This window comes from Corylus avellana, chromosome 10 (assembly GCF_965113065.1).
Source record: "Corylus avellana chromosome 10, dhCorAvel1.hap1.2, whole genome shotgun sequence".
Taxonomy (NCBI): Eukaryota; Viridiplantae; Streptophyta; class Magnoliopsida; order Fagales; family Betulaceae; genus Corylus; species Corylus avellana.
Genome location: NC_142499.1, coordinates 7,748,599 through 7,809,725, shown reverse-complemented (window position 1 = coordinate 7,809,725; position 61,127 = coordinate 7,748,599). Strand labels below are relative to the sequence as shown.

Sequence of the window (61,127 nt, the reverse complement as noted above, 5' to 3'; positions counted from 1 at the left end):
AAATCATTTGGGAAAGAAAATTTGAAAAAAAGTGTTGAGATTAAAAGATGGTTGAAAAAATAAATAAATTATATCATTTCTCTAAAATAAAAACATAATCTAAAATAGAAATAGCAATCAAATAAAATCTTAATATAAAATAAAAAATCAAATATAATTGACAATTAACTGAAATCGTGATAAATCTTTCATTTTGTAATTTTATTATCTAATAATGAGTAAAATTATAATCAGACTTTGTTTTAATATTATTTTTTACATTTTTATTATTTTTGATTTCACAAAAAGTATTAAGTAAATGTCATGAATTAACTCTATTTCGACTAATTTAATTAAGATGATAAGGACTTTTGAAAAAAGGTTTTGGTTTGTGTGAAAATTTAGTAGCCGTAGGTGCAGGGTATAAAGATGCACCACGACACATCTTAAAGAAGCTCCCAACTCCACTTTGAATGTAAACATCAACGATAGGAAAACGAAGAGAGACGAGAGAAGTAGTAGAAGCCAGAGGTGTGTGTGAGGCTGCTAGCTCCGGGCCTCTCTCACCCTTTTATCTTCTTCCACATCCCCAGTCCCCACATTCCCTTCGCCACACGATCGCCACCCCAACTCTCTCTCCCTCTCTCTCTCTCTCTCTCTCTCTCTCACACACACACACACTCTCCTCGTCTCTCTCCCTCTATGGCTCTGCAGTCAGTCTCTCCCATTCCTCATCTCCTCCACTCGAATTCTCGCGCCGCCGCTCAGCGGCCGCCTTCAATTCTCGCTTCCAATGACGGGCGCTTGCTCGTTGATTTCGTTGGATTGTATTGCAAATCGAAGCGCACGAGACGGAAATATGGAGCGTCTTCGGGCGCTAGGAGTTTGCCTCGTTTTGTGGCGAAAACGTCCTCGTCGGCGGCCAAAGCAGTTCTCGATCTTCGTAATAGCGCTCTGGACGGTGAAACAAATGCCTGTTCTGATGTCAGACGAAAGGTGCGGGTTTCCTTTACAGAAATGCGTTTCTTGAATTCTACAAAAAAACAAAAAACTGGATTCTCGTTTTGATATATTTTGGTGAAATGGAAATCAATTAGAGGATGAAATTTCTTGTTTGTTACTGTGTCCGAAATGTCGTTTTGGAGTTAAAGCAGTCTTACGTGGTTGTCGTTTTGGTAGTTCGTGGAAAGAAAACACTTGTCTCGGATACGGGAGCCAAACGCGCCCGAAGAATTTTTAGTTTTTTTTTTTTTTTTTTTTTTTTTTTTGGGTGTTTTGTTTTTGTCCCTCACTATTTTTCCTGTATACTCTAGAATGTTTCCTGAGATGGACTAAGGTACCGTTTGGTTGGACTTTATGGATCCTCGTCAACTAAACGGGATTGCCTCTGGATTTTAGGAGTACTTTGAATGCTTTGAAGTGCTCGGTCTTAGGATTTTACAGCAATCTTAGCTCTCAAGAGATATTTGTTTCTTAGATGCCAATCGAACAGTGCCTTGGGACTTCTGAAGTACTGGTAATGTTTTTGCGATCGAAAACTTGATGATGTGGAAGAGTGAATGGTGTAGGATTGAATTCTAACAAGGCTTAATGTTCAAAGCAATATGTGGTAAAAATTCCGATTTTGTAAGTTCTTGGTGAATCATGATTAGGCCACTAAGTGTTGTGGATGTTCAGTCAAATGCCCCTGGGAAAGTTTGATGCAAGTTGAATTATTATAATAAAATGATGGTAATTTCAATGGGGTCACAGATTATAAGCAAAATGTCTTGCAAAAGGCATATGGGTGTTAAGTGAGTTTGTTGGCCAAATGGTGGGTTCATGACCACCGAAGACAAGTGATTAGTGTAACACCTCAGTCCCGCACTAGAAAGTGAATGGCCCTCATTCTTGGAAACTGAATAGCCCACATAGAATGAGTAGATTATAAAGACACTCATTAGTGTTAAGTCTCACATTGATTCCTTACTAGGTGATACGGAGCTTTTTAAGTGATTCTAGAGAAGCTCAAACCTGGTTAGCCCCTTTGGAATAAGTGCATTATGCCTTTTTGTTGCTGGACCCACTGTTTATGCATCCTCATTTATGATGCCGCTGGAAGTTATCCTTTTTGGGAACTATGTATTCCCAATGTTTCCACCATTTTCTTTTTTTGATAAGTGCAGTGTTTCCACCATTCTTCTCTTTAACTCGCATTCAAATTAAGTGTTATAATATCTGACATTTGAAATAACGTTCATATATTGTTAATGATGCATGCCAATGAAGAAGTATAATTGATGATTTATAAGTGACTAGTAAATTATTAGTAAGAATCAAAAATCTTAAATAGCATATAGCCTTTACTGTGTCATGCCTAACTCATTGATGATCATGCTTGGGTCTACACTCAAACTGAACTGCTACTAGTACTTTTATTCTAGATGTTGTGATGCTGATTAATAGTGTCATACTACTGGCGTTTGCATCTTTGCACTCTTGCCAATGAGTTTTAGTCTAAATGGTATCTACTCCGCTCATAAGAATGGGATGGAGGCTTTGAGTGTTTGTTCAAGACCCAATGGGTGCATGTGTAACTTACTAATAAAAAAGATTATTATTATTTTTTTGTATTTTCACCATTGACCGTGTGCTGTCTGAGGATATATATGTGCATGTCCATAACCATAGCATGTTTTCTGTGAACCCTAGACTATGAATCTTTGGTGCTAGTGAACATGCCTCTGGTTAGGTTCTTGTCAAGTGTAAGAGTACGGGCTTCTACAGAACTTATCAAAAAAAAAAAAAAAAAAAAAAAAAAAACCACTATAAAAATAGTGAAGGTTATAGACCAACACTGGGTTATTTTTCCACCTCTCAAAACTTATTTGTCATTTCAAGTGGATTTGCCATTTGCCAATGGCATATGTTGAGAAATTATTCTAAGAAAAGGATGGCAGCCTATATATAAAATTGGATCTATTGTTCAAAACAAATTAGAATCCTCTACAATTCCTAGGTTATTCTTCCAAGTAGATTTCTTCAAATCCCAACCATTGTTTTGAAATTAAATGATTAAGATTTTGACACATCAAAATTTATTTTTTTGATAAGTAATAATCCAATCTCATTGAAAGCGTAGGGCACCTTTTGTACACTGGAGGTATACAAAAGAAAACACCCGACATATCAGCATTTATTGCTTTTGACAATTCAACCTTTATAAAAAAAAGTATTTACCATATATTTTTTTTTCAAATTTTTTCTTGTTAGTAATTTAAGTTCATTAAAAGCATAAAGGGGTGCATCCCTAGTACACAAGAAAAACCCTAAAACATAAAAAAGGAAGAGCAAAAGTCAAAAAACTCAGAGAAATTAGAAGCAGGCAAGCTATTAAACACTACTACCTATGTATAAAGGGATTGGAACAACATCTTCTTCAACTCTAACATTGCAGTCTCACGATCTTCAAAGCTCTTTGCATTCATTTCTCTCCAAACAGACCACATTAAACACAAAGGAGCCAACCTTTACTTTCTCAAAGCATTACGGTGTCCCAATTGTCCATTCTAACTCACCAAAAACTCTCACCCTTTGATGCATAACCCATGCAACCCCAAACAATTGGAAAAACGAACTCCATAATTCTTGTCACAATGAAGGAGGTGATCAATAGATTCCCCTCTTTTACTACACATACAATACCAATCCACCACAATAACATTCCTCTTTCGAATTATCAAAAGTTAAGATTTTTCCTAAAAAGAACCTCTTGGTGGAATTTCTCGAAGGACAGAATAGCACTACTTAGTGACTAGGAGCGGAATGCCCGTTATGCGTTGTAACAGGCTCCAGCCCTTTTGTAAGGCACTCAACGCATTTAGGCACTCCCGAACATTGCTTATTTGGTCTTTCTATACTGGTAGCAGCCCTTTAATCATCCACATCTCCGTTACAAGTGCGTTGGTTGCTAAAGGTTACACACAAACCTATGGTATTGATTATGAGGAGACCTTTTCTCCGGTTGCCAGTCCAGACAAAGAACGGCACTCTCGAGGGAGCCAAGGAAAAATCTCAACTATTTAATATGAAAATAATGGATGAGATTTGAGGAAGTCTATATGGTAGACTACTTTAAGAATTCTAAAGACTCTTGATTCATTCAAAACCTTAGCTTGATTGGATGACTTCAATTATTAATAGATACAAACTTGAATGGTACAATGTGAGACCTTCGGCTTCAAATTCATACTTGGAATTGGGAATCATAAAATTTTATTTAGAATGAGATCTTGCAAAAAAGAATCTAACTGAGACCTGTTGATGGGCCTAGTTCAAATTGCCAAATGGTGTATTACCACTCTATTTCCCCTTGGGGCTAAGTAATCGAATCACCGCTCAAATGCTTCACCCCAAAAGCCTGAAGTTTTAGTTGGTGATAACCAGTTCAACCATACTGTTAAACATTTGATGGAGGATAAAAGTTTTATATGCTTTCTTCTTTAGATGATGAAACTACATAAAGGAGTCTTATGTCATTAAGTCTATCTTGTGTATTCTTTTCCTTGTAAGTTTTTGTCTTCATCTTCTCTTTTTAGTTTTCCTTCTGTAGTGCTGTAGTAACACTGATGTAGGACGGAGTTATGAAACCTGTGTGCTTGTGGTGGGCCTAAGGTTAGGAAAATATAATGATATAGGATCTGGGATTTCAGAAGAGAGGATTAGGCTTTATAGGTTGAATTATGGCTTGAAAAGATTGAATTTTGATGGAAAAAAGGATATGGATACTAGGGAAATGACTTGCTAGAACATTCTGGCAGCAATTAAAGGTTGTACTATTAAGGATGTTTAGAGGGACAGCTTGTGATATGAAAGGTTGAAGGGATCTGATGTGAGGTTGTAAGAGAAGAAAGAAAAGAGAAAAGAGAAAAGTTTGTATTTGTTCAGGGATGTGAACACACTAAGGCAGCACTCCAATACTTAAATAGTCACTATTGCATTAATCAACGTCTGAATTAGTTGAATACAATGAAGCATATTTGTATAGACTTGTTGATCTTATTTAACCTACTAGGGTTAGGACTCCTATTTTGACTCGTAAAGATACGACCTAACCAAATCCAATAAAAGATGGACTTGGACTCAGAAAAAAAATCGAAGATGCTTAGAAACTTCGAGACTTAACTCAATACCCGAACACCCTTACTTTATGGAGTTGTTGAAAGTTGCAGATCTGCTCCGCATTACAAACTAACCATAGCTTATACGGTAAAAGCCCTAATTAAAAACTGATTTTAATCCCACTCCTAATGACTTACCTTCAAAACCTTGTAAAAATTATCTCAATTCGATGTTACGCATGAATCCCACACGTGGAAAGCTTCAAGTTGCCAAATGTGAAAATTACTTAAAACATAGCAACTTGATCTTCCTTCCATGGATGCATCAAATGGTAGAACGTATGTTTTAGGGTTTGAAGACCTCATAATCGATAAAGATGTAATGGTCTTGATATGCTAGAGGATCGATATAGAATTTTGTTTTATCTGCTAATTGTGTCAGTCACCCTTGGAGTTGGCATTTCGTTGTGCTGTGCTATGATATTATTTTGTTGTTCTTGTGAAATGAGTTTCTGCACGTGGTTCTATCAGTCTACATGATCCAATTTTCTTACTTATAAAAAAAAAAAAAATGACTCAGTTTTCTTGTTCAGCAGGTTGCAAACTTGGATGATATAATATCAGAAAGAGGAGCTTGTGGAGTTGGATTCATTGCCCATTTGGAAAACAAAGGATCCCATCAGATAATTAAGGATGCTCTTACAGCTCTTAGCTGTATGGAACATCGTGGAGGATGTGGAGCAGACAATGACTCTGGTGATGGTTCAGGATTGATGACTTCGATTCCATGGGATCTATTTAACAACTGGGCGAACAAGCAAGGGATTGCTTCCTTTGATAAGTTGCATACTGGTGTTGGAATGGTTTTCCTTCCCAAAGATGAAGACCTACTGAAAGAAGCCAAAAAAGGTCATTGTTTAAATAGTTTGGATCAAGTGTACTCTGGTTACTTTCTGATGCAAGCATGTGTGTGTCTTGATAAATGATTGTTTGATAGCAATTTTTTGCTTTTATATATGTTAAACGTGAAATTTTCACTTATTTTGTGTAAGCTGTAAGATAGTTTAATTGGCAATTAGTTGATTGATGAGGATCATGTATTTATTAGTCAATAGTTCTTGGTTCCTTTGGCATGCGATGCAAGCATTGGAATGTGGACAGAGGTCACTTTTACTTGAAACAAAGGGAGTGAGAATTCTGGAGATCATATGCTGCAACTCATGAGAGGCCATTTTCAGTGCATCACGTAGTAAGAGGCCTGCAATAACCTTTATTCAGGTTTTGAAGTTTCCAGATGCTTTATTTGACTCAAAGAGATTTGTTATTATTTCATTGCGTTCCAGAGCTTCCAATCAAGAGAGAAGAAACCTATCAATTCTGGACCATGGCGGAGATTCACGATTATTGGACCATGCGAAGTTCCCACCTACAAGAACGATGTCCATGAGACCCTGTTCAAAGATGAATTTGGAAAATTCTAGCATAGCTGGGGGGATTCACGATTATTCTGGAGTTTTTGGCTGAGATAATGAGCCTAGCTTGGTATTCAGGAAGTTTGGCTGGCTCATCTGGTGTTAGAATTTGGTTGTTTATTTTGCTTTCATGAATTATACCCAGGCATGGCTGGTTATGTAAAAAGAGGGATAACAAATAATAGTTAAGAAAGCAAACAATTGCAGTACTTTTAGATTTATATTCACTATTTTGTTGATTTTCTGGTGGATGCTAATATTTTTCAATGCCTGATGATATAAGAGTTTAGGATGATTGAATGTGTCTCTGTATAATTTCTTGATTTCCATGAGATATTCACCAGTTGTTTCCATTTATTTTAAAAGCTTTCTTCTTATGTAACACTGCCTGTTTGTCTATCTATTTATCTATTATATAGATGCAAATAAATGTATGGTTTGATAAGGCACAAATGCAAATATATGTATGGTTTGATAAGGCAACATTATATGAAAATACTTCAGTAAATTTTGTTGGTTTCTTTGTCTTGTAAATGTTCAATTGTAAATTCAATCTGTTCATTGATGGTTATTTTTAATTGCTTCTGTAGTTATTGTAAATACTTTTAGACAAGAGGGTCTTGAGGTGCTGGGATGGAGGCCTGTTCCTGTGAATACTTCTGTAGTTGGTTACTATGCAAAAGAAACCTTGCCCAACATACAGCAGATATTTATTAAAGTTGTCAAAGAAGAGAACGTTGATGACATTGAACGAGAACTGTACATCTGCCGGAAATTGATTGAAAGAGCAGCGAGCTCAGAAAGTTGGGGAAATGAGCTTTATTTCTGTTCTTTGTCCAATCAGACAATCGTTTACAAGGGAATGCTTCGCTCAGAAGTTCTTGGGCTATTTTATTCTGACCTTCAAAGTGATCTTTATAAATCCCCTTTTGCCATTTATCATCGAAGGTACAGCACAAATACTAGTCCTAGATGGCCTCTTGCACAACCAATGAGATTACTTGGACATAACGGAGAAATCAATACCATACAGGTTACAATTTCTTTAGCTTTGGTAGTTGTCTGTAATACTGTGCTGTAAACAGCATATATGAGTTAGACTTAGTTTTCTTTCTTTTGACATTGGAATTATTGTTCAGGGTAACTTGAACTGGATGCAATCTCGAGAAACCTCATTGAAGTCACCTGTATGGCGTGGGCGTGAAAATGAAATTTGTCCATATGGTAACCCAAAGGCATCAGACTCTGCAAATCTTGATAGTGCAGCAGAAGTACGAGCTATCACATATTCCATCATTTTAATATTATATGTGTCATAGGAGGCCTTGTTGACAATGACTCATTGGAATTAAATCATTGAAAAGAGAAAAAGGGAGGAATTGAACATTCTTTCAAAATATATTTTTCACTTGCTGGATTTTATTTCTGAAACCTTCAAGTTTGTAACTTATAGTGACAGATTGCCATCTTAGCGAGTAAACATATGTATTAGTTCGGAGGTTATATATGTATGTGTGTTCAAAAAACTCCTTGCAAAATCCAAAGTTGTTTGCAAATTAAAAATTCGTATGATTTTATTCTAATTTCCCAGCTACTGGTTGGTGCTTGCAAGAGCATGTTTTTAATGATGATCCGTGTGGAGCCATTCTTTTAACTTTTGTGTTTAAAGTGAGTCTTTGGTCTGAACATGTTTTTAATGATAGTCTGGTACATTCAAAAGCTGCTGGAAGATTTTCTCCCTTTCTGTCATATTTTCTTTTGTGAAACATTAACTTTTATGGCTAATGGCAAATATCTATTAACATTTGTTATTGTTTAAACTCACCTGATTTCAGTATTGATATTTTCTTTTGAATTCTTATATATCTCTATTAAGTTTGATTAGTTTCTTTTTCTTGGCCTGATACTAGTTCCTTCTTTATGCTTTGTTTAGTTTTTACTAAGGAGTGGCCGTAATCCTGAGGAAGCTCTAATGATTCTCGTCCCAGAGGCATACAAGAATCATCCAACTCTTACGATCAAATATCCTGAGGTATTTTGTGTTGACATTCTAAACTTCCTCCAAGTTGTGAACACAAACTTGGAAAAAAAAAAAAACTCTTCTATAGCATTATCAGTTTTCCTTTTATTTTATCCCATGACACATTGTCCGGATTGCCACCAATCATTTCAATGTTTTTGTTTTTTCTTCTCGAACTAAATTAACTGAGCAAAGTATCAAAAATCTGTCTTCTGGGGTCGGCTATCAGCTATGCTGGTCCTGTTTCAGTGTCTAGCTATATTTTGGGTCTTATTTTCTGTAAGATCCTTGGCCACTATATCCTTTCTTACTACTCAATCCACAAACTCTTTTTCCTCTCCCATGTCATTTTACTTCCTGCAATTTAATTCTAAATCACTTGAATCTAGTCTTCAAGGTTTATGGACCAATGCAGTTTATGTAATTATCCATGTCTTGATCTTAGTGAACTTTATGTAATTTTAATTGATATCACTTGTGGACGATACTAAATTTTTCTTTTTCCTTAGGTGGTTGATTTTTATGACTACTATAAGGGTCAGATGGAGGCATGGGATGGGCCTGCTCTACTCTTATTCAGGTAACAGTTCCAAAGGCACTTTCAAAGGACCTGCAGTTCTCTCTTTAGTGATTTCCGATTCATGGTTTTGGGCAGTTTTTAAGTTATAAAGTCTAGTAACTGAATATGGTCTTGTGCCTCATAAATTTCAGTCTTTATTTCAGAAAATTGTGAAGAAGACTGATCTAAAATCTCGGACCTTTGATCTGAGCGTCTTTTGGGTCCTCCACAAATTTATAATTGTTAGAACCCTACCTACCGATCCCAAGTTTGAATAACTTAAGTAACCAAACTAAGCTGTAATCGTCGGTTTTGGCTTTGCTGGTCGATTGGGTTGGGTTTGCGGGTTTCATTTTACTTGCTTGAGTGACCCCTTTTTGGATCGTCTTGGAAGATTGGAGATCTGTTGACAATATGGCATAGAGAGACATGGTGGAACTTGAGAGATGCAAGAGGTCTCGTTCTACTTTAAAGGCAAGGACAAGTGGCAAGTTTTGGTTCAAATCCGGATGGTAGTGATCAATAGCCGGCCATTGTAGAATTAAGAAGTTACGTAATATTGGGGATGTAATTCTTTTAGCGGGCCATTGCTAAGTATAGCATCATCATTACTGCCAGATGATATTCGCTATATAACTGCTGCCACCTAGCTGGCAGTGTCGCTGAAAGACTTATTTGATGCACAGCATTATAATATACCTGATCATTTTGGAGTGTTAGTTTTAGTTTGGAAAACTGTTGTCTCACTAGTCAAAATAATGTGCTATAACAGACTTTCTGCAACTGAGGTGAAACATCAATTGTTTTGCACTTCTTTGGTTCAATTTATGCTGCAGAAAGCCAATGTGAAATCAAGAATAGAAGTGTGTCATGAATGCCTTTATTGTACAGTAGCGGCATTGCATTACCCACACATATTTGTGTTGATCTGTGACTATTAAGTGTTATGTCCTGCATTTTTTTTTTAAAAAAATTCTTTTGTAGGATATATTTTCTATAAAGAAGGCGTTATTGTTTAGTTTGCGTTTTTTCTTTGACATTTTTGATTTTTTTTTTTTTTTAAAACCTTGTCATTCTTCTTGCTGATTGTTGCTATTCTAATTCATATGGAACAGTGATGGGAAAACGGTTGGGGCATGTCTTGATCGGAATGGACTTCGTCCTGCTAGGTATTGGCGGACATCAGACAATGTTGTTTATGTTGCATCTGAGGTGTGTTCCATATGTTTGTTTAATTTGATTCTTTTAATATGCATGATTTTTCATAAGAGTTTGGATGGTTAGAGGGAAAATCCACCTGATTTTCAGATTATCAGGTTTAGGCTCGACTTGTGTGTCGGAGAAAGTGAAAATCGCTATTATGCGAGATATGGTGAAAAATACTGATCCAATGATTGCCTGCATTAAGGACCAGAAACTGTACCCTATGATATTGGATAATTCTAGCACATATTCTGATACAGTGAACCGGCCTCTAGTTTGGCTTTTAGAACTCCTTGGCTTCCTAGGCTTCAATGTACTAAGATTTGGCTCGTTTTGCTGAGTCATCTGTCATCACTGGTCACCAAGGGATTATCTAATTATTTGTCTTGGTTTTTAGTCAAACAGAAAACTACATTGTTCATTGTTGCTTTTACTGCTAATGAGAACATATTGTCTTGTTATTTACTGTGTTTTTCAGTCAAACAACAAAAGCACATTGTTCATTGTTGCTTTTACTGCCCAAGAATATGTATCAACTTCTCTGGAAAAGAAAATGAATGTCGTAAGAGGTTATTAATTGAGTTCATCAATGTACCTTAAGATTTAATCATGCTCTTTTGTTCTTATTAGGTTGGTGTCTTACCGATGGATGAGTCGAAAGTTACAATGAAAGGCCGTCTAGGTCCTGGGATGATGATAACTGTTGATTTACTCAGTGGCCAGGTATGTACAAAATTGGATTTTGGTTTTGCTTGGTGCCTTCGCAACATTGTTGGTATTGTGGGGACGGCTATCTTTTAAGTTCATAATTGAAGGTAGCTGGTCAATTACTGAACAGTCATGATTGTGGAACATTTATTTTGTTAATTTGCTTGCTGAAGTTATAAGATCATTACTTATAAAATACTCATGATTCTTTTCATCATTGATTTAAAATTATTACAATGAATTTATATTCTGTATGTTTTTTGAGAACATCTGGAGGTTTTCCTTCAAGTATCATCATCCTTTTTTTTTTTTTTTTTTTGTGGTAAGTAATTTCATATCATTAAAAAAAGGTAGAGGGGAAAGCTCAGGTTTTGGCATGATTTGTGGTGTGGGGAGCAACCCTTGAAGATAACTTATCCAGAAGTATTTAGTATTGCACGTTGGAACTTGTAAGGACACATGGGTGGTGGATCATATGCAGCTTCAAAATATATTTTCTACCAGACCCGTACATGATTGGGGGGTGGATTTGGTCTCTTCTTTCTTTGAGTTCTATTCTCTCAAAGTAAGGCAGGGGATGAGGATAGAATATGTTCCTTCCAATCGAGAAAGTTTGAAGTAAGGTCATATTATCATGTGTTATCCATTCCTACTAGTTCTTATTTTCTTTGGAAGAGTATTTGGAGAGTTAAGACTCCATTGAGGGTGTCGTTCTTTGTGTGGACGGCATTAGGACAAATATTGACTTTGGATAACCTAAAAAAGAGGAACGTCGTAGTGGTGGATTGGTGCTGTATGTGCAAGAAGAGTGGGGAGTCTATTGATCATATTATTTTTAATTGTGAAGTAGCAAGAGAATTATGGAGTTTGCTTCTCAATGTGTTTTGTGTTGTTTTGGTTATGCCTAAAAGGGTGAGAGTTGTTGATGAGTTAAAAAGGTTGTGTGGGATGGCATAACATTTTGGAAGTTTGGAGGTTGGCTTGTTTGTGTTTTATGTGGTGTATTTGGAGAGAGCAGAATATACGGAGCTTTGAAAATCGCGAGACTTTGGTAGTAGAATGGAAAAAGATTATGTTCAGATTCCTTTATACATGGATAGCAACACATAATAGTTTGCCTTTTTCTAATTTTCTTGATGTTTTGGACTTTTGTTCTTCTTTTTCTCCCTTATAGGAGCTTTCTCTCATATACTTCATGTGTACTAGGGTTGCTCTTCTTTGCGCTTTCCAAGGAGATTGAATAACTTATCAAAAAAATAATACTAACTAGTAACCAGCTAGTTTTTAAAGTTTGAAAACCATTTAGCTCGTGTGATCCTATCACATGATATGCATATATTCCACTAAGCTGGATTGGTGAGAGCATGGTATTTTATTGTATGAAGCTCACTGGGGTGTTCATATGCACTTCAAGTCGGAATTCTCTGGTAGCTCAAAGAGAATATGGTCGAAGCCTTAAATAGTTTGAAGTGTGGTGCCTATCTTTGAGGATATTAGAACAGGCCATATTGATTGCATTCCAAGGTGCTAGTTATAAGGATCCGTTGATTGACTTGTGGCAATATTCCTTTCTTTTCTTTATACTTTAATAGTTAACATTTGTGTCCATAGAAAACAAGAAGTGTACTTGCCGTCCCTTGCATGCTGCTTTTGATGCCTGTTTTACATCTTGAATACTTCTAGTTTCTGTTCATGAGAGGATGCTAGCTTATGATATTCTTCATATTGCATTTTGTTTAGGTTTTGTCCCAATTGTTAACAATTTTTCCTAAAGGCTGCACCAAATTTCAAGGATATACATTATTCATTTTAAACATTTTAATTGCAGGTTTATGAGAATACGGAGGTCAAAAAGCGAGTAGCCTTGTCAAATCCATATGGAAAGTGGGTCAAGGAAAACTTACGATCCTTGAAGCCTGTGAACTTCCTATCAGCAACAGTTATGGATAATGATGCAATATTGAGACACCAACAGTGAGTCTTCCATTTCATTAACTTGTTGGAGTTGTCCCTGATATGGTAGCAGTGTGCTGCAATTGCTGTTATGCCTGTTTCTTTCTTAAATTCCATTAGACCCGTATTACTCTGCCGAAAACTTGTCTGACTTCTAGTCAAAGCTATATGATTACTCATCAATGTGTGTCCAAGGACTCTGCAATTTGGTTCCAATTATAATGATGGGGTTGTGATTTCAAGTGCTTATCTACTGTTCCTCTGAAGGAAGTTAATCCTTCTGGTTACTGAAATTGTAGAAGCCAAATAAATGCTTCGGAAAACAAATTTATTAAAGAATTAGACGTGTGCAAGAAATAGTTAGCTTACAATAGAATTTTGTTTCCTTTAGCCATGTTCAGCACAGCTTTTTGTCAAGGTTTGGAACTTCTCTGGCATCAAGTTGCATGCAAATACTGAGTCAATGATTTTTACCTGCAAATTATCTCTTGTGCAAATAGCAGTTAAGTGTATATTCTTATATTGATAAATAAAGAGAAGAGGCTCTTGCTTTATGAATTACCAAGATTAACTTCCTACGAAACCTTCACACTGTATTGCTTAATCTGGGATTAGGATGAAGTTGGTTAAAGATGCTGCCCACTATTCCTTGAAGTGGTGGTGGTACAAAGGAGAAAATGCATGTGCTGCCAGCTTCTTTTCTGGAACTTGATGTCTGTGGTGTTACACAATGATGCTGCATATGCATGTGTGTTTGCATATTTCCAAATACTTTACTGTACCTTTTGTATTCATTCGAGCTAAGGCAAAAGAGAAGTCCTACAAAGAAAGTTTCTTTCATGCAATGCATTGATGTAACACCTCCTTCCCATAGGAAGATGATATTATGCATTGTTTGAACCAGAAACGCAAGGATACAAGAATTTTATAAACTGAAAATTAAAGCAAACTAAACACCTCACTATAATTGAAACTTAAACCATCGTATCACTGTTACTACAACTCATCCCATTACAACTCTAACATTAAACCGTAGTCTTAAGATAAGAAAGTGTACTGAAGCATAAAAGAACTAATGTGCTACAAGCAGTTATTTAATCTTCTTCTAGGTGAAGGCTTTTGACTCTAGTTTTCTTGGCCTGTAGAACCATCCATGACATCATTTGGGTTGCTTTAAAACATACAAACAAAGGGTGACTCAAATACTTAGTAAGTAAATACATTATACAGTAAATGAAGTTGTAAACAATTTTCATTTTGAAAACATCAAAAGGTATAAGTAAAACAATCACACCTATCATAACATTCTTTTCCTTTAATCTCTTGAATGGTCGACACACTCAATTACACCTTTTGTGTAAGGGTTGACGATCAAAAGGATCCTGACTCTGCTTTCGTGGGCATAGGTGTAGCTGCGTCTAAGATATGGACATCACTCAATAAACAATGGTGCCTCAAGGCGGTCCATATGAGATGGTTGCCTCCGGCCCATTAGCTTTGGTACCATCACACTTCATTTCATATTGGCCAAAAACAATTTAAAACCTTTCATGCGTTCATTCAGTCATTCTCCTTTTTCTTTCCTTTCTTTTCATTTATTTTCATCAAATGTCATAACTTATTCATAACATAGCGGAAGCATGCACATAAAATCATTTACATTTAAACCGTGTCAAACATATAGTATCGGATGTGGAAAAGTGATACCAAATAAAGGCTAACATTATATCATATACCTTGAAAATAATTTTAACAATGAAATTGTATTGACAATTTTTTTTTTTGATAAGTAATTTCATATCATTAGTAACGCGTAGAGGGGCGTAACCCTAGTACACAGTGAGTTACATAGATGACCCCTAATAGGGAGAAGAAGAAAATAAATTCATGAAATCTGCTAAAGTAGGAACATCCAATCGATGGTGGGCCGCTATCCACATATGTAACAAGTTAATCATAGACTTTCGCAACTCTACCACCGAAATCTCAACATCCTCAAATATCTGTTCATTTCTCTCATGCCAAATACACAACATTACACACAACGAGCCCAGCCTCTAGAGTTCCTTAACTAGACCAGACCCAATCAAACCACCCCAGCTTGTCAACAAATCCATTACCTGCCTTGGCATAACCCATTCTATCCCAAACAATGTAAAAATCTAATTCCATAGTTTGCCTGCCACTTCGCAATGAAGTAAAAGGTGATCCACGAACTCCTCACTCTTCTTGCACATGCAACAAAAAGCGTCAATTCTTTGGTCACTTTGATTCGAAACATCTTTTTATAAAAGACCTAGTAGCCACCTTGCTTGGTAACTACAGTGCTGCAGAAAATTTCTGTAGCACAAAACATTTCATCCCAGGCTTCTAGAATGCATGCAACATCATAAATCATTTATGCAACACTTCATCCTAAACCCTAAATTACAATAGAAAATTATGCTTAAATAGATTAAGAGACTAAACCCTAACAATAACCTTAAGGCAACGCCCATTTAATAACTTGCCTAACATAATTTTGTTTAGATTTTGGAAGTGTGGAGGTTGGTACTGTTGTGTTTAATAGGGTGTATTTGAAGAGAGCATAATATACAGAGCTTTGAAGATATAGGGGCTTTAGTGGTAGAGCTTAAAATTATAATGTTCTACGCTTTATACACATGGATAGGAACACATCATAGCTTGCTTCTTTTTTCTTTTTTTTCCAGCTTTTTTTTCCTGATTTTTTGAACTTTTGTTCATTTGTTTCTCCTCATCAGGGGGCTCTCTTGTATACTTCCTATGTATTAGTGTTGTGCCTCTCTGCGCCTTTTCAATAAGAATGCATTACTTATAAAAAAATATTTCTTGCAGTAGTCACCATCTTAAATGGCGCTTATTACTTTTGTATTTGATGGGACCAGGGCTTTTGGCTACTCAAGCGAAGATGTGCAAATGGTTATTGAAACTATGGCTGCACAAGGGAAGGAGCCTACATTTTGCATGGGAGATGATATTCCATTGGCAATACTGTCTCAGAAGCCACACACGCTTTATGATTATTTTAAGCAACGATTTGCACAGGTTCACTATAACTTATTTCAGTCTGGATGAACTTGTATGTGGCTGCCTTTGTTAACTATGTTAGTGTCATCGATTCTTCACAGTTTTGCTATTAGGTCATGGCTGTATATCCTCTTTATGCAATTTGATTCACATGGTGCGAACTAACTAATTTCCAAAATGACATTATATTTCATTATTTTTGATAATTGTGTGAAACTGAGAGATTTGGCCAGCCTTCTGTCTTCTGGGTTAGAGTCAAAGTGCAACTTTCTCCTAACTCTGTGCCTACCAGGGCTTTGCTTGCTTCTCGCTGAAGAGTTTGAGCAAAAGAATGTTCACATATAATGCTTGACCTCTTTTAGGCCATTATGACCTGGAATGGTCAGGGCCCAGTGTTTGAATGCTTTGGGATGGGCATTGTTTGTGCATGTTGTGCCTTGCAGTCAACAACTAGTGTGGCTGCATTAAATTGGGTGATATTGTTCGATAGATTTAGTTCTTCACCTTGGCCACTAACTCTGCAGTTGGATCAACAATATCTCTTGAGGGACCTCTGTCTAGAACTGTGCCCATTGAAATGACATGGACAAGTGCGCTCCAACATATGCCTTCTCTACATGGTTGCCTAGTTGATGGGCAATCTGGACTGTTTCTGTTAAAAGAATGAGTTTCTCCTTTTAACTTCTTCACTAGTGAGACTGCATTAGGCTTTATGTTGTATTTCATGCAATCTGCAGACTTTCTATAAGAATTGTTCTTATGGGCATAAATAAAAAATGTACTGAATCATATGATAATAGTCATTGTAAAAATGATGGTGTTTCTTTGCTATCATTTTAATTTTTAAGGATTTTAGCTTGAAATTAGCTTTTTGGTCAAATATTGATGTCAATTCATATTCAAACAGTTTTTTCCGTTGTTATTCATTTGTGAATTTGCAGGTTACAAATCCAGCTATTGACCCTCTTAGAGAAGGACTAGTCATGTCTCTTGAAGTCAATGTTGGGAAGCGAGGAAATATATTGGAGGTTGGACCTGAAAATGCTTCACAGGTTTGTTAGCATATTACTTTCTCCATCACTGCCATTTTTAATGGTTTTTGTAATGTTTATTTTGAAATAATTTTTACTTAATAGTTTCTTAATGGATGCTATGTAATACTTTCAGTTTTCATAGGTTGGACTGTGCTTAATTAGTTTATCGCCTTGGACCAGGTTATTTTGTCTAGTCCTGTACTGAATGATGGGGAGCTTGAGTCATTGCTGAAGGATCCCTATTTAAAATCTCAAGTTTTGCCAACATTTTTTGATATTCGTAAAGGGGTTGATGGTTCCTTGGAAAAGACGCTAAATAAGCTTTGTGAAGCTGCTGATGAAGCTGTTCGAAATGGTTCCCAACTGCTTGTTCTCTCTGACCGTTCTGATGCGCTGGTAAGTACCATTTCAGATTTCCTTTATATATTCATTCAAAAGTTTTCAAATCTCACTTCTTTTTTGAACTCAACCTAATAATTTATATCTACATGTGAGAACGAGTGAAACTTATATTTAGTTAAATGATCATTGTACAGAAACTTTCTGAGTTCACTGCTAGTGTATTATTGATCATACCAATGTCTGTACATCCTGGTCATCATTCTTTTTTTTTTTTCCAGCATTTTTCTTGATTAGTTTTATATTGCATTATGACCTATCTTGTTAGTTGTACAAGCAATTGTCATTTTGCTATATGTAGTGGTCATTCTTCTTCTTCTCTCTCTTGGTGTGTGTGTGTGTGTGTGTGCATGGGCATGTTCATGTGCCTAAGTTTATGTATGTAGGAATACATTTACGTTTATTTGTGCAGTACTTTCACCTTCTGCTTCTTTAGGCATGCAAGAAAAATTTTATGAAGATCGAGTTGCCTATTTTTGATTGATGCAATCTTTTCCTTTTCTTCCAGGAACCAACTCGTCCTGCAGTTCCAATCCTTCTTGCTGTTGGTGCTGTGCATCAGCATCTTATTCAGAATGGCCTGCGAATGTCGGCTTCTATTGTAGCAGATACTGCTCAGTGCTTCAGCACCCATCAGTTTGCCTGTTTGATTGGATATGGTGCAAGGTCAGTTTTCCTTCATGAAATTATTGTAAATAATGGTGTTATCTTCTTATACATATTTTCATGTTATTGTTTATGCTAAAAAAAATATTGAAACAAATTTCATTAATATTTTCTTGGGGAATTATTTTATTTGATCTGATGTAAATTACCCTTGAATGTTTCTCCACTTTCATAAAAGAATAAAAGAAAACCTTTACTGATATATTGATTCACCTTCTGTGTTAGTTTTGTTATCATAGGTAATATTGATTCATATTTACTTATCAAAAAGAAGGTAATATTTATTCATATTTGATCCTACCAATCAGAAGCAAAATACAATAATTGATTTATATCATGCATCAATTATTGCAAGAGTAAGCTACATACCTAAAAAAAATGGCGTATTTTCTATAGATGTAGGAACAACTCCTTGAAAGAAAATCTATAAGTTACAGGTGCAAGAATACATTTAGCATTGTCTTAGTAATTGGGAAAACTTCACAAATCCTCCCCTGAACTTCTATGCGTTTTGAAAGTATCCCTCAAAGTTTATAAAAACTCTTAATTAAGGATATCAAATTTTTAATTTCTTTCAATTTTCCAATTCCATTAGATTTTTTTATTTAAATTTTGTCAAAATTTCCAAAATATCCTTTTTTTTTAATTATTATTATAAAAAAATAAAAATTTATAAAGATTCAGGCATATATTTTTTTATAAAAAAACATCTTTGCAATATTTTTGCAACATCTTTGCAATTTTTTTTATTTTTTTAAAAGGGGTATTTTGGGCATTTTGAAAAAAATTAAAGGAAAATCCTAATGGAATGGGGTAATTGAAAGAAATTGTAAGTTCGATACCCTTACTTTAGAGTTTTTAAACTTTGGAGGGATAGTATTAAAACGAGTGGAAGTTCAGGGAGGTTTTCTAAAGTTTTCCCTAACTAATTTCATTCCCTATCAGTGTTGAATTTTTACTTTTTATTCTTTGAAAATCTTTAAAATAGACTGTTTTCTTAATTACTGTTGCTGTTTTTCCCTCATATTCAGTGGGATGTGTTAATGCTTGTCAAGAATTTCCACTTTTCACTTGATAAAAGTTTGACGGGAATTGTTTTATAAAAGAATCTTAGAGAGCTCTGCGTCTATCTTAATCAGAATTCTTATGTTGCTTCTGTTCTTGCCACTGCTTCCATTATTTGAGCTTGTTGCTTGCATTGAAATTTACAATTGTGGAAGCGCTCGACCTTATACCCCTAAATAATCTTTTCAGTGCCATATGTCCATACTTGGCATTGGAGACCTGTCGACAGTGGCGTCTCAGTAATAAAACTGTAAATTTGATGAGGAATGGAAAGATGCCTACTGTAACAATTGAGCAGGCTCAAAAGAACTTTTGCAAGGTCAGTACGTCAATATTAGAAGGAATGGACATTGTGTTTGTTGCCTGAATTCAATTCAAAATCTCATATTAAGAGTGTAAAAAAATTAGTTGAAATATTTAGTTAATTCTTGTAAAATTTATCATCAGTTTGCTTTTTCTGCTGTTTATATTGGTTATCATGGAAACTTTCATTGCGTATTTGACACTAAAGGAAAGTTTTGAATAGAATTACCTAGATTAGCCAAGGAGAGCACACTAGAAGACTTTGATGTTAAAGAAAATTAACTCAGTATAAATGAAAGACAATGCAGTATGCATCTGAAACAAGTTACAATTGTGGAGTATGGTATGCCTTTATGTCTCAGTGATCAATTTTAACTTTCTTGGGTATAAGAAGATGGCCTTGATATATCGCATTTTTAATTTGTGCTTTTGTGAGGAATATTGACTCTGCAAGGTATTTTAAGGTTTCTCCCTATATTGCAAGTTTATATATAAATGATTAAAAGTTTAATAAAATTGAAATGAATGCAGCATGCTGTAGTTAAAATAAAGGATATTTCAGGAGAATATACAAGTTGATGAATGCATAGTATTGCCAAAGAAATCTGAAACTTAGGAAACTTGTTTATTGTCCAGCACATGTGATATATTGAGATAAAGATTACAAATGTTGTATTAAAACTAAATATTTTATAATTGTCAAACTTCAAATATGTGGACTGAGAAGAGAGCATACACAGACACAAACACACACAATTGTGTTGCAGGAGACAGAATTGCAAAATGTAATTAAGACTTTGAATATTTGGTATCTTTAGCTTGGATTTTGATGGAAAATGTAATCAATATCCTTCTTTTGTACTTTAAATAAAACTTCTAGGCACTGGTAAGTATGATGATTCATTTTATTCTTAGATCTTTATGTAATGACTTCCCTTGAGACTTTATCCACTTCCTGTTTATCTGTACTTATAATGGGAGAAGTTAAATTATTTTTCTATTTCATTGGTTAATCTTTTATACTGATTGTTTCTTCCTGTTCCCCTGTTCCAGGCTGTTAAATCTGGTCTTCTCAAAATTCTTTCCAAAATGGGCATCTCATTGCTTTCAAGGTATGGACTTTTTTTCAATTTTTCATTTGATCTATTTATGGAGAATAAATTATATAGGATTCTTTTGGTAGAACTTTTTAAAGGGTGTTTTTTGTGTTTTGGTTGTGATGTGACATAAAAGTGAAAGTAATTTTTAGTGTTTTGTGTTTTGAGTTGCTTGTTAGTACTTTTATTATTTTGCTAAAAAGCAAAAAGTTGTCCTAAAAATTATTGTCATACGAGCTCATAGTTTCTGAATGGATCATTATTTGATTACAATGTTCTACACATGCTTCTCTTTTAATTATTATTATTATTATTATTATTTTATTTTATTTTTTTTAATTTCTTTTTAATTTTTATTTTTTTTATAGGTCAGTTTACTACTGTGCTTTTTGAATTTATTATTTTTGTTTGCTGTGGTCATGTTGACAAATCCACTTAACGAATTTCTGGTATATAGTTATTGTGGTGCACAGATATTTGAGATTTATGGACTTGGGAAGGAGGTTGTTGATCTTGCATTTTGCGGGAGTGTTTCAAAAATTGGTGGATTAACTTTTGATGAGGTAAGGAACACAACTTAAGTGAAGAACTTGCTCTTGAAACTGAACATGATCACCATTTACTGAAAAGGGCAAAAAGTGTAATTTTCCTGGAAATTTTCTTAAATCCTTTCTCTAGGACTCATTAAAGGTCAGAAGGCGTTCTCTTCAGGAATGACACGTATAGAAGATTAGGGTTTGTCATTTGCTATGATAGAAGATTAAGGGACATGGAATGACTAAATCCAAGAATGCAGCTCATCTCGGGTTTGATGAGAGCCCTTATCTCTAGGATAAACAAATTATGAGCTTCTAACATTAACTTAGGAACCAAGCAGTCAAATAAACCGTTAGCCTTGGTCGCTTATGCAATGTATTTATATTCTTCCTGAGTTTATTTTAATCTTTGACTTCATGTATGATGGTGCATTGTACTGTTGACAGTGATGTCAATTGATTTCGTCTTTTGAAATCCTTCTCTTTGCAGCTGGCGAGGGAGACTTTATCTTTTTGGGTGAAGGCTTTCTCTGAGGATACAGCTAAAAGACTAGAAAATTTTGGATTCATACAGTTCAGGCCAGGAGGTATCACTCATAATCGCTCAAGTTTATGCTATCCAAGGACTGACTACATTGTTAATTATATATATTCAACATAAATGAAAATTTAGGAAAACCGTTATAGCTAGAAGTGAATAAATGGGTTGGCCTTAGTTGTAATCCATACAAATTATTTCATTCGTATCTTGGATGATGCAATGCCATATCTAAGTCTTAGAATTTCTTTCAAAGTTGACTGTGTGAGCTTATTGGTTTATTCTGCTTTTACCCTACCTATGAAAATTTTAAAATCTGTTTGTTCTTACTATATTTTACTTCTATTTTTGAACTTGTGTAAGGGGAGTATCATGGAAATAACCCTGAGATGTCGAAGTTACTCCACAAAGCTGTTCGCCAAAGGAGTGAAAGTGCCTTTTCAGTTTATCAACAACATTTGGCTAACCGACCTGTTAACGTGAGTGCAGAAGTCATTTATTATTTTCTCATCTTTTTCTGACATTTAACTATGGTTATAAAAATCAACACTCTGTTATCATATGAAGTTGACATTAATCTTGTTATATGACATAGGTTCTTCGTGATCTTCTTGAGTTCAAAAGTGATCGTGCTCCAATTCCTGTGGGAAAGGTTGAACCTGCTGTATCAATTGTTCAACGGTTTTGCACTGGTGGGATGTCACTTGGAGCTATTTCAAGGGAAACTCATGAAGCAATCGCCATTGCAATGAATAGAATAGCTGGAAAATCTAATTCTGGAGAAGGTGGTGAGGTAGTTTGCTCTCTATTATAAGTTGATTGTAATGCGCAATCATCTCCAGATATATTATTTTTAGTCCTCTCTTAGTTCCATTCTGTCAAGTTGAAACATAATTTTAGAATTGTGATATAATTGTACTTTTTGTGCCCAGGATCCTATTCGCTGGAAACCACTTACAGATGTTGTTGATGGGTACTCACCAACGCTGCCTCATCTCAAAGGTCTTCAAAATGGGGATACAGCTACAAGTGCTATCAAGCAGGTCACTTCATAGAACTTTTCGTTTTGAACAAGTTTATAACTTCCTGGTTTCCCGCAATCTATATTATTCAATTTTTAGCAATATGGTCCAACATCTGCATCGTTATCCTTAATGGGGTTGAATATAGCTGAAGGTGATGATTTTTTATTCATAGTCATGAGTCTGCTCTTTTTTGAATTGGTTAGAAGTGTAGCTTTCTACTATGCATTTCAATAATCAATCTTTACAGAAACTGCATTGATTTTCAGGTTGCTTCAGGACGTTTTGGTGTCACTCCGACATTCTTGGTCAATGCTGATCAATTAGAAATCAAAATTGCACAAGGTGCAAAGCCTGGTGAAGGTGGCCAATTGCCTGGGAAAAAAGTTAGTGCATATATTGCGAGGTTGAGAAATTCTAAACCAGGGGTTCCACTTATTTCTCCACCTCCGCACCACGACATTTATTCTATAGAGGATCTTGCGCAATTGATCTTTGACCTTCATCAGGTGATTATCAACTGCATATTTTCTTTGAAAGGCAGAGATACTTAGATTTCCAATACAAATGATAACTAATATCTATTGATTTAATAGGTTAATCCTAAGGCTAAGGTGTCGGTAAAGCTAGTAGCCGAAGCTGGAATTGGCACTGTTGCTTCTGGGGTTGCAAAGGGTAATGCCGATGTTATACAGGTATATATCCTTGTCATCTTTGTGCAGTGAGCCGTAGCTATCTTAAATTTCTGCTACATAGCTTCTTCATTCCATATCTCATTATGGAGACATAAGCTTAATAATTGTATAACTTGTAAAGAGAATTCTTTATTCATAAGTTTGTTTTTTTGAACATAATGTTATACATTCTGGACTTTAGAGTACTAGCGGTGAGCCATTACATTTTTAGAATGGCCTTGATATAATTACTCGCAGATTGCCAAGGGGCAGTAGTAGTTGGTGCACTGGCACCACTCTATGTTATAGTTAGCAGCCTATATACTCTTGGAGTGTCCCCAATCACCTTCCTGCCCAAGGAGTGGACTTTTCAAATGGAAGTGAAATTGGAAAATAATGATTCTCATTGATTGTAGTTTAGGTTAGTGGTGGGGCCTGGATCTTACTTCAGGGAGGAAAGATGAAAGCAAAAAAAAGATCTAATTTGAGAAATGTTAATTTTTGAATTAAAAATTCAATAATTAACTCCAACTACTTATAAAATGTAAACTTCCATTTATTTTTCATGCCAATTAATATTATTCAACATTTTCTTACAGTATTATAGAATCTCTGCATGTTTGTCTCATTTTCTTTAATTTTGAATAAATATTTCTCAATTATGCATAACTAACCCATCATTTATCTATTCAATTTTTGATACTATAAAGTGAAAAACCACTTGAAATTAACTTGATATGCCTTCTTATTTTGTTAACTAAGAAAATAGTGCTCTAACTCCAAGTGAAGCAGTGGATTGTTGAGCCGCTGAGGACACTATTTAAGACCAATGATATGGCATCATACATTCCCTTGACATATTCTAGCAATTCTGGGAGAGGATGTCTATAGGATTTCACTCCCTAGACGTATTAGCTTTTTGTTCTTTCCTCAGAATTTCATCAATCCCTCTATAAATAAATAAAATGAAGCCCCATTTGCAATTCAGAGTTTTCTCTCTATTATTCTTTGCGTGAGCTAGATGAGTGAATTCATTTTTTTTTTCTTTTGAAAACTTCACTTACCCCCTTAGAAGTATTAGTGTTTTTGTAATCATAACCTCAAACCATTAATTTTTGCAATGTCGGGGTAACCTAGGAGACATCTCTATTCCCCCTGGGGAAATCCTTAGAATTACCACTTCTTAGCTTTCAATTTGCCTCTGACCATCAAATGAAATGTGAATAATTCGTCCTCTCTTTGAAAGAAGGGGTGCTTTTGGTTTTGTTGGTACTTGAAACAATTTTGTCTTCTCGGTTTTCCACGTTTCAGATCCTTTTAATTCACCCCCACCATTCAGGTTTAGGTGGTTAAATGAAATGTCCCTTATACCCTTTAAAAATTGTAAAAATACGAATTTGCCCTTAATTGAAAAAAAAAAAAAAAAAAAAGTACAACACAAAAGGAAAAAAAAAAAAAAAAACCTAAATGTTCAAATGGAGCCCTAGGTACAAAACTGGTAGAGTAGAAACCCCACACCTCATAATTCTTGCCAATCCACTTCTTGAACATTACCTACGAGTATTAACGCAGACTTCGCCAAATTCACCTTCAAGCCCGAAGCTGCTTCGAATAACAATTAAATAGTCCGCAGATAACCCAACTAAGCGGGACAAGCCTTGCATAAAATCAAAGTATCATCGGCAAAAAGAAGGTGTGAGACAGAAACATTGCTACTTTAAAACCTTCTATCAACCCGTCATTTGTCATAGTAGAGATCATTCGGCTCGAAACCTCCATCACAAGAACAAATAACAGAGGAGAGAGAGGATCCCCTTGACGCAAACCATGGGAGCTACCAAAGAACCCATTAGAAGCACTGTTAATCAAGATCGAAAACCACACTGAGGAGATACTGTAAGATATCCATGAGCACCTTGAATATTTTTTTTTTTTGATGATACAAAAGTGAATGAAGTTATAAATCACTCCTTGGAACTTCACTGACACCATTTTATTGATACTTTCTGGTTAACATCTTGTTTATTATGTATACATTTTCTCAAAGTTTATTATTGGTGACAATATCTTGTGTATTTTTATTTATATTTTGCAAATGTCTGTTAGTGGATATGTTGAAAGCAACAGTTGAATATTCCTTTCAAGTTGTAAATCCTATCTTTCTGAAGTGAAAATTTAGAAGTTGTGGTCAATGTTTCTAACTATTTAGTTTGTATTTCCATTTTGATCTTTACTGATAATCTCTAATTTGCCTTGCAGATATCAGGGCATGATGGTGGAACTGGAGCCAGCCCCATAAGTTCCATTAAACATGCTGGTGGTCCTTGGGAACTTGGACTTACAGAATCACACCAGGTTATTATTTGACACCCATTCGATAAATATACACAGATGCTTCTTTTGATCGTCTTTGGAGGGACTGTATGTGCTTTTGATTATTGATGATCTTCCACAGACACTCATCCAAAATGGACTTAGGGAAAGGGTTATTCTCAGAGTTGATGGAGGCTTCAAAAGTGGAGTTGACGTCCTAATGGCTGCAGCTATGGGTGCTGACGAATATGGATTCGGCTCTGTGGCAATGATTGCTACTGGATGTGTGATGGCCCGCATTTGCCACACAAATAATTGTCCTGTTGGTGTTGCTAGTCAAGTATGGATGATTTTTTATTTCATTTTATTATTTCTTGTTTTCTTTTCGAACAGAGTTGGGTTTGAATTTCTCTCATCTATTTTAAAAATTCATTTTACTTCAGAGAGAAGAACTACGTGCTCGGTTTCCTGGTGTGCCTGGTGATCTTGTCAACTTCTTTTTATATGTTGCGGAAGAGGTAGTCCATCTGCCTTTTTTTTGCCTGATGGGATTTATTTCCATCTTTTTGGTCCACGATTTGATCTGTTCCTTACTAATATAGAGTTTTCTCTTTGTTTTTGTGACAATTCTATTGATCAAGTCCTTCAAGGTCCACATTCTTCTTTGTGTTTGTTAATATACTCTCTGCTTATTTTGGCCAGGTAAGAGGTATGTTGGCACAGTTGGGATATGAGAAGTTGGATGATATAATTGGTCGGACAGATTTACTAAGACCTCGAGATCTCTCCTTAATGAAAACTCAACATCTCGATCTCAATTATGTTCTCTCAGTATGTATTTACTTATTTTCTTATCATATGTAATTGTATGCTTCACATGCCTATTTTCTTGCTTATATAAGAATACTTTTTTCTTTTATTCGCAGAATGTTGGGTTACCAAAATGGAGTAGTACGGCAATCAGGAATCAGGATGTTCATACTAATGGTCCTGTTTTGGATGATATTTTACTAGAAGATCCAGAGGTAACAAGTATTGACATTAATGCTAATTGCTACTAAACCCATTCAGTATTTTCCTTATTGATATTAATGCTACTTAGTTTTTAGGTTGAACTGCTTTAGCTTTGGGGGGGTGGGGGTGGGTGGGTGCCATCACATTTGTGATGAAAAGTGGAGGTGTCAAGAAATGCCATGTAGGTTGGGTGTGTTCTTGATTGTAGATATGCACACTTCCACTTCATAGGGTCCCCTATCTCGTAGCAAACCTCCACAACCACTTACCACTCGATTAAAATGAAGCATGTTTTTCACCGCTAACCCTCTTGAGTTCTTCAGAGTACATATCTTCGACCAATTCACCAAATGAAACTTAAATTCATTACCAATACCTCCCTAAAGAAAAGGGACAAATAATATGTGGGTAAGTTGGAGAGTGCTTTTGATCAACATTAACCTGTCTCCCTTTGATAAATACAACCTCTTCCAACCCACCAATCTATGCTCCATCTTCTCAATAATGACACTCCAAATAGTGGAAGCCTTATAATGAGCACCCAAAAGAAGACCCAAATACTTCATCAGCAACGAAGCCACACTACATTCAAGAATGCTAACCAAGCCCTCCACATCCCCCACATCACCTACAAGAACAATCTTGGACTTAGACAAATGTATTTTCAACCCCGATACCGCTTCAAAACATAGAAACAAGCATCTCAAATTTTGGAATTGTTCCACACTATGCTCACAAAAAGTAAAGTGTCATCTACGAATAACAAATGTGACACTTATCATTTCCTCCTAATTTCTCAAACCCACTGAAAACTCAAAAAGAAGCCCTCTATCCACTGTCGCAAATATCATCCTACTTAAAGCCTCCATATCTACCACACACAATAAAGGAGACAAAGGATCCCCCTGCTGTAGTCTTCGTGAACTTCTAAAAAAAACCTTGTAGGCGAGCCATTGATGAGAATGGAAAGAATGGACCGTTGAAATGCAATGATCTATCCAACCTCGCCGTCTCTCCCCCAAACCATATCTCTCCTGCAAATATAACATAAACTCCCAATTCCAATGATCATTTGTCTTCTCCAAATCCAAAATTTACATGAAATGCCCAGTCCCCAAAAGCGAAGCCGACTAAACTTCCGAGCATCTTAAGCTACATGGATTTTTTTTTTTTTTTTTTTTTTTTTTTTAAAAAAAAGGATAAATTAGACTTTGCCCTTCCAAACTCCTTCCCATTTGCACTTACACCTTCAAAATACATCTTGCTGCAACTCGGATTTCTACAAAAATGATTTGGGTTAACCCCTCTTTTAGATTTGGCGGTTATTTTGGGTGGGAAACATTACACGTGACTAGCACGTGCGCTTGAGCCGTTTTTTTGCGACTAATTTGCCCCCAAAATTGTTTGGAAATATACCATACTAGTAGTAGTATTTTTTTTTTTTTCAAAAGAAAAAAAGGTTGAAGTCTTTGTTCTTTTAAGGGGTGGTCGCGCTGCCACCCCCATATGTTCTCTCGGAGCATGACACCCTTGAGTAAACGAAGGGGGTGACCATGTAGCCACCCTTTTGTTTACTCAGGGCGGCCACCCCTTTTGTTCTTTTAGGGGGTGGCTGTGTGGCCACAACCCCACCTAAGCCTTAGCATCTTACCCTCTGTTAAGTGCAGTTTCATAATTGTATCCCTCAAATTGGGGTATTTTTGGCAACGAAAACTATTCATGCGCACGTGACTAGCATTTGTGATATTTTCCATCCAAAACTAACAATGAAATCTGACACGAGTAACTCGAAACATTTGGTAGTTTATAAGTCCGAGTTGCAATGAGTCGTAATTTGAAGGTGTAAGTACAAATAGAGTGGTAGTTGCAGTCTAATTTTCCCTTTCTTTAAATAAGAAATCAAAGTAGTGAACTTGTTATAGAAAGATATTAAGGTAGAATTTGTTCTTTTTAGGTATACTATTTTCAGTAAAATACATTTTCTGAGAAAATTATTAATCTTCTACTTGGTTGAAACCTTGAAAATGATGGTGAAAATATTTTTAGCTCTTTGGTTTGTATTGAAAATCATTACCCGCCACCACACCCTAAACAACCTAAAATCCACAACATGAAACGGGTCAGATTTTGCTAAATCTTGTGCTAGTCCCCACACCTTCTCCTTTGTCATATTCACCAAGGACCTCTTTTTTTTTTTTGATAAGTAAAAATATATATCAAAAGCGCAGAGGGGCGCAACCCATATATACGGGAAGTATACAAGAGAGCGCCTAAGAAGAGGAGAAATGAAAGAGGAAATCAGAGAAGCTAATTACTAAAGGAGCTAGCCAAGCGGCTGTCCAAGAGTAAAGAGTAAAGAAGAAAAGATGAATCAGTTCCTCTAAAGTCCTAGTAGAGTTCTCAAAACATCTAGCATTTCTTTCAATCCATATACACCACATAAGACAGAGGAATCATTCACCAAGGACCTCTAGATGGTCAAATTGACCTTTCATGTCCTTTCTCACCCTAATGTTTCTTGTTTCCTAGATCGTCCAACCCCTAGGGCTCGAATATGACAAGAAGGTCCTCTTTTATCAATCGAAAACTAGGTTCTCAAGGCCGTGGTGGCACGTTCGATTCTGACCAGCTCCTCACCAAGTGGCTGCAGGTCTTGGCCTTGATCTGCAATGCCCTGACAGAACAGTTGAGGAACTTCAGTATTGTGCTTAATGATCTGTGATCACACACTTGTAGTGGGTAGAGTTCTTGGATTCTGTGGAGGAGAAGTAGGTGGTGCAACAGAAGGTCGAGGTAGTCCAAGTTCATGGTGGCAAAGGTAGTCCCAGAAAGAGTTCAAATGAGAGGAAAATCGCTTCTGCTTTTTTAAACTGGAAACCATTTTCTGCTTGGGAGCCTTAGTTTTTCATTGACTTGCACTTTGTGGCTGTTCTGAACACCAAAAAAACCAGAAAATATTTTCCGGAAAACATGTTAAGCTGAAACAAACACAAACTTACGCTTAATCATATTTTTAGTGCTCCTTTGGATCCTGTTTGACATCATTTTAAGAGGTGAACGAGCTTGATGGCTGTCAATTCTAAGCATATGAGACAAAAATGACATGTTGGTTAATGCTACTTGAACTAAAAGCACTTATTCTCTGTGTTGCTAACTGTAACAACAATAAAGGTAAATATCATATTTGTTTGTGCAGATATCAGATGCAATTGAGAATGAAAAAGTGATTCATAAGACCTTCAAGATATACAATATCGACCGTGCTGTTTGTGGGCGCATAGCAGGGGTAATTGCAAAGAAGTATGGTGACACCGGTTTTGCCGGGCAATTGAACATAACGTAAGTTGTGGGTTTGACATAGCAAGTATTAATAACTGAAAGGATGCACTTGGTGGCCTCTTTTGTTTAAATGCTGGCTAATAATTTTTCTTCAATATTTCAGATTTACGGGGAGTGCTGGGCAGTCATTTGCATGCTTTTTGACTCCTGGAATGAATATCCGGCTGGTAGGAGAGGCTAATGATTATGTGGGAAAGGTTTGTTCACCAAATCCTTGCCTTTATATTGTTCAAGAAGTTGAAGATTTTACTCAAAACTTAATCAAGTGACTAAGCTATTACTTTTTGAGATGATTAGTTCAAGGATTTTTCAATGTTATGATTCAATTGAGTTTTGGGCTAAATTTTACTTACCCAAAAAAAATAGTTCAGTATAAGTAGGCTATGTAGACTCAGCAATTGGCTATTCTTGAATTTACTCGGTGCATTAGATTTTCAACAAATTTTATTTTACACAGGGTTGTGCTTACCTTTTTATTTTTTATTTTTTTAAAGGAACAATGATAATATTAAAGGTAATGTATAATATCAAGTTGAGCTATTTCAAGTTCTGCTGATTTGCTCTTCTAACCCTATTGGCCATTTTTAAGATTTGTATTTTATATTGTTCATACAAATAAATTCTGATGCTGGAATATAAATGGTACAAGGGTATGGCTGGAGGTGAGTTGGTTGTGACTCCTGTTGACAACACTGGGTTTATCCCCGAGGATGCAGCTATTGTAGGGAATACTTGCTTGTATGGGGCTACTGGTGGCCAAATCTTTGTTAGAGGGAAAGCTGGTGAGCGGTTTGCTGTTAGAAACTCACTTGCTGAAGCAGTGGTGGAGGGTACTGGAGACCATTGCTGTGAGTACATGACAGGTGGTTGTGTGGTTGTTCTTGGAAAGTGAGTAATTGCTCTTTACCTGGCACACATATAAATGAAGGAAATTTCAGGAGAATAGAATTTCACCACATCTATCTTTAACTTGTGACAGAGTGGGTAGAAATGTTGCTGCTGGAATGACTGGAGGCTTAGCATACATTCTTGATGAGGACAACACCCTCCTCCCCAAGGTTTGTCCTTTTTTATTGCGGTGCTTCATGGGGAACACTATGAAGTTGGAACCGTGTAGAGTTGATTTTTTTCCTTTTTATTTTTTATTTTTTATTTTTTTGTAATTTTTTGCTGCTATTACTTCATTATGTGTGCGCTGAGTCAAGTATGGAATAATTGTGCCCTAACTATTCGGAACTGGGCCACAGGAAAAATATAATTGTCTGTAGACAATTGGAATTTTAACCTATAAAAGGTCATACTTCAATTAAGATTTGAACTTACTAAAGACTTTTGTTATCTATTCCCTTTCCAGGAGCTTCAACTTGTCTTCCTTCTAGCAATATTGTATTCTTGAGGCTACTTTTTTTTAATTTTTTTTATACCTTTTCATGAAGTGCATCTGGCATTATAATTAATATGTGGTGTATAAAAATTTTATTAGCTTTATGCTGCCTAGAGAAGTCATAATGCATTGGATGGCGTAAATTATTACCTAAATGTCATAGACGCATAACATGGCATTTATAAGTAATCATGGTACTTGGTTGTTTTAACTTCTAATGAGATGAGATGCATATGAATGATATCTATTTATTAATTTAGTTCTACTCTTTCTTTTTTTTTTTTTTTTTTTTTCTTGGTGTTTATATTTATCCTTCATCATCTATTGGGAAAATATGATAATCTTACAAGCTTGTGGGGGGATGAGTGGCAATACCTCATTGTTAATTTTTCAATATTATACACTTGCTGACTATAGCTTAATCCCTATTCTTTTCCTTGGTCTCTTTAACCAAGAAGCTCATTAGTACTTATTATTTTTTTAGTTCTCTTATTCTCTTTACCCCTCTTTTACCACTTAAACCGTTATCATCGTTTCACTGATGTTTTGTGGGAGCTAGTGCATTATCATTTTCTCAATTAATATGCTCTTCTGTTTTCCTCCTGTATACAATTCCATAATTGTCTAAGCTTTACAACCATATCTTGTAAAATATTGACAGGTAAATAAAGAGATTGTGAAGATCCAAAGATTGACTGCCACCGTGGGGCAGATGCAGCTGAAGAACCTTATTGAAGCCCATGTTGTAAGTGCACCCAATGAACTGCATGAGCCAGCATGCGCCCACATTACATACAACATGCACACACCTTATAATGAAAAAGTTCCAATAACTTCCTACCTTTACCATTATGCCTAGCCTAGCATACGCCTTTTCCACATCTTCCAAGTCCGTTTTGGTATTGGGGCTCATTTATATTAAAGTAAAATTAATAAGAAAGAGGATTAGATCCTTGTTTAGACATTTATATTGGAGCTCATTTTTTGTGTTTTGATTTAAAAAGGGTTTTAATGTGACATAAAGGTGAAAGTTGTTTTTGAGTTTTTTGTGTTAAAAAGTTGTTTGTCAATGTTTTAACTTTATTGGTAGAAAGAAAGAGACTGGATTAGCAAACACGCCCCCGCTATCCCTGACAAATCCTTCCATCCACATTAACTGGGTGGCTTCCATAAGATCTTATACAACTCTTGCATCAAATTATTTCAAAATTTAAGATCCTGAGTGTCACTATCAGAAGATGCATTGTCTATTTTATTAAAAAGGTTTTACTAATTTTCTTGCGAAGGAAAAAACTGGGAGTAGCAAAGGCTCTTCTATTCTGAAGGAGTGGGACAAGTACCTACCACTGTTTTGGCAGTTGGTTCCACCTAGTGAGGAAGATACCCCAGAGGCTTGTGCAGAATATGAGAAAACAGGTGCAGGGCAGGTGACTCTGCAATCGACCGTCCCCTGAGGCCACCATTTTAGTCAAGAAAGCTACTCCCCAGCCCCACAGCTCAAATAAGAGATGGTTTATTAAGTTGGAAGATGGAAGTTGGGTGGCAAGAATTTTTAGTGGAAGATCATCACTGCGCTGGGAGACCCTGATCTGTACATTTGAAAGCATTCACCACTTCGATCAGTGTAATTAAAGTTGTATAGTCATTGTGAAAGACAATATAAATTCAAGCTAATTAAGGTTTTTCCAGTCTTTCTGAGCATTTCTTTAGTCTAATTTTATGTATTAGAGTATATAAAAGCTTCATTGAAAGGAGAAGAGCGTCTAAAGTATAGGAATTACTGATCATGCTTCATTCCACGCGGACCATTAAGTTCAATTTCTAAATGGGCTATTTTGTAGTTTACACTATCTAATTTATGGCTTTGATGCTGCAAGCAACGGGGTTTTCAGAATGAAATCAATTCAAAAATATTACTGTTCCTCAAGAGGTGTTGGTTGTTGCAGAGGACCTTGTGGTAATTAGCTATGCAGTGGCGAAGCCAGGGGGTGTCCAGAGGGGGCATGTAGTCTCCTGGGCCGCCAAGTTAAAATATTCATAGTGATATTAGATTTCATTATTCGAAGGGGTATAGTGGCCCTTCTTGTTAGTTATTTGCTCGTTTGATTTGTTTCTAGCTTGTAAATAGGTTGCTTGGACGGCTAGGATTTGTTCAGCATTTGAAGTTCACTTGAGCTACGTGGTGTTTCTATTAGGTGTGAAGCATGTAAATGAGCATGCTAAGGCCAGATTATAATATATTTTTGTCGTGGATAACAATCAAACATTTTGAACATTACTAAAACTCTTAGTAGAGAAACATGTCAAAGGACATACTAAATCCCAAGTATAATTTCATCGCCTGTAAATCAAACTCCCAGCTTCGCCACTGAGGGTGGGGTTATGAAGCTGTGCAACTGCGAACGAAGAATGAAAGAGCCAAGCATGTTATCTGCATGACGTGAAAAAAACAAAAAACCTCGTGTTTGGCCCGAAAGCATGTTCAAATTCTCTTCTCTAGCTTGAAATCCATACGCCTTTGAGGTCAAAACTTGTTTGACTTTGAAGGTGGTGGCTGATATTAGTGTTCAAAAACACAAATGCTGAGAAGGAATTTTGTTTAGTCGTGTGGTCCTATCTAGCCTACGCATCGCGTAGGTGGACGGCGGCCAGCGGTAGTTCTTTGGTTCAGCCACCTTTGGACTTGGTCAAATTTGATTATGCCGGCACAGTATTCTACTATTCTTCCAAGAATCACCCTTCTTCAACATTCAAAGCATATGCATTTTTATAATCAAACATTCATTCATGAAAAATCATAGGTTCCATTTGATATACAGAATGTGAAAGATAAATGGCTTTTTTGTTTCCAAGCCACCTTCCCCGCAACGGTAGACTTGTCGTGTCTTTATAAATTTCAACCCAAATTTGCTTAGTCTTATTTCACTTTCCATACCCACCAACTCTCCGAATTTTCAACCCGATCGGCTTATGGCGAAATTCAATATTCACACTATTAACTAATTAAACAAAGAAAGGAAAAATTATGATACCCCTTCTTAGAGGGCAATTTCAAATGCTCTTTTTTTATTTTTTTTTTATGGCTTATTTTGATCATTTACCCGTACCGCTTATATTTTAAAGAAACATGCATTAAATCAATATTGAACATCTCCCACATAATAGGCAAATTCGTCATAATAGCATTTCTTTTTCTTCCTTTTTTTTTTTTTTTCTCGAGCAGAAGAAGTCGTTTTGTAGTGTTTTTTCTTCTAATATGAATAGTAAATAGACTCTTAGTCTATTCATTGTTCACACTATAAGCTTCATTTATTATTTTCTCTCTCTCTGTCTCCCTTTCTTTCTTTTACTTTCTCTTTCTCGCCCTATTTCTTTCGGGATTGGATCCCCTCTAGTCCAAACAGATTGGAGAGGATCCAAATGCCTTTCTTTCACACTCTGTCCCATGCAAAAGAATATTTAAAGAAAATAGATAGTAGAATAGAGAATTTGTTAGAGTATGTAGAAAAAATGAGTAGCTAAAGTAAAAATTTTGTACTTTTTTAATATCTATTTTGACTACTCCCGCTAGAGATGCTCTAAATCACTACTTATTCCGATAGGAATTGATAAATTTCGTCAGTCAATTTATAATCTAACACTCCAACACGTAAAATATTTTAACTGACATGAGAGTGAATGATAAAGACAAAATTCGAACTTAAAACTTTTGTTATAACACCATATTAAATCATTATTTGTTTCAAAAGCTTAAACTTTTTACGCAAATTGTGATTAAACAAATATTGTTGTAAAAAGTTAAATCTTTCCAAAGAGACTGTCAATTTATGGAGGAGGAAATATGATTCTTCCTTCCAAAGTAATCAATAAATTGAAAAGTTTGTGAAGTATATATATATATAATTTAAGGCAGTGAAGGTACAATGGGATGCACCATACAAGAAAACGTCGTTTGTCAACTATAAAGCCAAACCTCAGCAGAAGGATTCCTTTTTATCGACAAGAGTAGGAGAGGAGTTAAGGCCTAAGGGAGATACCCCACCAAGCAATTTCTTGGTCCAATGCATTTGGCCATTTTACTTGGTAGAGAATTTCTAATTGTTCTTCGGGCAAGACAAGATAAGTGTACTTACAATTAGATATGTCAATGGGGAATTCATTGTCCACCCTTTTTTCTTTCTTTCTAATTAAAAAATAATAATAATAGGAGGCTACTAGAGTGGCTACTTTATTTGGACGTGATCATAATAGCATATACTCGCTCAAAACCAATGACAAATCCAGAAGGAACTCAGATGAAAAAAAATCGCAAACGCTCCCTCAATCTTAATTGAATTATATCTTGACCCAAACCCATCATTTACAATAAAACTAACCAATTTGAAATAAATTTTTTATAGCATACTCTTCTCTACAACTTGAACAACTATGATTTTTTTTTTTCTAATATGAACAACTATGATCTTATGCTCCGTTTTCAAGCTTAATTAAGTTCAATCCACTTCAAAAATTAAATGCTTTTCCAAGTTGAATCTCAAAGCTCATGTTGTAGGGAAAGACTTCTTGGTTATAAAATTAAGGTTGATAATTTTGTTAGGATTTTTTATATTCTCCAACATTCTGTTTCTTTGTTGGGTTTATTATATTCCTTAACTATTCTAGGGTTTACTTGCTTACTACGTACTCAGTTTAATATCCATATCTTAATAAAAATATTTGATATATATAGCATTTATCTTGATCCAATTCATGGCTAAATATGAGATTCGTTAGTTCAAATCTCGTCTCTCTCTTTCTCTTCTCTTCTCTTGAGCGGATATGTAAAAAAAAAAAATTAAAAAAAAAAAAGAAAGAAAGAGGAGATTGGTTGATTAATGGAGCATAAATAGGAATGTGAAAACCCACATATCTCTAATACATTCATCCGAAATAATTAATTTGGCAATAAATCTTTCACACTTGGTGCTTTTTCTTTCCATTAAGATTCTAAAGCTCTTTTTATGCATGTCCCCAACACATTTAAACCATTTCAACTTTTTTGACCAGAGAATCCAAATCTGTTCCCGAATGTTCTCATCCAAATTGCATCCTTTAATATATTATTAAGATATTTTAGGACCCAATTTTTTTATAAAATATTCTATAACCAAGTTTTGTGTCAATTCGGGTCACTCTGAATTAACTCAGGTTAATCCCGGGTTAACTAGCTTAACCCATATAAATTAAATTATAATTTTTTTTTTTTTTTAAAACACAAACCCTAAAACCTAAAATTCATATAAATTCATTTTTACAATCCATAAATTCATTAAATTAAACTTTCCAAAATTAGTCCTGCTTGAATCAACCTAAAACAGGTTGATGAATTTAATGGGTTTTAATAAAAAAATATTGGGTTCAAATTAATTAGTACCATTTTACATTCAAAAAATTAAACTTTTTACATTACATAAATTACTTTTTATTATTATTCACACAAAAAAAAAATTATTATAAAATTAAAAATTTTCACTTTTTTATACCAAAAATTCTCATTCAATTTTTTTGATGTTATTTCTGTCAGATAAACAGTAATTCTTCAATGCCAAACCGAGCCAATAAATCAAACCATTAAAAACCCGACACAGCAACACCAATCGAATCAACAACAGACACTGGTGAGTAGTGACAGTCCAACTTAAAAGAGTTAAAATCACATGATGAGGTAGCACGACTTGTGACAATGCTTTATTTATTTATAAGTTTTTTTAATAAAAAATAAAATAAAAAAATTGCAGTCCTGTATCTGTATGTGTGACCAATTAAGTAGCAGTGCTATTAATTAATGAATGTAGGGTAAAAGGCTATAATAGTAATAGGGGTAGAGTGCGTACCAAACCGCTGGCTGATTAGCTGTACTTACAATCCTCTCCCTCCAAAACCGCCGAAAGATGGCAGCACTCTTAAATCCAGATACATCTGTATCTTTCGCCCCTTGTTATCCTTTCTTTCGCAATTACTTTTCAAAACCCAAAAATAAAACATTTTACACATTTATTTATAATTCATCTTTTTAAAACATTTTATACATTTATTTATAACTCATTTTTTTCAGAATTAACGTGTTTTTTAAATATTTATAAACACTTAACATTATTTTAAATGAATTGATAGATATTTTTTTTATACTGATTTACAAGAGATGAACTACTTTTTTTTAAAAAAAAAAACTGCTTAAAATACTTTTTTCTTTATTTTAACAATTTATTTTTCAACACAAATTATATTACTTATTTAACTCTTTGCATTTTTTAAATATTATTATTTTTAATTATTTTATTACTTGTTCATTGAGAAAGTGGGGATAGAAAGAGAGAAGAGATGAATGATTAAAATCAGGAAAAACTTTATAAAGAACTCTTCAACTTTTATGTTTTGAAAAGAACTTTTAAAATTAGGACACAAATTTTTCTTCAATCGGGAAGAAATTTCTTCCAAACCAGCAGTTTGAATGAAAATTTTCTCCAGCTTATTTAGCTTATTTAATAAATAACAAGTGTCATTCAACATCGATCTTTAGGTTTCTTAAATATTAATGTTTAAATTCTTATGTTAATAGAATGACAATAAATAACTACTGAAAATATTAAATAACATATGTCAACGATGACACTTGGTAGGTTCGACAAAATTTCCTCCAAATTTAAAGGAAATTTCGGGCTATATTAAACTGTCAATTCCATCATCTTAAACTTTTATTTTAATGCAATCTACCATTTTGTTACAACGGGAAGACTTTGAAAAATATAAAAATATTTGCCAATTTTCTTTTTGAAGTGTAAATTAATGATAAATATAAAAATTTATTAAGTTTCAGGAATATAAAAGTCATTTTATCCCTTTTAGGTCTATTTTAACCCCTAAGAAGAGAAATTATTACATCAAATTAAAAATTTGGAATGTGAAATCAAGAGTTTCTAATTTTGGGAGGATCATATCAAATCCTTTACTTGAAATGATATATTGCTATTATCAATCCTTTTTATAGACTCTGCTGAAAACACTCTAAAGGCTACATTAAATCTACATTGAATTTAACAAATTTAATAATAAATTTGTTCATCTTTTGTACATGAAAATAGAAGATGACAAAAAAAGAAGAAAAATATATATGTAAAGAAATATAGCTACAGTAGTAGACCATTACCATTAACATTAACATTACCACTAACATTACCATTACCATTATAGCACCACGTGTTAACATGTCGGACTGAGGAAGAAACAAAAAAACCAGAGAAAAATTGCTAAAAGAGGGCTGTTTCCTCGAACTCTCCGTTTACTTGACTTGCTTGGTTTTTTCCTCCTTCCAAATTTCTATTTTTTTCCCTTTCTTCTTCTTTTCCTTTCCTTTCCTTTCCTTTCCTTTCCAGTGCAGTGCAACTTTCATAATAGGAAGCATTTGGTCGAAGAACAATCACCTCCCTAGATTCCCGCTCTCTGCATGCCAATTGCCAAGCAACCCACCGGAATAACACATATAACTTGTCTCTTCTATTGCCTCTCTTTCTCTCTCTATATATATAGAGAGAGAGAGAGAGAGAGAGAGAGGTCAGGATTTCCGAATACAACATATGATGATGAAAGAAGACTTAGACGACCCTTTTTATTTGGGTTCAATGTCGCCGCCTTGTACGTCACTCCATCTGAAAATGGCGGATCCTACCTACTCTACTTTTTCATTTCCATAATTCCATATATTAAAAAAAAAAAAAAAAAAAAAAAAAAAGAAAAAGAAGAAGAAGAAAACTTTGTCTTCATAATAATCAGCATCATCTCGATCTCAAACAAAACTGATGAGGGCGAAATCGGGGACGTAAGAAGGAGAGATGGCCAAGACAAGGAGGAGGAACATGATGAAGACCGGCACGAACAAAAGCCACAGCGGCGGCGGAGGAAGCGGCGGCAGCACCACCGGCAGAACCAGGAGGAGAACTGTCAGAACTACCATCACCAGGTTGTAGTACCTGACCATAGCCCATATATATATATATATGCTCAACTATCAAAATATGTAAATATATTGATGGTGGAAGCGGAAGCTGTAGTACTCGTCCTGCTCCATTGGCGTAGCAGCATGAGAGAGAAAAATAAAGGTAGTAGATTGCGAGGAAATCTCTGGGAGGGTTTGGAAAAAGGAATAAAGAAGAAATTGGAGAAGTGGGTGGCAGAGAGATATATAGGCAACTGCTCGGTCGGTAGCTGAGAGAGCCTTGGAAAGGGACTTCTTCTTGTGTGTGGGGTTGGGGTTTGGAGTTTCAGAAAAAAGGCATTAAAGGGTCTGAAAGAGAGAGAGAGAGGGGGTTACCGGTCATCGTCAACAAACAACGCTACTAATGCTGTTTAATTAGTTAACTTTTTTCCTCTAATTCTCAATTAATTTATCACGTGATAGTAACTATATAATTTCTTTGATGGACGAGAAAAACCAGAAATTGAATTCAAACTAATAACTTTTTATTAATGAGACGTAATTCTTAACCGATTGAATTACTTTTGAGAACATCTTATTATAGTTATTTACTGTTTTGATATTACATTTAAATAACAATAATATATAGTAATAAAAAACAAATTGAAGTCAAACTTTTACAGTTATACACTTTTAATATAAAAATGTTGAGTACTTATATAAAGGAGGATTCAAGTATTTTTAGAGTTCTCTCAAATTTAATGTGACATTTAAAATTATTAATACATCAAAATTCTATAATAATCATTTTTAATTCGATTATAATTTTAAAAATCACCAAACATTTAGAAAAAGTATCATTCTCCTTATATCACCTAAAAATGTCCTGATTCAACCAACCAAAACGTACACCGTGTTGTACGAATAATGAGTAATATGAATGAATTAGATTGTCCAGTAAATGAGTAGGGACTCTATTCTCCCTCTCTCTCTTTCACGAGTTCACATTTTGATATTTTATTTTTGAAAAATAACTGTTTAAAGATTCAGAATTTACACATTGATCTTTTGTTTTACACAATTATCCAAGACTGAGATATGAGGTGAGTTATTTTTGTCCGAAGATTTTTTTATTGTTAATTTGTGTAGTTTTCAAAAACATCAATTATTATCCAAGACTGTTAGATTTATTCAATTATTTATTTTGAATTTTTCAAATAATTATGAAATATTTTTAATGTGTATTTTTGATTGACTGATTCATATTCAAATATTAAATATGAACGTTTTCTATGAAAGGGATTAATATGTTATTTAAGATGTCTTTTAAATTGAATTTGGTGGTTAAGATTTGTGACCATTAAATCAAGTGAATGTGTCTAAAAATCACTATAAATAATACGACCATTCAATCATATGCAAAGACATACTACTAAATAGTGTTTTTTTTTTTCCTTACAAATTTCTATTGTTCAATTCTCATTCTAATGGTGTTTTAGTTCACTTTAGATAATTCTAATTTTAGAGTAACTATATGGCTTTATTGTATGTTGAGAATGTTTTTCAAAAACCCTTAAACACGTCTTCAAGGGGTAGCTCAATCAACTGGGAACCACGCCTCATGAAGCGAAAGTCACTAGTTCGAATCTCTCTCTCCTTGTGCGGACATGTCAAAAAAAAAAAACCCCTTAAACACATCTCTAAGGGGTAGCTCAATCAGCTGAAAACCACGTTTCATGAAGCGGAAGTCACTAGTTTGAATCTCTCTCCCCTTGTGCAGTCATGTCAAAAAAAAAAAAATCCCCTTAAACATGTCTCCAAGGAGTAGCTCAATCAATTGGGAACCACGCCTCATAGTCACTAGTTTAAATCTCTCTCTCCTTGTGCGGACATGTTAAAAATAAAACAAAACAAAAACAAAAAAACCCTTAAACACTTTGAAAAGAGATCAAGCATTGAATTCTATATTTCGTATTTCTTTTTTGCCTTTATAAGTTATCCCTTTATTCTATAATATTTCCCACATATCCTAGATTAGGGTTTCAATTATGTCCTTGTTAGCCTCTCTCTAGCTTCTCTCTAGTCCCTCTCCAGTGAGACCCTAAAGGGGGGAGGGATGGACTTTCCATTCCTTCTTCCTCCCCCACTTTTTATGTTCGTTCTTTCCTTTTCTTTGCTATGGTTTGATTTTTGAACATAGCTGCTGTAACACCCCAAGTTCTAGAGGTAGAGCGATTGGGAGTAATTGTAACGTATTCTTATTAAAAAATAAAAATAATTCTCCTAATATAAGATCACCACAGAAACATAACGTCACCAAAGTACTATAATTTCTCATTTATAAAATCACAAACACATAATGTGCTAGTATTCAATAATCTCATAAGCAATAAAGTTACACCGTCTATGCTTAACCAAGGCCGTCAAGTCTATAGAATGGAGTCTCAGACACTTCTACTGCTATTGCTCCTGCTAGTCTATAAAGCAGTGATAGGATCTTTAACAACTAAGAGGCCCACCGGTACCCATGTCTTTAGTACTACAATATATAGAGCAATCTGAAAAAGATGTATAGGGAGAAGGGGTGAGTTCGACAACTCAGTAAGTAGCCATAACACCAAGTGCTATAAAACATGCTATGCAGATTTTATGCCATAATCTCAGCTATGCACAAATAATAAAATGATTGACAATTAATACAAAAATAGCAAGTAAGTATGAGATGTGCAAGCACTTCCTTTTACTTTTCTTTCAAACTACTGTTTTACCCTTAGACCCGACACCACAAATTTACCGTGAACGGCGCACGTTGGCTTGTCCCGAAGGACCTATATGTTCATCCTGTCGTCACAGGAGAGAGCTACCAGGTTGGGAACTTCCCTAGGTGATGGCCACCTGGCCGGTAGCACACACCTTCTCGTAACCGTCCTTCGGTATGCTTGCCATGCTACCCTATGCGGTACCGATTGTCACTATAATCGTGTCTCGTGTTAAACATTTATAACCATGAATGCACATATAATATTTCATATGATCTGTAAACTCATCTGTAACTGTATACTGTGCCATGAATGCACATATAACATTTCATATGATCTGTAAACTCATCTGTAACTGTATACTGCGTCATGAATGCACATATAACATTTCATATGATCTGTAAACTCATCTGTGCCATGAACTTTGAAAGCTCTTTCATTCATAATTACAGTCATGCATAAATCATGAAATAGGGTAACTGTATCACGTAAAATTCTTAAATAATGACATATAAATAAATAAAACTCGTCATTAAAATATGCAAGGAAGTGCAATTGAAAATCATGTAAGTGGATTCTTTATAAAATCCCCAACATTTTTCTAAAAGATTTATAATAAAATCTGTTGGGGTTTTTGGTATTGTGTCCCCTTACCTGGCATTGCATGCCCTTATTTTGAATCCGTATCCAACTCACAATTCCTACAACGGAGGTAAAAGGTATCTTAGTCATCAATTCGTTTTCAAGTCTCAATCATGCATCACTTTAGTTGCTAAGGATCTTAACTCTAATCTCTATCGCACCATCGTATATCCTTAGCCAAAAACATTATAGTGACATCAACCCTACCAGACTTGATTTATATGCCTCACATAGAATTCTAATAATCAACTCCACTAAGGCCTTAATCTAACCAATTGCTTAACACTAAAACACTGAGGTTAAAATATTCTTATTATTTTAAAATCATCCGACTACAATTAACAGCTTAAGAAGTCTATCTTGCCATAATACCGCTCTCTTCCTAACCATTTAAGTTAGCAACTTACTCCCAATATCAAAAGCTTAGAAACATTTACAACAATTATTGTAATTATATGACATATTAGCACCTAAACCCAATAAGCACCAACATCTATGGATCCCATAATAATTTATGGTCAATTAACACTCTAAAAAAATAATTAACCCCTCCAAATAGCAATTCAAGTGTTCTTACACTAAAAGCTCTAATTAAATTCTAGGAATTTAACTTCATACTAAAAATATCATAAAAGATATGAAAATATTACCTTGGAGAGTTCTCATTCTTTTTTTCTTTTTTTTTTCTTCTCTTTTCTCTTCTCTCTTTCCTTTCTTTTCTTCCTCTTTCTTTCTTCTCTTCTTCCGGATCTCACGCTCACTTGAGCTGTGAGCAATTGAGAGGATTTGCTCTCCTTAAATACCCACTGTATGTGGGACATTTTCCCTTGAGAGCTTGCCACATGTTTGTTCCACATGCATCCAATTCCGTCTAAACAACAAGATAAGTGTCCACCAAGTGTCCCACATACATTCAATTTCCTCTAACCACAAGACAAGTGTCCAGAAATGTCTTAAGAAAATGACACCTTAGAAGCCCAGGTGTTCACCGAGAAGGCAAAGGCAACATGCTATATAACACCTGTACCTTTAGGTGTCAACCAAGCAACTTATCATGTAAGCTAGGCATGTGTCATCTTGAGCTTGATGACTTGTCAAACAAACTCCTCATGCATTTACATTAAAAAGTGATCATAAAAATCTACAATTAATCCTTAATGAACCTAAACCTTTTGACTAACATATACCAAAAAATCGTGGCTTACAGACATCATTAACCCATCCAATTAATTTCCCAAATCGCAGGTACTTCAACTACTCCACAGCTTGACCTATTAAATTTGGGAAAATCATAAAATTTTCAATTTAACTCCAAATGACACAAAATTTGGCTCAAAATTTTTCTCATTCAAAGATCCAAAACATATCCAAAAATCATAGCAACCCATAACATTTTGGTACCTCAAAAGTCCCTCAAAATCCTGTGCCTCTGTTTGACTGAAATTCCTATTTTGACACTTGAATTTTCTAAAAATCACAACTCCTTCTACAAGTGTCCAAAAATCATGAAACCACTTTTAAAATCTTCCTTTCTCATCATTCTATAAGTTCTTAAAACAATTTTATTTAAGGTCACTCATAAAATTTTTGGCGTCCAAAACAATGTGACTTTTCTTTCAATAACCCACTAAAATTATAACTAGCAATTTTCCATCATTTTTCATATTAAGTCTATTTACCAAACTCCATATAAATCTTAATAAAATTGCAAATCCTCCTTATCCTTGATATTAAGATCACCTTTATTCTAGGTATAAATTTCGGGGTATTACAGCTGCAGCATCCAAATTCAGCAACATGCAATAGCAGCCGTCCCTTCCACCTCATCTTTTAGCTTCTCCTCACGCTTGCGTTTCGTAGATATTTTGTTGGGAAACTTAGATTGACTCCTTATGTTGCCAATCTACTCTTTTGCCGCTGGCCCAAGCCCATACATGCCACTACACGGTGCCATTGTGCCCTGCAGACACCAGACTTTTTTCTCTCTTCTTTTTGGCACGCGCCAGATGTGATTCGTGCGAGCTAGAGTGTGGACCGTGTGGATCTCATGCGCTTTGCGTGTGAGTGTTGTGAAAATTTGAATTGTACTCTCAAGTGCACAAATCGTTTGCAATAAAGGGTTGCAAGTACGAGATCGAACCCATAGGGAATTGTGTTTATGAAAATCAATTATATCTAAATCAATTAAATCCAAACCTAGTTCCGAAAGATTTGTGATTTTTTTGATAAAAAAGAAAACATAAACGAAACAAAGTTAAATTAATCAAAAGATAAAGCGCTGAGGTTTTGGAATTCACACCCACCAAATTATAGTAACATATTCTATTGTTTATCAATTTATATCCGAAGTTCTCACAATAAAAATCTTATGTCTATTCTACTATGCTTCAAAGATTAATCAAATCATTTACTGAATCCGTTCTTTGCACAAATCACAAAAGATATATAGTTTAAATTAAATCATTAGATACATCAGTAAATCACAAGAGATATCCAATTTAAACCAAATCATCAAATGTATCCCTAAAACGAAACACAATGAATATCCAATATTTTGATAAATAAAAACCCAGGCAATAAATTAAATGAAACTATCTCAAATCATCAAATGTATCAGTAAATCACAAGGGATATCCAAGAATCATCTCAATAATTGATTTGAAGTAAAACAATTAAAATATTAAAACTCAATAAAATCGAATAATATTAACTTACATGAAAATAATGTTGCTCTTCATTGGTGAGGCTTCATCATTAACCATAGTTGAGAATATAGTTACACATGACTAAGAAAAATAAATCATAAACCTAAAGAAAAACTAAGCTAAAAGGGAGAAAAGTTGTGGAATTTCGGACTATGCAGCCCCTATAGCCTCCCCCAATTTTTCCTCTCTTTCTCTTCTTTTATAACCCTGTTTCTAAAGGGTTTTTTTGGCCAAAGTTGATGCTGGTTGGAGTTGCCACAACATGTATCTGATGAAGCCGTCTAAATGACCTCATTAATCGTCCGAACAAGGCACTTTCACCCATGTGCGCTCGAAAGCGTGATTAGTGTGCTCGAGCACACTCCTGTCCAGACGGGACTTTCTATCGTCCGGACGGGTGCCACTCAGAACCTTATGCACACTTGATCCTTTGCTCCTAAATGGCTTGTTTTCCAGCTTTTGCATTCCTCACCTTAAATTAGCTGTTTTTCCTTTAGCAACCTACAGAATACTAAAAACACAGAACTAACACAAAACATCATATTATAATACGGCTAAAGGATTAACAAATGTAAATTAAGGGGCTCAAATATGAAATATTTAAAACTCAACAAACACCCCAAAACTTACATATTGCTAGTCCCTTAGCAATACAAAACTAAAAATAAAATGAAAGCATCAAACATAATCCTCTTTCGTGGAAGAGATGAATGCATTTAGCATATGCAACAAGCCTTTTAAATGATACCCACACAAACAATGAAGTCTCGTGAGGGTTTAACATAAATGATACTCACAAAAATTTTCAGCACTATGTTATTGAAAAGAATGAAGTTTCACACAAACAATGATCGTTATTCATAAGCAAGTTTAAAAATATGAACTCCATTTTCAAAATCTTTGGGGCATCCAAAATCAAATCACTCATAAATGGACAATTGAGACATCATATGTTCTGATAGGTGCAAAGTGAAATTAGCATACAATCATAAGGCTTCAATTTAATCTTAAGACAAATGGTTTAGTACCTTAAAATTCGTAGGAATCCCTATCAGATGAAACAACCAAGGCAAGATGTGCATTTTTCTTCTTTTTCTTTTTCTTCTACTTTTTTGTTTTTTTTTTGTTTTTGTTTTTGTTTTTTTGTGTGTAGATTGTGTAATGTTTAGGTCCCTTAAACTTTCTAATTGACCCATGTAACGAGTGTTAGGCCAGTGACTCCCAAGCTAGATGACTTTAGGGCACTAGATGTAAAACATCCCTAAGGGCTTATTTAACTCAAGTCGAAAAGGCTACGAAACCAAACTGACATTCATATATTTTTATGTGAACACTCAATACTTAATAAGGCAAGAGGTTCGGTTACTCAGTGAAAATCTCAAAATGATCTTCTTCTCATTTTTTTTTTTTTTTTTACAAGCCAAGGTTATTCATCCATAAGTCATCCAAAAAATCTCAAGATAAACATGATTAAACTAAAATTCATACCTCACACACTATATGCAAATGTGCTCATGATAATTCAACTCAAAACAAGTGAAGTCTTTTTTGCCAAAAAATAAGTCATACGACTCAAATTCCTAATGAAATGATCATGTGTTCAACACTTTAAGCAAACCAATGAAATGCAAATCACAGTTACAGCTTAACTCATACTTAACAACAACATAGCACAAATTGTTTTTTTGTTTATTTTATTTTTAAACAAACAATAAATTAAAACAAACAAACAGATAGTGTGTCTTTCCATACCTCCAAACTTAAATTACACATTGTCCTCAATGTGTAGTATAGAAATATATTACCAGAAGTAAGGAAACATCTAAATGTGAAAAAGGCCAGGGTGTCCCCAAGCTTAAACACCAGCACACCTGTCAAAAACGCACAACAATATTGTATCAAAGAAATAGGCATCATAAGATTAATTGCTGTTAGAAACAAAAATAAAATGACATGAAATAAAATGAAAAAGAAAAGAAAGAAATCATGAATTGAAGTGCGGAAAATAAAATGGAAAAGAAAATTTATAGTACTTTCCCCGATCATTCGGATGTTCAACCAATCCCTTTCAACCTTTTTTCTTCAAAAATTCGTAGCATTCTGGAAGGATGTTTCACCATCTTAGGTAGCCCACTTACTTGCTTCGAAGGATCTTCTTAGGAAAATGGTTCTTAGGTTTGCGCGCTTGCATGCATAAGTCCTTGAGTATCTTGACATAAGATGGCTCTTCAAGACATTGAGGAGTTGAAGCTTTGGGTTCAAGATGTGTATTAAGAGGGACAATGAAGAAGAAAGGAGCTTCAGTACTCACTTCCTTGTCATTAGACAGATTTAGATTTTCTAGGGGTTCAATTTGCTCTGGGTTCTCAACTTGCTCATTTTCTTCCTCCTTGTGGTTATAACAATGAGAGGTTCAGTTGCTGATGAAGATGGGTTATGGAGTGATATTTCAGTGGTTTTCCCATTCTCAGTTCACATTTCAGGAGTGGAATCCAATAAGGCCTCAGCTTGCTTACGTATCATGTCAAGGTCTAGCTCACATTCAAATTGAGCAAAGCACTCTTCCAAACGATCCTCCGGACTTAGCTCATTAAAAGTCTCAGCTTGCTCAAGGAAGTTGTCAAGGTCTAGGTCACATCCAAATTGAGCAAAGCACTCTCCCAAAGTGTCCTCAAGACTTGGCTCATTAACAGTCTCCTCAACAATTTTCTCATTCCCAAGTGTGATGGTAGCTTGGACATGCATGCTCATGATAAGAATTGCTGGAATAATCGTCATCAATCATGTAGTGCCTTTCAGCCATCAACTGACTTTAAAGCTCTTTTTCCTCTATTTTATTGAGTTCAGCAACTAGATGATTGATCTGTCCTTCCAACTTTGCTATTGCTTGAATGTTGGCCATGGTGAGACCTTTCATCTCTATAGTGGAATTCTTAAGCTCTTGTATAGTTTGGCTATTGACCATGGTGAAATTCTTAAGCTCTTGCATAATTTGGCTATTTGACTGTATGATCTGCCTAGTTGACTGCATGAATGCTTTGAGTGTGTCTTCCAATGATAATTGTGATTGTGACAGTTGATTGCATAATGAAGGAATGGAAGATTAGTGTTCTTTTGTTCACAAGAAAAATTAGAAAATTGTGTAAATGATGGACAATTGCTAACATGATGATAAGGATTGAAACAATATGAACAATGTTCATGTGAAAATCCATAAAACATTAACCAATTTTTTTAAAACAAAAAAAAAAACAAAAAAACCACGTATTATAAAATAAAAAATTACTACTAACACAAAAACATAAACATCAATACCAAAAATTAAAAACTAAAACTTAAAAACTCACGAACATGACCAAAAATAAATTTGGCAAAGTTTCAGCTACTGATCTACAGCAGGCGGTGCCCTTTGTGTTGGTGCATTTGAGCGCAGGATATGTGGGATCGAGCACAAGCGCGCTGATCCATCAGTGTTGCTTGCCTTGTTGCAGGTGTGCTCGAGCTGATGCGGGAACTGGTCGTACACAAGTGCGCACAAAGGAACCAATGGCTGCCTAGGGTGCGAGTGTGCTCAAGCGTGCTACACTTGCACTCGATCACGCTCAAGTCAGTGTGCGGACGAGGGTCGGTCAAAAGCTGCAAAACAGGCCCAAAAACGAAATAAAAATAATAATAATAATCTTTTTTCTATAGATCGAAACACAATGAATATCCAATATTTTGATAAATAAAATTCCAAGCATTCAATTAAATGAAACTATCTCAAATCATCAAATGTATTCGTAAATCACAAGAGATATCCAAGAATCATCTCAATAATTGATTTGAAGTAAAACAATTGAAATATTAAAACTCAATAAAATTGGATAATATTAACTTATATGAAAATAATGTTGCTCTTCATTGTTGAGGCTTCATCTTCAACCTTAGTTGAGAATTTAGTTACACATGACTATGGAAAATAAATTCTAAACCTATAGAAAAACTAAACTAAAAGGGAGAAAAGCTGTGGAATTTCAGACTATGCAGCCCCTGTAGCCTCCCCCCCACCCTTTTTTTTTTTTTTTTTTTTTTTTTTTTTTATTTCTCTTCTTTTATAACCCTATTTCTAGGGTTTTTTTTGACCAAAGTCGGCGTTGTTTGGAGTTGCCGTAACATGTATCTGATGAAGTTGTCCGGACGGCCTCATTAACTGTCCGGACGAGGCACTTTTGCCCGTGTGCGCTTGAGCGCGTGATAAGTGCGCTCGAGCGCACTCCCGTCCGGAGGGGATTTTCTACCGTTCGGATGGGTGCCATTTAGAATCTTATGCACACTTGATCCTTTGCTCCTATATGAATTGTTTCCCAGCTTTTGCATTCCTCACCTTAGGTTAGCAATTTTTACTTTAGCAACTTATAAAACACTAAAAACACAGAACTAACACAAAACATCATATTACAATACGGCTAAAGGATTAACAAATATAAATTAAGGGGTTCAAATATACAGTATTTGGCACTCAACAGTGAGCCTCATGCGTTGGGTTTCCTTTGTCATTTTCTCACTGGATCTTGCCATTGATGCTGGTTTTTTTTTTTTTTTTTTTTTTTTTTTTTTTTTTTTTGTGTTATCCTGGCCTTTGAGGTAATGTGGGATACTTTTGGTGTGAAGGGTTTGTCTCATGGCCGGGTCAATAAAACTTGATTCTTTAGGGATAAGACCTACCCATGTATTCAGATCTAGTCTGCCCAGTGTGCACATGGGTTAAATCGGAGGAGATAGATACATTTTTTATTGTTAGATTTTTTGTGTATCTATGATATTGTACTTTTTATAACTTTTGGCTATGTTTTTTTATAAGAGCTTTACGCTCTGGATCTCTTATTATGGAATGAAGATGAATGAATTCCCTTATGTCCTTGTTTTGAGTATCGCTAGAAGTTTTTTTTCTCAGTTAAATTAAGTTTATTTTTAAATATATAAATTAGAATATATTAAAATTTCTATAACCTTTAAATTGACTTCTTCCTACATGAAAAATAAAATCATTAAAAAGTATTCTTTGAATAAAAGTTTATTATGTAATTAATGCTTTTCCTCTTTGTCTCTTTTAAGTTTTACGCTAAGATTATGTTCATGGCAACCTTGTCAATCAACATATTCTAATTAATTTCGATGCTTTATTTTATGAATTGGATTCATAATCTTCAAGATTACTTTAATTATGTGAATACTAATACTCCTAAAGATTTCAAGGTGCAAATTTTATTAGATCATATTTGGGATTGCATTGGAAAATAGACATTTGAAAGTCAAACATAACTTTTTAAGAAAAAAAGTTTCAATTTTAAGATTTTCTCAAAGTGCGTTTTGACAGTTTTTAGAGTAAAAAAGTCAAAGAGGTAAGCATAGAAATGTTTCATGACCAGTATGATGGTTAACTTTTTCTTTTTTCTTTTTTGTTTTTTTTTAGAGAAAAATTGAATTTATCATATATCAAATCAATGGTAGCAGATTGCTCCATCAAAATTACATCACAGATACAATCAGGAGAGTCCTCCAACCAAACCTTATCCATGAAATTATGTTTTGCCACTTTGGCAAGCTGATGTGCGACTGTATCGGCATTTCTTCGTATATGTAGACACTACCATCCTCTGAGAGAATTAAGAATTTGCATATTTGTCACTATATGCTCATGTCGAGTCATGTTGCGCTCCATCAAACATATTGCTTCCACCTAATTTTGCATCGCCCTCCAATATTATGTTTTGCATGCCTATTTCTTGACAAAAGATAGTCGTGTAAAGGGCATCCAGAGCTTTTTCAGTGTTTGGCTCTAGATTACCTGGTCGTGTAAGGCACCTTGTTGCAATGACGAAGCCTTCTGAATCCCTCACTACAATCCCCATGGCCATCTGCTCGTGTTTTCTTTATCCACACCTATGTCCCAATTTGCCTTAACCCATCCACCTGTTGGGGCTCTCCAATGATTTGTTTGCTCATCTTGGGGAACGTGTTCCTTGGAGTCATTGGCTAAATGAAACTCTTCAATGGCAGCCATACTGTCACGAACGATTATATTAGGATGAGTGCTCCATGGACAACCTCATTGTGTCTTAGCTAGATCTGACAAGCAGTACCCATAAATATTGTAAAAGCTTCTTTTCCTCCCCGTTGGAGAATATCTTCAGCCACTGTATGAAACCTCGCCCCTGTAGAGAGCTTTTCTGGAAAAAACAATTAATAGCCCCCCATACATCCATTGCTGGCGGATAGCTTATAGTGACCCAAATAATCAATTAGGCTTAAGATAGCTTAATTAGAAGGTTAATTGGGCTTTGGGTCACTAGGGACACCTAGAGGGGCATTTTTGGATCTTGGAGCTACAGTAGATGAATGCTCGTGTGGAGGACTAAAGGCAAGTGCTCACTTGACAATCATACACGAATGCTCATGTGGGGACCAGGTTGAGTGCTCGCTTGGCAACCATACACAAATGCTTGTGTGGGGACCAGATTGAGCGCTCGTTGACCTTTTGTTGACTGTTGGTTTTTATCTGCGCGTGTCACCTGCCACCTGACCCCTTTGAGCAACAGTACACAAGCACTCCCTCCCTGTAGTACCACGAGCGCTTGCCCCTTTCCTATTATTCACCATTTTGCTCTCATACTCACCTCCTATAAATACCACTCCATCCCATTCGATTTTCTCCACCCCAAAAGCTTAGGGAAACTCTGTTATTTTGGTTAAGTGAGAGTGGTGAGATTTTGTGAGTGTTGGTGGAGTTTACTTGGATGACTTGCTCGATTGAGGTAATCCTTAACATTTTCTTTTAGTTTCATTCTAATAGCTTAGTTGTTGTAAGCCTTATTATTGGTTAGCGTTTCCGCTTACTTAGCTTTAATCTTACTGTTAGAAACATTGCTAGGCTTAGAGCCTGTTTAGGATTGCGTTCGAGAAATAGAGCTTTTAAGTTAAAAAGAGCTTTTGGGCAAAAGCTTCATTTTTAAGCTTTTGTCAAAAGTACGTTTTGGCTATTTTTAGGCTTTTTGAACCCCTAAAAGCGCTTATAATTTTTTTACTAAACGAGTACTTTTTTCTTTGAAATGACTTTTTAAGTGTTAAAAGCATTTTTAAACACCTCAAACGCAATCCCAAACAGGCCCTTAGAATAATGTTAGAAAGCCTTTTGATAGCATAAGATATTGTTATAAAGCTCGGGAATTAAGTGGGTCAAATGAGGTTTCCACCTGGACCTCATTGATGAACTTTCGTCCCTAGATCGAGCGCTCGCCTAGGGACGTTTAGGAGATGGCCTTTTTGGCCAAGCACCCAACAACCCCTTTTTTCGATTCAATAAGTCCCCCCAAAGTGGAGTATTCCACCACCTGAGATCAGTGTCAATAAGCTCATTTACTGTGGCTTGTGGATCAAGAAGCTTTTATGATGAATGAACACCTTAAAAGATGAGGGAATTGGAATCCATTTTCCCCCCAAATGTTCATCAAAGATCCATTTCCAATTCTCCATATCAACCCCTCTTTAATGAGGTCACCCGCACCATGCATACTTCTCCATGCAAAAGATGGTTTTGAACCGACCTTTGCCTCTAAGATAGAACCCCTAGGAAAATATTTGGCCTTCAAAATTTTTGAGGTTAATATGTCCAGACATTGTAGGAGCTGCCAAAATTGCTTGGCTAAAAGTGCCTTATTAAAAGAAGTTAAATCCCGGGAACCCATCCCACCTCCTTTTTTTGGAATGCCCATTCTTTTCCAACTCATCCAATGAATACGGTCGTCATTCTCTTAGTGACCCCACTAGAATTTATGCATTAGTGCATTAATTTCATTAAATATGCCTTTTAGGAGTAAGAAAACACTCATGATATATGTCGGGATGGCTTGGATCACAGCTTTCAATAATAGCTTCTTCCCTGCTTACGACAAAAATTTTAGCTTCCAATCTTGTAGTCGCTTCCACGCTCGATCCTTTATGCTTTTAAAAGCCTGAGTTCTAGATCTCCCGACAAGGGATGGCAAACCCAAATGTTACTTTTTTACTTTACCTATGAATTGTTATAATAAAAATGTTACTTTCTACAAGTGGTAATCATAGGCGAGAAAAGTTATAGAAAATGAATAATAGTGAAGCCTTTGTCATCCAACAATCTAAGGAAGACTTGGACCATTTCTTCTTCTCTTGCCCTTGTCCTGAGTGAATTTGGGCTATAACCTCCTTTGAAGCCTTAGAAGTTGGGAAGGAGAAAACATGGGTTGGATGATTCAAGATTTCAAAGCAAGTCCATGATATGGACACTATTTGCATATTCATGTTGGTTGCTATAGTGAATGCTATTAATTGAATGGAAAGAAGCCCGAGATCCTTTTAGGATAAGACTAGCTAGAAATATCAATCTTCTTTATGAGATTATATTTTGAGTCAGGCTAAATGCCATATTCATGGTCCTAATTGGAAGATACAACAATTAAGCACTAATCAATTGTAAAATAATTGAGCTAGAGGTTGGTTAATATTGTGAATCCAATAATATGTCACAAGATAAATTATGCATTCAATATTTACTTGAATCATAACAAATCAAACAAAGCAAACATTTGGTATTTTAAAAAAAAAAATCATAATGAACCAAAAACTTGTCAAAATGAAATTTTTCTCAAATTAAAATCATTCATAAAGTTTAATCATTAATTTGGGAAGAACATCAAACATAGTCTAAAGAACACATAATAAAAATACTAAGCACCCTTATTGTGATGCCCCAAAATATAAAAAATGATTTATTAAAAAAAAAACCGTTCACTTGAACTTATAATACAATCCATTAATCTTTTAAAGAAGTGACAATCATTTTGATAAAACTCTCACTAGAGAAATAGCCCTAAAAACCCAACTTTAGCTCTTTGGCTGAACGTTTGACAGGGGATCACCGAACGTTCGATCTTGACCTTAGAGTGAATGTTTGACAAGAGACCATCCCGAACATTCGTTGACCAAATTAAAACCATTGGGTATTAATCAAACGTTCGACCTGTAACCCTAGAACCACTGTGTAATAGTACACCAAACGTTTGCACCTTAGTACCCAATGTTCGGTGAGAGTCTGAAAAGTAATTTTAACCCATTCTCCACCTTATCTATAAATACCCCACCCCTCACCCCTAAACCCACCCTTTCACCAGAAAAACTAACCCTAGAGTGAGAGGAGATTTTTGAGAGAGAAAGAAGAGATTTTGGGGTGGTTTATCATTATCAAGGTAAACTCTCCTGCATTCACTTAGTTTTCATGTTATTCTTGTTGTTTTTATGTCTCTTGCAAGTTTTAAAGATGCCATAATTAGTTTGTGTATCATTTTCCTTAAAAGAGAAAAGGATTTTCAAACATTTTAAAAACGCTTTTTGTTTTCCCTAGCTTTCATAATATCATGGTTTACTATGCTTGCATGCACTCATTTAGAGCCTATGATGTGGTTTGTTACATATTGATTTGTGGATAGGAGTCTAACATGCATTTTGGCCTCTGACCGAATGTTCTCTATATTATGGCCGAACGCTCAATGAGTGTCTAGAATGTGTAGAATTAGAGTTTTGTGATCTTTTACCTAGATGTTCTTGATTAAGACCTTATGTATCTTTAGTAAGTTCTCTAGTACTACGTATAACGATAAACCATGTTTCATTATAGTAGGGATTCGGAATGTCGGAGGATTCAAGCGAGCATACGAGGTAAGTAAATACTTACAATTGCTTTCTTTAAAAACGTGCGATATGTCAGCTGACTGAGCAAGCGTATGTTATGAGCATATTTACCTTTTACGCAACTTGGTAACTTTCTGAATAATTGATTAATAAGATGCATTGCATGAAAAGGTACACTTGTACATGCGGTATAATGGCTATGAGCGTACTATATATACTTGATTATATGGTCAAATGTGTGTGTGTGTTATGTGAGCCTTGGATCCAATTGTTGTTTCGTGATCGGTGCAACCATGTTTGATTGGTGGGTCACTACATGATATGCATTATTAGTAACGTGGGCCACCTGTAGTCGGACTTGGTTGGGCTGCTAGTAATAAACGGTTGGGACAATGGTTGGGACACCAACATTGTATTACAGGTCCCTTGGGATAGTGCAAATCTTGTTGGGAATGGATAATATCTCGGGTAGACTATACATGATAATTCTGACCTATTAAAACATTAGTTTTTTTGCATTAAAATTTATAGGCAATTGTCGTTGGGATTAAACCTATGTCTTGCCAAAACAACACTATACTTTTACGGCGGTTTAATAACAAAGGCAACACCTCACTTAATTACTTACTCAAAATGCACTTTTATTTTCGCTTATAAATATTGGCTCATTTTATACTCGACTATGAGGTTTACTTACTAAGTCTTAGACTTACATAGTATTTGTGGCTCATCATGTTGTTTAAGAGGACCTTTAAGAAGAGAAGCCAGAGGTCCATTTTACATGATGCAGGTTTGATTACAATAACTGTACTTCAATTGGTAGCTCCCGGTCTTGATTGATGATAGTATAAGCACACCTAATGACTTATTTTAGTTAACTTGATTTTGTCATTTTCATGTTCTGTTACAATTACTTTGAGTACGTTCAATGAGCAACACCTTCATAAAGTTATCAGTTAACTAGACTGGATGGATTGCCAATAGCCCTACCAAGATGGTCAAGGCCATTTTTGGGGGAGTTACATCTAGCCCTAGCAAAAAAATTAGCCACTCATAATCATAAAAATACATTTTATAATCAACGTGTCAAACAATTAGGCTTCATTTGTTTTGACATAAAATATTTTCTAGAGAATGTTTTTTCTATTTTTCGATGCTTGGTACGACCGAATCTTGTGGTCAAAGCAAAATCATTTTTGGGACCAAGAAAATCTTCTTATATTTCTGTAAATTGTTTCCCTTTTGTTAAATTTTTAGTGTTGGCTAATTCGGAGCCAAAAATATTTTGATGTAACTTGATTTTAGACAAAATGTTTTTAGGAATACGTGTAAAAATCAAATTTTCAATGCTTAATTTGAATGGAGACTTTGTTAGTTCGTACGGGTTAACAAATAGATGAAGAATGAAGCTTGACAACATGTTCGATTCTATTGACCGTTCTAAGCTTCACTCCAACGGGCCTCAATCTATTGGTCGTTCTAAGCTTCATTCGAATGGAAGACATCCAAATAGCTCCGCTCTAAGTTCTATTTGAACGTAAGACTTTCAACATTGACCCATCCGGAGTAAAAGCCCCATAACTTTTGATTCTTAAATCCGATGAAGTCACACTTTGTGTCCTTGGCAAGCTAATGCAAAATTATACAATTTAGTATCTCATGATAATATTTCAATTCTAATTTTTAGGGGCTCAAAACGGCTATGAAGAGAATACTGAAAAGTTGCGTCATTCGGAGCTGCTCCCGTTTGAATGAGCCACTTACCCGTACAAGCGAGAATCTTAAAACTACACTTTTTGGACCACCAACTTGTATAATTTAAGGCTACTTTCTCAAGGCTATTTAATGACTTTTAGAGAGTGAATTTTGTAGCGATTGGAGGCAATATTTTTTACAGAAAAAATAAAGCTTTTTCCTCCATTTGCTAAGAGAGAGAGTTTAGGTTTTTTGTGCATTCAATTGCACATATCTTAGAGTTAGAGTCTTTGTTGTAAACTACAACCTTTCATCAACAAGAGAAGTCTATCAACATTCGGTAAAAGAGATGAAGTAGAAGAATTCTTTCAGACGTTCTAGGAAGGGTTACTGCAGTAAAAGTCAAGTGGGTCGCTTGTCTTATGCAAAAGAGTGTCAACTTCAAAAATTTTGTAAATGTGAACTTCTTGTAATCTCCATTCTTCTATAGTGAATTGATTTCCTGAATTTGGCTGCTCTGAAGTGGTTTTACTTTTAAAGAGTTATTCAAAATGTTTCCATTTCGTCATCAAAATCCTTGGTGTTGATTGTGTAGTGATTGATATACTATATGGTTTAATTTTATTTCACTGCTGCATAATGTTTACTTGTTAATTTACTGCATGATTAAGTTTGGTTATGATTGTTAATTTTTAAATTCCACATTATATTGTCAACACCTGTTCAAACCCCCTTCTATATGTGTTTGTCTAGTTTTATATTTTCACATTTTAAAAAATTGTAAACTATTTTTCGAATTTGAACTTCTCCTTCTCGAATGCACCCTCTTTCGCAGTTCATCCTTGGCCATTGTTGGAAGGCCCCGGAATCTGCCATTGGCCGCCGCCACCAAAGGTAGCAAAATCCACCACCAAAGCTGCCAGAAGTGGCTAGAAGTCACCAGTTGTTTTTAGCCACCGTTGCTGATTTTCCGTTACGCTGAAAAATATTTTCCTTGAAAACTTTTTTCGGCCAAAAAAGTTTTACTAACCTAAGACAACATATAAAAGAAAATGAATTAAAATAAATGAGAACCGACTAAATCAAAACCTAAAAAATAAAATAAAAATTGAGCATCTTCCTATGCAGCTCCACTCCTCTTTGGAGAGACTCTCCCCACAACATTTTTTTTATTTTTTTTTATTTATTTTATTTTATATTTATTTTTTATTATTAAAAGTCTACGTAGCTCTTTCAAATGCCCCCAAACTTTCAATTGAGATAACGTCTCTCCTAAAGTACTAAAAGTTTTCCCAATAATGAAAATACAGTTAATAAAATTATAAAAAAAAACAAAAATAAATTAAAAATAAAACTGGTGTGTGAAAATTTTTAAAAAAATTTCATTTTTTTGTAAACAAAAAGAAATTAAAATTTTCTTTTGTTTTTTGTTTTTTCAAATTTATTGGATTATTTTTATTTTATTAAAAAAAATTTAAGGTCATTTTTGTCTTTTTGCTACCCTGAAGAACATTATGAATTTTTTGGTGGTTTATGAGAATATTATCCCAATTAAAACTATGAAAAAGAGACTGCCTCGTTGGGCAACCCCTTTGCCCCATTTGTGGCCACTATTTTTTTTTTTTTTTTAACAAAAAAATTAACATTAAAATATTTTAACTTATTTTATTTTTTATATTATATTATTCATTTTTTATTACTTGTTGAATATATATATTTGTGACTTTAAAAAGATAAAGTTAAACATTGAAAAGACGCAAGAAATGTGAGTGATTAATAAAGTATTATTAGGCTCAAGCTCATAAGTTTAGGCTTTTAAATTATGTAGTATCTCAACCTGCTATATTATAGGCTTACAAAAAAAACTTTCCAATATATCAATTTTTGTAACATTATTATTGAAATAAAAAAATTCCATACAAAATAAAATTTTTTCAATTCTTAATAAAAAAAAAACAACATCAATCATTTTTCAGTAGTCGTTAGAGATATGTAAATTTTTTCTCACTCTCTTAACCGCTGCCGGCAGCCAAGGAGCGTGGTCTTCAGAAAAAAGAAGCGGCGGATGAGACAAAATCTGCTAGTTTCCTTCACCATCTCTGCACATTCGGTCATTCTCTCTGATATTTTTATTTTTTTATTTTAATCTGCATGCCTTCTCTCTCCTCTAAAACAGAAAATGCAGCCTTTGCTTTGTTTCTTCCTCTCTTTTTTTCAGAAGCGACAGCACCCATTTTCACGTTTGGTAAAATCACATCAATTTCAGGGAGATTAAAAGAAGATAACTTTTGAAATTATTATTAAATTTATGATAAATTATTACACAGGCACCCGTTTCTTGTGCTGTGTGTGTTTTGCTTTGTCTTGTTGCTGCAGCAGTTGTCTGATTTTCTTTTCTTTTCTTTTTTCCTTGTTCGGTTGCTTCCCCAGCTGGTTGACCAGGTTTCCTTCCTTTTCGGTGGAAACAGAGAAGCATTTAAGAAAGACAAAAGTTTTCTTCCCGTTTTTGCTGATTTTCTGTAAAAAAAAGATCCCATCAAGAGCAGGTCGGTTCGGGAAGTATACGAGGAACCTTTGCCTTTTTTTTTTTTTTTTTTTCTTCTTCTTTTTTCTTGTTCAGAGTCACAGCGGCAGCAGTTGTTTTGCTTTTGCAGAGTCAATGCTGCAGAGGATTTCAGATGCAGCTGTTCCAAATTTATTTATTTATTTATTTCTCTTTAACGCCCCCAGATTTCAATGTTCAGCTCCTTGATTTCTTTTCCGTTTTTTCTTTTTCTTCATTTGCTGGCCTCCTCCATTTCTCCTCCTTTGTGTTTGCTTTTAATCATGTCTACTTCTTTCAGTCCCATGCACTACTACATCCAGTGTTTGTCTTTAGAAAAGCTTTTATTTATTTATTTTTTCCATTTAAGGTTACATGAAAGAAATAATGGCCCCTTAACAACAAAATTCAAAATAATAATAATAAAAAAAAAATAGAGAGATAGTAAAAAAAAAAACAAACAGCAGACAATGAAACTAAAAAAAAATCTCAACCTCTCTAAGAGCCGCTCGAAATAGTATACAAAAGCAAAAGAGCTTCATTAAAAATCTTATGTGTTAAAGACAATTACCACCATTAAGTGTTGTTACAGAATAAGCATTGTCAAAAACTGAGCGGAATCTGCCCACGAGGAACAAACGGCAGTTACACCGCAATTATAAAAATTATTTATTTCAACATTTGTTGCTTTTTGATGTTTTGCTTTCACGTTTGGTTTTTTTTTTCTTCTTGATTTGGACAACTTGTCTCCTTTCTTCTTCTTTTGTGCGTGACATTGCCTTCAACAGCCGCAATACGAATTTTTTGGTCATTGCGTGCCGCTTGAATGCTTGATCCTCTTTGTTTCTTCCTAATTACTAAAATTTTACCAACTCCTATATATATATATATATATATATATATATATATATATATATATATATATATTACGGGTGAGATAGAATTCCAAAACAAATTATAAAATGCAAAAATTAATGCAAAACAACTATGATAATGATTACTTTAATTTAAAAGAAAAATATACTCATTTAAACTATTATTACTATCTCGAAAGAACCTAAATTGGATCCTAAGATCTATGATAAAGCAGTCAATAATGTGGGGTGAAAGCTATGGAAACTATGTTAGAATCTTTGTATTCGAATCAAGTTTTTAAACTTGTAGAGAAGCGTGACAACATTAAACCCGCTACAACTAGAAGAGAGGGATAAATGGGAATGGTGATACTTTCAAGACAAGGCTGGTTGCAAAATATTTTTCTCAGAAAGAAGGTATCAACTACAAGGAAACATTTTCACTGGTAATCGTCCTTAATAAGTTTATCTAGACTCGATTTGACAAATGAATGTTGAGATGACCTTTCTAAATGGTCACCTTGACGAGAGCATCTACATGATGTAATTAGAGGGGCTTTTAGCTAAAGAATCGAATCAGGGGGTATGCAAGTTGCAAAAGTTAATTTTCTATTTTTTTTTTTTTTTTTTTTTTAACCAGAGAGATTAATTGTGGTTATCCTACCTAGGCGTGACCATAGTAACACCTGCCCATTGGGAGTTGCACAGGAGGGGCATAAATGGTGGAAACCGCAGGCACTCTCTTAAGTCCGATTGAGCCATTGCCTGATTTAGCTCTACCAGGGCATCAATAAAAATCCAAAGTGACTAATACAAATTAAGCATATGTGAAATTTTTTATTGTGGAGA

At 34.9% G+C, this 61,127-nt stretch overlaps 1 protein-coding gene across 2 annotated transcripts; it reads left to right on the top strand.

Annotated features, from left to right (window-relative positions):
- Positions 1-478: 478 nt before the first annotated feature.
- On the top strand, positions 479-33,268 carry GLU2 (glutamate synthase 2). Of its 2 annotated transcripts, none has more exons than XM_059572237.2 (33): positions 479-975; positions 5,675-5,987; positions 7,141-7,583; positions 7,690-7,821; positions 8,484-8,582; positions 9,080-9,150; positions 10,245-10,341; positions 10,963-11,055; positions 12,869-13,014; positions 15,900-16,059; positions 16,983-17,093; positions 17,256-17,471; positions 17,983-18,140; positions 19,395-19,524; positions 20,562-20,620; positions 21,063-21,168; positions 21,632-21,728; positions 22,043-22,158; positions 22,275-22,472; positions 22,612-22,722; positions 22,971-23,210; positions 23,298-23,396; positions 25,635-25,730; positions 25,831-26,028; positions 26,132-26,206; positions 26,391-26,519; positions 26,615-26,713; positions 29,899-30,041; positions 30,145-30,238; positions 30,691-30,929; positions 31,021-31,099; positions 32,087-32,170; positions 32,712-33,268. In XM_059572237.2, exons 1-33 carry the CDS (start codon positions 682-684, stop codon positions 32,877-32,879), a joined length of 4,893 nt encoding a protein of 1,630 aa, XP_059428220.2. In that variant the 5' UTR covers positions 479-681; the 3' UTR covers positions 32,880-33,268. The 2 variants fall into 2 exon arrangements, with proteins under 2 accessions (XP_059428220.2, XP_059428219.2); XM_059572236.2 differs by having other exon boundaries at positions 5,672-5,987.
- Positions 33,269-61,127: the final 27,859 nt, after the last annotated feature.

What these genes read in the sequence shown, in the direction of transcription:
- GLU2 (XM_059572236.2), top strand. Translation starts at nt 682, where the DNA reads ATGGCTCTGCAGTCAGTCTCTCCCATTCCTCATCTCCTCCACTCGAAT. An exon ending in ATCTTGATAGTGCAGCAGAA is followed by an intron (nt 7,822 to 8,483) that starts GTACGAGCTATC and finishes TGCTTTGTTTAG; the next exon opens with TTTTTACTAAGGAGTGGCCG. An exon ending in TTGATTTACTCAGTGGCCAG is followed by an intron (nt 11,056 to 12,868) that starts GTATGTACAAAA and finishes TTTTAATTGCAG; the next exon opens with GTTTATGAGAATACGGAGGT.